Genomic DNA, 72,089 nt, shown 5'->3' on the forward strand with positions numbered 1-72,089 from the left:
TTTTGAATAGCCTACATAAATCAAATAGTGTAAAATACATTTCAGAGAAAGTTTTTCTCAATCTTTTTCACTTGCCGAATTGTATTTTTAATTGATTTATATTTTTGATGGAAACAGATAGGCCTTGGGCATTATTTGCACGAAACTATTTTCTCAGACAATCTGGAATTATCATGATAAGCAGTTATCTCTGTGGTTAAAACATTAAAGCACGCCACAGGAAAAGTGTTCAAAAACAATCGCATCCACAACAAATATTTCTAATGATTGAATTTAAAAAAAATGTTGTAACTTCAGTAATGATTTCATGTTTAAGTGTTTAACTCCATTAATTTGAATGGCATATTTAATATAAATGTTTATATCAGAAGTATTTTATTTATTTAAACTGTTATTTGCGTCAGTTAAACGGCTCAACACGCTCGCTGCCGCGGACATTTAAGAAGGAATGGATATTTGCTTCAAGTGACAGGCTTGGTGATTGAAATTGTATTTGTATAATCTTTCTGTATATGTTTAATTTTCTTTAGATTTTCTGTATAAAAGTGACCAAAAATACATTTAACTCCAGCTCACCATCGGTGTCGCCAAAGTGCTCCATCTCCAAAATGTGCGTACGCATGGGTCATAGTTTGCGTGCAGGTGCGCAAATTTTCCCGTCAAGTTTTTCTTTATAAATCCCACCTTTTGCGCAGGAACTGGCGTACGCATGTTTTCAGCCCCGTTTTGTGCGTACGCAAGCTTTATAAATGAGGCCCCAGAGCTTTACACGCAGGCAAAAATGGCTTGGGTAACGCAGGAAAGCGCGTTCCTATAGTCTAGTAAAGTAGTGTAGTTACCGATATTTTTAGTGTAATGCGTTACTTTATTTCGTTACCCAAAAAAGTAATATCGTTACTGTAATTCGTTACTTTGTAACTCGTTACCCCCAACACTGCATTTATGTAATATTTAAAGGTGTTAACTGTAATCTTACACTGCAAAATAATAACTTAAAAAGGATTAAATTCATCACAATTATGTAAGTATCTGGAAATTTGCAGCGGGGCGAGGGCTTCGATAACCTCTCTCTTTTTTGACCATACATGTGTTTGCATCCCTGGACACTTATAGGTATTATTACCATATGTTGAGATGGGGGCATGTGACAATGTTCACTCCATGTTTACACAGATACAGATAGAAATGATCCAGTTTAACAGCTGTAGCTCTGACTCCTCCTGAGAAGGGAACATCAGCACATTCTACTGTCTGAAAAACTTACAATAATATGAAATTCCCAGATATATGTTCTTAGTTCTTTTTAAGCGTGTTCACGTTGGCCTAATTGGATTAAATTGAAATTTTGAATGTTTTTGTTTAGTTTACACTTTCATAGGGGACATCACAGCAAAATAACTATATGTAGGGCTAGCACAAGATGGGAAAAGTTTTATTACCGGTAATTATTGTTTACTTGTGTTCATTTAATTTATTTTTATTTTAGAGCATTTAAAGTGCTTCTTAACGATATTTTATTTATTACACACAAGTTAATTTATTTATTTTTGTAACCCATCAACCCTCTGTGTCTAAATAAGTAATAAAAGTCCCAGAGTTAAAAAATGTGTAAAACGAGCCTGTGTGTGACTTGGTATGACTTGATGACTAAGTTGCGACTTGACTTGACTTGACTTGACAAAGAGTATGACTTGACTTGACTTGACTTGACTTGACCCTTACAACAGAATGACTTGACTTGACTTTGACTTGCAATGTTAAGACTTGGACTTGACTTGAGACTTGCATTTAGTGACTTACTCCCACTTCTGGATCAATGCATAAAATATTTTCACTGCTTGTACAATTGTCGATGACAACGCTATCTCACGACCAATTCGTACGAGTGTGTGAGGTGGCTAATTCATAGGATTGGGAAACTCGTAACATATGTATGATTTAGCAAAAATCTTACAAATTCGTACGAGTGAGGTTGTATGAATTCGTACAATTATCCACCTCGTAAAATTCATACAAATTGCTGTAAGATCAGGTTGGTCAATGACATGACAATAAAGTAAAGGAAATCTCATCAATGTTAGAAAATTAAAGAATTTCAATTTAATTAATCCATGATGCCAAGATAAAAGCCATGGCTCATAAACTGCTAAATTAAATGAAGACTCACGCTGGACTGAAGGATGATGTCAAACACTGTGATCAGAGACACTGCTTGATAAGGTCACCAGTCTGTGTGTGTGTTCAGATCTGTCAAACACACTGAGGAAAATCACCATGAGAAAAACATCTACAATTCAAAAGTTATCAATCTTTATTTCACCTGCTGAAGCAACAAGATGTAACAAGCAACGGCACACCCACTGTACATGAGCCAACGAGCCTTCATCACACATCATCTCACACCCTGATGAAGAGTCATTGGCCCAACATGTAGGTGTGCCGCTTGTCACCTGTTTTTAAAATCTAAGCCATGAAAGAATAAAGTTTTTTTTATATTTTCTAAAATTACTTGAGTGCCTTGGATTGTTTTTTCTTAAAACCATCCCTAAACCCAAAGAGCACCGAGATACTGAAGTTACACAGCACTTCTTTATTTAAAACCACACACTGTCTGTACGATTTCAAAATCATCAATCAGTTTTCTTTCCAAATCATTTGTTGTTTTTGAAAAGATCCTATTAGTTTATCTTTTTGAATTAAAATGTTTGTATTGAACTAATCAATTAACTAAATTAATTCATGCAGAAAAATGTGTGAGATTTAGTCAGTTTTATTGAAGTCGCATAATTTCTAAAAACTACACTAGTGAAATAAATAAACAACTAAAATATATAATCATCTGTGTGTAATAGGAATATAATCATAATTTGCTATAAATAAAGAAGTATGAATATTCTTGCCCACCTGGAGTGAGTGAAGAGCGTCTGAAGAGGGATTCGCTCTGACTGAAATACTGCTCATATTTATATGCTCCGTTTATTTATTTATTTTACCAAGAGTTTCGTTTCAAAATGAGTTTACAAGGAACAAAAGACTTTCACATCTCTATAATGGTTATAATGGCTATTGCGAAACTATCCGGTTCCTCTTTTGCCTTTGGGTGATTGTCTGGAAACTGTTTTTTTTTTTTTTCACTTTATGCCAAGTTTTCCCAGAAACGCTGCTTTTCCAGCAAACTCCTTCAGTGTGTCCTGAAATATCCTGGTAGTTTTTCTTATTATACTGATGAATATCAGTGTGTCTGATCTGATCTTGTTTTGTTGTTGTTGCAAGTCAAGTCTTGTCACCTTTATTTATATAGAGCTTTTTACAAATCCGCTTTACAGTAATAACATGAAATTAATGCAACAATGATTGTTTGGGTGTGAGCTTTGAGGGAAGCATCCGTTGTTAGCGTTACGCGGCGACAAGAAGCCCCCAGCACTGGGCCTTGGGCGAGGAACCAAGGTTTCTTCCGCATGACTAAGGCACGTCAGCATCGCCACATGACCTTGATCATGCAAAACGGATTTCCGCTTGGAGAAAACCCCTTGGTCCTGAGCCACCACTGCAGGGGTCTCATGTACAGGAGGCCAAAAGTTATTACGTTGGACGCAGCTGCCATGAGACCCAACACTCTCTGAAACTGTTTCACAGTGAGTGACTGACCTAGCTTTACCCCAATCACAGATGAGAGAATTGATGATATACGAGCAGGGGACAGTTGTGCCTGCATCGTCGTCGAATCCCAAACCACACCTAGAAAAGTGGTCCTCTGAGACTGGAGGAGCAAACTCTTCTTGACGTTGAGCCTCAACCCCAACTTTCTTATATGAGACAGAACAACATCTCGATGCCGAACTGCCATCTGCTCGGATTGAGCTAATATCAACCAATCGTCGATGGCGTTCAACACGCGAATGCCCTGGAGTCTCAGTGGAGCCAGAGCTACATCCACGCATTTCGTGAAAGTACGGGTTGATAAACCTAGGCTGAAGGGTAGAACCCGATACTGGTATGCTTCGCCCCCGAAAGCGAACCTCAGGAACTTCCTGTGATGAGGATGGATGGCTACATGGAAATACGCGTCCTTCATGTCTATCGTCACAAACCAGTCCTCGGAACGAATCTGTGACACGATCTGTTTGAGTGTAAGCATCTTGAACCTGAGTTTCTGAACCCTGCGGTTTAGTTGGTGCAGGTCTAGAATAGGACGCAACCCCCCATCCTTTTTTGGAACAATAAAGTAACGGCTGTAAAACCCTGACTCCCTGCTGGGAGTAGAAACCCTTTCTATAGCCTCCTTTTGAAGAAGAGTCTGTACTACTTGCTCCACAACCAGAGCCTGCTCAGTGTCCACCACCATAGGGAGGACCCCTAGAAATCTGGGCGGTCAAGAACCGAACTGAATTCTGTAACCCTTTTCTATTGTGAGCAGGACCCAGGGAGTTATATTTGGCAGTAGCTTCCACGCTGCCAGAAAATCTACTAAGGGAACCAGTATCTCGAGACTGGCCTCTGGTTTTGGTCGAGCAGCCACTTTAACTGTGAACCAGAAGGGAACAACCAGCCTACTGATTTGGCCGTCTTCTTGGTGGGCCAAAGAGACAAATCTGTTGCAAATTTCGGTTGGCCACTCGATATTTAGTTTAGCGACAGCTTGAGTCACAACCTCCATAAGCTCCTCATAAGCAGGGATATGAGGCGGTGAATCCTCAAAATCCCCTGCATCAATGCTTACAACATCCAGATTCTCAGAACTGGATAATTATAGGACTGGTACCTCGCCTCGGGGAGAAGAAACCGCATTGCGTGCTTGGGCATGCTCAACTCCCAAACAAGCTACACACAGTCTGCGTGTGTCCCCACACTTAAGGAAACGAGGGCAAGGGGACAGCACAGTTTAAACTATATATATATATATATATATATATATAGAGAGAGAGAGAGAGAGAGAGAGAGAGAGAGAGAGAGAGTGATTGTGCAATGACAAAACAACACCAAATAGACAGAGACAGTATCACTTGCTGAAGACAGAAGCTAGCACGGTCTGTTTTCAGGTGTGCTTTATAGTTTCCTGGTCTGTGATGTCACCCAGCTATGACGTCTAGTCACACCATTGGACTGATTCTACACGTGCTTCATGACGCAGCTTGAGTTCCCTTGAAAAGGGAAGTTAATTTGACCTCATTTACCTCACTGTTTTCTGATAAAAGAAAACCTCTGCTGTAATGTGAGAGTTTTTAGCCCTGAAAGCAGCAGATGTACAGTAGAAAATCCCAGAATATGTAAACTTCTATAATTTAGAATTCACTGCTTTCAAAGACTGCACATTTTCTGCATGATTTTATACATCATTAAATGCATACATTTGTAAATATTTCGGTTTAGAGTGCTCTGCTTTGACTGTATTATTGATAATAATACCTGACAGATCAGTTCAATAATTTCTAAACCGTTTTTTTACTTTTTTGTTAATATATTCTTTGGCACTTTTAGTTTCATTCACAGTCTCCTGAAATTGAGCAGCTGTTTCTCTCATCTGATTAATACATTTCAGAGTTTTTGATTTGATTTATTCTGCTTTTGTCTCTTTTGCTGAAAATATGTTACTGTAATGATCAAGATCAACTGATAGAGATGGGATTGTTTCAGTTAGTTGCTCAACAAGTTTGAGAGTTTTGCCAATTCTTGCGGTTTTCACAGATCTTATTCTTGTCAGTATTTTCTTATTTTGAATAGAATCCACCTTCTCCATCTGCTGAAGCTCTTTTGTGTTATAAATTGTACTCAGATGTTGAATCATTGGGATGGTTCTATATGGACATGTTTTATGATCTTCACAATAGTCTTGATCATGTTAGATGCTTCACCTGTTCCTCCAGCCATTCCCAATGTTAAAATTGATAAGGTCTGACGTGCTAGCCATCCCAAAATGCCCTCTGTAGTTTTCTTGTGCATGGATTCAAGTTCATCAGTGATGTCATTCAGCTCCTTTATTTTATCAATGAAAGTTTGATGATTTCTGTCAAATTCTGATTTCAGTCCCTTAATGCTTTGTTTCAATTTGAAACAAATCAAATCACAGAGCTTCTTCAGCCTGAGCTTCTTGCCTAACCAGTCTGAGCTTCTTGGCTAACCAGCCTGATCCCTCAGCCAAGATGGCCGCCGGCTCACCGCTTGAGCCCTCAGCCAAGATAACCACGCCGATACCGATTCCTGTTCCCTGTTCTGTTCCTAGACCTGTTCCTGCCCTAAGGACTGTCCATATTCCCAGACCTGTTCCTGTCCTTAGACCTGTTCCTGCCCCAAGGACTGTCCATATTCCTAGACCTGTTCCAGTCCCCATTCCAGAGTCTCGTCCCGCCGAGACCGCCCGTCCAGAGTTTCGTCCTTCCGAGACTGCCCTTCCAGAGTCTCGTTCCACTGAGACCACCCTTCCTGAGTCTTCTGTCCCCGAGCCTGAATCTGTCCCCGAGCCTGAATCTTTCCCTGAGCCTGGATCTGTTCCTGAGCCTGGATCTGTTCCTGAGCCTGGATCTGAGCCTGAGCCTGAATCTGTGCCTGAGCCTGAAACTGTGCTTGAGCCTGAATCTGTGCTTGAGCCTGAGCCTGAATCCGTGCCTGAATATGTGCCTGAGCCTGAATCTGTTCCTGAGCCTGAATCGGTTCCTGAGTCTGCTCACGAGCCTGAGCCCGAGTTTTTTCCCGAATCTGAGTCTGTTCCCAAGCTGGAATCTGTTCCAGAACCTATGCCTGAGCCCAGTTCCTGAATTCCCACCCAGCCTCCCTCTCCCACCTCCTCCCATCTACCACCTCTCAACTTTTCTTCCTGTCAGCCCCTCAGCTCCTCAAACCACCTTCGGAGAGCTGAGGTCGCCGTGGGTCTGCCAGCCTGCAGCTCCAGCCTGGTGGATCCCCGGTCTCCGTCTCCAACCTCCACGACCAAGACTCTACCTCGGCCTTTCAATCCATCAGCTTAACCTTGGCTCCTACCTCCCTCATCTCCACCGTGGCCCATCAGTCCACCAGCTCCACTCGGGCTCCTTCGTCCCTCTGGCTCAGCCTTGGATGTTCGTCAGCCTGCCCTCGCATCGGGACTACACTCCTCTGGCTGCACCACGTCCCTTCGTCTCTCTGGCTCCGTAGGGCTCCTCACTCCCTCCAGCTCCACCTTGGTCCTCTGTCGCTCCGGCTCCACCGTGGCCTTCTGGATCCCCACCTGCTCTGCCCCCATCAGTCGGCCCCCTGGAGTAGTCATCCCTGCCTCCACCATGGCTCCTCCCTCCGTCGGCTCCGCCCTGACCGCCTGTACAGCCTGCTCTGCCCTGGTCCCTCCTGCCTTCTGTCTGCCCTTCACCTGCTCTTCACATGCACAACATCAGGAAGATCAGGCCTTTCCTAACTGAACATGCAACACAAATTCTTGTCCAGGCCCTGGTCATATCTAGGCTTGACTAATGCAATGCTCTTCTGGCTGGACTTCCATCATGTGCATCTAAACCTCTACAAATGATTCATTCAAACTGATGTAGATGTCAAGACCAAAATATCTATTACAAAATAAATGTACATCATATCTCACCAACATATTCACCAAGTAACCACTAGGTGTCATGTTTGTATTACAAGTGTTGTGTGTTCTGACCTGAAGACCACCATGATCTCATGTCTGTTGCTGTAACTGCTGCAAACTGAAGTAAAGTGATAACTTTAACTCATTGTATGTCATAGTCTGATTTATAGTGAATATACTAGAAGTATGTGATGATTTTGTGTATTTATTGAAATTGAATGTCACATTCTTTGTTCTGTATTCCTGCAAGGATCAATGCATAAAATATTTTCACTCCTTGTACACTTGTCGATGACAGACACAACAAAAAGAGCTTATTTTTCGATTTGTGCATATCGTGTCTCTGTGGGTGTTAGACTTCTTTAGATATATATGACAGGCCTCCACTCACCGTTTTTTTGTTTCTGCATGAGCACCCCGCCAAGACCATAGGATGAAGCGTTGCCTGAAACTACAGTCTCGTTGTTTGGACTATACTGTGCCAGTATAGCTGGTGAGCTGAGTTCTGTCTTTACTTTTGCAAATGCTTCTTTCTGCTGTGCATCCCACGTCCAGGTGCTTTCATTCCTTAACAAGTCTCTCAGTGGCTTTGTGAGAGTCGGCAGAAGAGGTGAAAACTTCCCGACGTAGTTAACCATTCCCATGAAACGTCTCTCTCTCCTTCCACATTCTGTGGCTCAGGCATGTTGAGAATGGCTTTAATCTTGTCCTGGTCTGCTTCGATCCCTTGAGCGCTTATTGTATGGCTTAGGAACTTCACTCTATCAACAGCAAAGATACACTTTTCATTCAGCGTCAGTCCTGCTTTTTCAAACTTCTTCAGCACCTCACAGTCACCTCTTCAGTCTCTCATTGTGTTCTTTTTTCTTTTCCAAACACCAGGACATCGTCTGAATGACAAAGAGCTCCAGTCGTTCCTGCAATGATCTGCGAGATTCTGAGCTGGAAATGCTCCGGGGCCGAAGATATCCCAAAAGGAAGACGCCGGAAGCAGTATCTCCCAAAGGGTGTAATGAATGCAGGGTTTTTCCTGGGTCAAAATTGGTCTTCGGTGGTGGCTGACCGACATGGTCATCCACACACAGCAAAGAGTACCCTACCCACATGATCAGCAAGCCCAATATTGACAATAAATGTTAAATTTAAAATAAATACAAAGAAACAGTTTGTGATTTTTTTTTAGGTAATTTACTACACATTGTCATAGGCCTATACATACTGTGGATTATTAAGGCTAAATTTTACTAAACACTCTTGCTAAATGAGGTAAGCACACTTAATTTCTCATTTCAGATTAGGGGTGGGAATCTCTAGGCACCTCACGATTCGATTCGATTATGATTCAGAGGGTAACGATTATTGATTATTAACGATTTTTTTTTTTTTTTTACTTACTTGGTACTTTTAAAGCAAAGTATTTATGATGACCCATAACGAACTTACTTCCATCTTCCTATATTAATTTTATTAATAAAACAAATGGAAGTGATTTGAACATTGCAAAGAACCAGCAGGAAAATAAATGTGTGCCTGTACTAGCAGCGTACTTGTAGTAAATTAATACAAACTTCAGCATATTCTGAATCTCTAGCATTTAATAATAGACTTCTAACCAACATCCTCTTGTTATTTCCATTGAGCAATATAATCCTTCAGACAAAAAAAAAAACATTTTGCTGTAGCAAAATCACAAACAGTTTTTGTTCAAAAATATAGAATTATGTACCAGCAGTTCTCATATAATGCTTGTGGACTTATGCATATTCTGAATAATTAGTGACATACAAAGCCTCTCTTATTCACAACTAAATAATAAAGAGTTATGACTTGAAATGTTTGCTGTATACCACAATCAAAAACAGCTTATACAAAAAAAGTGAATGAACATCTGCAGAGAGCACAGTCAAAATGTAACTTTTTGTGACTAGCATTCAGAGCCGATCCGCCCTATACGCACACTACGCAAGCTGCGTAGGGCCCCGCAAATTACTCAAGGCCCCGCCTCCCCCTCGTGTCAAAGCGCGTCATTCAAAGTTGACAACATCGTTGAGAAAGGAGAAAATGAAGCGGAACTATCCTTCTGGTCACGAAGAAAGAGGAAAAAAAACACTATGCGAGTGAATTGTGGGAACAGCAATCAGGTAGACTGAGTTTGCTTGTTTATAAACTGCAGCTGGGAAAAGATAACAGCGTCGCGTGTTAACGTGCGTTCATATGCGCGTGCACGAAATGAAATGCGCACTTTCCAAAATAAACATCCATAGCGGGATGACAATCATCACACATACTTTTAAAAACAAGACAATGATCATCTACTCTCCAAGTCAAGGTTAAGTTACAACTCTGCAATAATGCCAGATGGAAAACAATGTACCGGTATTGGCTTTATAGTCTATATTGCAATTAAGATGTTGATCGACTGAACATACTGGTCAATATGGATGCACATCCCTCAGTAAATAATAACCTTCAAGTATTAAGTATTGCTGTTATCATTTAAAACACAGTGACATGCTGTGGCAATTTTAGCTAGTTTTATTCATTCACAGCACAGGATGCATATGTGATTTCAAGAATTCAATTTGTTCTATTTGAAGTGTGAATACTTAATATTTTACTAGTAACACTGTCTATTTCTGATATCAGGAATTACCTTTATTATATTACCTTTATAATATTATTACACAGAAAGTAAACAAAAGCGTAAATATCTACGTAATAAAATACAAATTCTGATATTGGGGTTCCAATCATGCACTGCTGATTAATTAACAAGGTTAATTCTTCACTGTTTTCCAGCTGTATATACAGTTTTACCATTGCTTTTGTTGTCAGGATTAGTAACTTGCCATTTTGTGACATTTGGAGTTAATTTTCTATCAAATGTTATTGGCATTGTGTATTGTCTACAAGTATTGAGGTCTCTGCATTCACATTATGCTTAACACCTGACGTGTTTATATGGTGTCTCGCAAAATATCTGTAGTATAAAGTACATGGATTTCCCAAGTAAAGCACATACCATAAATGTGTGGTATAATTTAATATTATATTGTTTGAGTGAAATGTAATGCAAAGGAAATTTCAACTAAATGTATAGCCTACTACCCAACCTTTTACTAGCAAAGTTAAAATACTTTTACCTAGTTAAGTAACGTATACTTAATGCCATATGTGAAATTAACTTAAAAAATATGCATGTGAAATAAAAAAAAGTAAATTTTACTTATTGTTTCTTTAGTCTGGGTCAGGTAGGAGGGCCCCTTAAATTATTTTTTTTGCTTAGGGCCCCAGGGAGGTCAGGATCGGCTCTGCTAGCATTGCACATATTGCAGGGCAGTAGTAGCCTATTGTGATGATTTTTCACGACCCAGATTTTTTGGTGCCCCCCCAAGCACTTGGTGCCCTACGCGCAGTGCGTGATGTGCGTGTGCGGAGCGCCGGCCCTGAGTACAACGTACGTATAACAGATCGGTTTACAGTATATTGATGTGAAAACTAAATAGGCTACTGAAAGCAGCTTTCATACAAAAAATACTAAATAGGTAACAATGAAATTGCCAATTTTCCATACGCTAGCTTTGAACGAAGAGGGTGCCGTTCGAATTTGGCGCTCAGCCATCATGCGTCTGTTAAGTGTGCGAGTCTGTTATGTGCGCGCCACGGACTGCACGCGCACTGCACGTCCGCTTAGAGTTCCGCCTTTTGCATTCCGTCAATATTACGTTATTAGAAAAAAATATATATATATTTTTTTTTAGAGAATCGATTTTTTGACATTTGTGAATCGATTCAGAATCGTCCACGTCCGCATCGCGATGAATCCAAGAATCGATTTTTTCTCCCGCCCCTATTTCAGATATGTACAGTATGTTCTTCTAAGTAATGATTTGTTATACACCGATTCAGACACTGACGGGCAGACCAATTGCTTTAACCATTCATTATAATGAATCGGCTCAAAGGAGTCATTAGGTCGCGAATCGGACTTTAGCGGACGTTGTGTGGGAATCCTGGCTGTTAGGACATCACGAAAGATTTGTCAACACACACACACAAAAAAAACACTTCAAACTGGATAGATTTTTTTGTTGTTGTAAGAGAAGATAAGGCAACTTTTTTTGACTGCAATTCACACCCAGCGCTAATTCAGAAAAAATATTCTCCGAATGCACCACGTGAAACATGGATTCGGTCTTCCGACGGTAGGATCAGTTGATTTTGATGCGAGGGAGAGAGCAAAGACAGAACTGAAGAGTGCCCGCGCGGGGGTGTGGCGCTGTGATCGTTCTCTCCGTCACTCCGTCAGTAGCCTGCTTCACTCACAAAACCCAATTACAGATCAAATAAGGCTTTGGCGGGACAAAAAAAAAAAACGTTTTGGCGGCCGCCAAAAAATTTTCAATGTAGGAAAAACCCTGGAATGTTGTTAGTGGCTCTGAGTCTTCATGCAAGGGTATTTGCCAGAACCCAGATGTGGCATCTAATTTCGAGAACACAGCTGCTCCCTCTAGTTGCGCTAAAGTCTCATCCACAGCTGGCAGTATGTTTCTTTTCTGCACACATTCTCATTCAACCTTGTGAGATCGACGCAAATCCTGATTGCCATTGCCTTGCCATTTGATTTTGGCACGACAACCATTCCCGCGCACCAGGGAGTAGGTTCTTCGATTCTTCGAATGACTCCCATTTTTTCCATTCTGTGGAGTTCCGGTTTTACTTTCTCCACGAGCGGCAGAAGTACTCGTCGTGGGGCTGATAGTGCATATGGGACGGCTCCTTCCGACAGTTTGATTTTGTAGCTGCCCTCTAATTTTCCGAGTCCCGAGAAAACTTTGGGGAACATTGTCTTGTACTGCTCTCCAGGTCCATGTAAGATGGCTACCTGTTGCAGTAACTGGATTGCAGGCAGTCCCAGCAGCGGCATTACTTAATCCGTTAAAACATATATCTTGCCAGATTCTCTTTTTGTCTTCCTGCAGGCATGCGCTGAACGTATCCATCACTTTCAAAGGAGTACTGTTAGGTCCCAAGATCACCTTTTTGGAATCTCTGAGTTTCCCTTGCTTTCCAGCTGAATACATAGATGCTGGAATCACTGTGACTGCTGCACCTGTATCTGTTTTAAAGGTGATTGGTTCTTTATTCACCAGGATTTTCCGTTGCCACATATTCTCTTGTTTTTGGGTCTGAATTGTTCCCAAGAAAGCAGACTCATATGAACTGTTAACTATCGCTTCAAGTCTTTGAACTGACCGGCATACTGCAGCAAAATGTCCTTTCTTTCTACATTTTCTGCATTCCGATTCTCTGGCTGGACAGGCTTTCCACGGGTGCTGTGGACTTTTCCCGCATCACTTGCAGGAATCCATCTGTTTTATTTTATGAGCTGCATTATAAAAACTTTGCGCTTTCTGAGCTGTCCCCTCTGCTTTCTGCGATGTCATTCTTCCTATAGATGTTCTCTTTGTCATGACCGCATCAACGTTCACTTCTTTCACTTCAGACTTTTCTCGTCTTATTATTGGCTGCTGATGTTTTATTTCCTCATTTTGTCTGACTTGAGTTATCGTTTTATCCAATGTCAAATTTGGATCTAGTTGCAGTCTTTCTGAAAGCTTTGCATCTCTTATGCCCACTACAATACGGTCTCTGATCATTTCCTCATGGAGGTCGCCATATCTGCAGTGTTCCGCGAGCTTATACACGTCCGTGATAAAACTCTCTGCTGATTCACCAGGCTGTTGAAATCTGCTATTGAATTTAGCTCTCTCATAAATAACATTATGTCTGCCAATAAAGTGCTCACTTAAAGCCTTCTTGACTTCTTCATAACTCTTTTTCTCTTCCTCGCTTAGGGGTAACGTATTTAATATATCGTCAGTTTTCTCCCCATAATGTAAAGAAGAGAGTTTACCTGGTAGGCGGAGGGTTTTTCTGCAAGGCCCGATGCTACTCTGAATCGCTCAAAGCGGCGCATCCACTGTGGCAATGAACTGGGCTTGTCGAAATTGAAACTTCTCGGAGGTTTCAGCGAAAATAATCTCGGGTGCACTGCTTCGCTGTTCCTTTTCTTTTCTTTTCTTTTCTTTTCTTTTCTTTTCTTTTCTTTTCTTTTCTTTTCTTTTCTTTTCTTTTCTTTTCTTTTCTTTTCACAGGCCAGTTCTCAATTGCATTCGTTCACTGTTTAAATCAGTCCGTGTGCAACATCGCATTCTTTTCTCGCTCAATTCCTTGTTTCATTCTTTTGGGTACAGATGGTTATATCTTAAAGGTCCCGTTCTTTGTGATCCCATGTTTCAAACTTTAGTTAGTGTGTAATGTTGTTGTTAGAGTATAAATAATATCTGTAAAATTATAAAGCTCAAAGTTCAATGCCAAGCAATATATTTTATTTAACAGAAGTCGCCTACAGCGAACGGCCGGTTTGGACTACATCCCTCTACTTCCTGCTTTAATGACGTCAATAGAACAGTTTTTTGACTAACCTCCGCCCACAGGAATACACAAAAAAAAAGGGGGCATGGTCTTGTTGCGCTCCAACGGAGAAGAGGAAGAGTTGCGTTTGTAGAGTGTGTTTGTCGCCATGTCATCGAGACGCTGTTATTTTCATCCCGGAGTCCAATCACCTTTGTTTGGCCTTCCCCATGGGCAACATGCGCTAAGCTGCTGTCGAATCACAACACAGGAACCGCTGGCACAATCAGAACTTGTTACGTATTTCTGAAGGAGGGACTTCATAGAACAAGGAAGTCATCAGCCCGTTCTTAGGACAGTGAAAACAGCGGTATACAGATAAGTAAATTGTGTGAAAAATACTGTGTTTTTTTACACGCAAAACATGAACACATGTTATATTGCACACTGTAAACACAATCAAAGCTTCAAAAACACACGAAAAACGGGACCTTTAAACTCTGAGGTGAAACAGGACACGCAAACAGCTCAGTTACTGAACTTCCATTTATTTTTGTTCTTCCCTATACAACACTGTATATACTTTTCTGCACTGGAGTACCCTCTAGTGTCCCATTGGATACACTACAAAAGGAGGAAGACAAATATTTATTTAAATTTTTCGTTTGTGAAACCTGTTGATAACTTCATCGAATCAAAGCGCACATCGCAGACTGTATAAAACAAGGCAACAGCGCAGCGAAATGTGCAGAAAATTCAATAGTCGGCTCTTTGTGCATTGTGTATTGTCAAGTTCAAAGCTTCATAAAAAAAAAAAAGTAAAAAGAACCTAAAATTAGTAATTCGTTAGAGGAGTAGCTCTACTATGGGCTTATGTCCATTTTAACACACCCTCTGAGGCGGCTGAGAAACAGTCAAAAAAATCATTTTGTATAATCATCCATGTCTGATGTCCTGGAGTCCTTGCAGGGGTAGGTTTCATCTATTCAAAGGTGCTGGGTCATCTGAAGTCTTCATAAGAGGCTGGATCCAAGCTGGACATAATCTCTAGTTACCTCGTGAAATTGAAATATGTAATAATTGTTTTAATTTTTATTTATTTAATTGATTTATAAATGCATTCAAGTGATGCTATTTGCAATAATTAAAGAATGATGTAGGTCTAATTATATTTTTTACATTCATTTTATGTGTTATTATTATTTGTTATGTACCTTTCAAAATAGTTTATTATTCTTTTCTGAAAATATAAACAATATAAACAGGGTCTCTAAAAAGTGTGAATAAGTGAAAAACCACATGGTCCCTAAATTGAGCTGATGACATGTACAATAATTAAAGAATACTGTAGCCTAATTATATTTATGTACCTTTATATTTTTACAGTCCATTTTCGCTGATATATCAGTATTATTTGCATTTAAACACTTTTATTATTCATTTATTCTGAAAATAGACACAAAAGTAACACAATCCCTTTAAAAACGCGAAAAATAGAAAAAACGCACGGTCCCTAAGTTGAGCGTCAATAAGAAGCCAGCTAAAACGCGGAAGTTTGCGTCATTTAAGGTGGAACGGATCAATAAGAAGCTGCGAATAAGAAGCTGCATTCAGCCTCATAGATTTCACTGAATCCGATGAACTGCCGCATCCAGTACCTTGTTGTTCATGGCACAGGACTATTCAGGTTAAAGGCCAATTTATACTTCTGCGTCGAGTGTACGCCGTAGTGTACGTCGTAGGCTACGCACGTAGGCGACGCCGTCGTGAGCATTTATACTTCTGCGTTATTAGTCTGTGTTGCTCTGCAGTTACACTGCCGAAACGCTAGTTGGCGGGAGCGGGTTTTAATGTCCCACTGTGTTTAGATTCCTTGCGGCTGTTTTGAGGTTAGGCTACTAAGCGACTGAAAGAGAGCGGATCATGTTGGAGTTGGAGCTTATAGAGGTGTCGAGCTCTGCTATTTCATAACACTGTGTCTAGACTGGACAAAGACAACAGAACGTCCATTATAGTCAGTGATACTACACTGGATGCGGCGCAACACTACACAACAAAACCCCAACAGTAAACTGATACCACTCTCTATTTCTGACGTACTCCGAGCTCTTGTGCTAGTTCTGATACGAAGGACAAATGGACTTGCAATGGTCTGTCATGTCCAGTGTAGACAGCTGGTCTCGTCCAGTGTAAACACAGTGTAACAGCGTCAGGAGTTCAGATTCTGGTGTGCTGATATTTGTGTGCAGCCCAACTCACCCATCCTTCACACACATTCACCGACATTACATTCACTGCATGTGCAAACTGTCAAAACCCATAAATGCCATATTACTTAAAAATTAGTTAATAGTCATGTGCCTCAACAAGTAAAGTCATAACATAATGATACATTTGTAAATCATTAGTTAATGATTAAAGTAAATTGCGTTGACCAATTGTGGTAATTAACACATTAATTTACACTTTTAGTTAATAAAATATGTAATTAAGAAATTAATTTATGCTTATAAAACGCTATCTCACGACCAATTCGTACAAATCCGTACGAGTGATTAAAAAGTGGCTAATTCGTACAAATTCATACGAATACGAATTTGTACGATTTGTCTAAACCCACGTGATGGTTAGATTTAGGGGCGGGGACAGGGTTCCGTCATTCGTACGAATTCATACTAATTAGCCACCTTGTAAAATTCATACTAATTGTCGTGAGATCGGGTTAAAAAGATCACACAGTTTGGTGAATGTGTTGGTGAGATCAGATGTACATTTATTTTGTAATAGATATTTTGGTCTTGATCTACATCAGCCGGCAAAGCGTGATTATTGTTTTTATTTTACAGTACATTACAAAACAGTAATATATATATATATGTGTGTGTGTGTGTATATATATATATATATATATATATATATATATATATATGGCAATTAAAATGAATACCTGAAGAATTTCAAGAAATAAACAGAATCAAAACTCCAGAGTAAGTGGTTAATTTACAAGACAAATAGAGTTTATCCAAGGTCATACAGAACCAGAAAAACAACATGCAAACAGTTGCTCATCAAAAATTTAATCTTTCAAAAACCCATATGACAACCAGAGTAATTTAACCACATATTACAAAGTCAATGTAAAAAAGAAAGTAAATTTTACCTCATTTTCGTCACTGTTTTCTGATAAGAGAAAAGCTCTGCTGTAATGTGAGAGTTTCTAGCCCTGAAATCATCAGATCTACAGTAGACAATCCCATAATATGTAAACTTCTATAATTCAGAATTCACTGCTTTCAAAGACTGAACACTTTCTGCAGGATTGTATACATCATTAAATGCACACATTTTTAAAGATTTCAGTTTAGAGTATTATTGATAATAATACCAGACAGATCAGTTCAATCATTCAACTAATTTGTTAATATATTCTTTGGCATCTTTAATTTCATTCAGATTCTTCTGAAATTGATCAGCTGTTTCTCTCATCTGAGGAATAAATTGTGACTCGTTTTGTTGATTGATTCTGCAATCATCAAGATTTTGTAATAGAGGATTGATTGTGTCTTCTAGTTGCTTATGCACTTTGAGAGTTTTATCAATTCTCCCCATGTCCGCAGATCTCACTCTTCTCAGTATTTCATTATTTTGAACAGAATCCTTCTTCATCTGCTGAATCTCTTTTACTGTGTTATTAATTGCACTCAGATGTTTAATCATTGGCTTGGTTGAAGTCAAACCCAAACTCAGTATGTCTGCGATTCCTTTTGCTGATTCTGTTTTAGTGATGTTGTTCAATTTATCAGAGAGAGTTTGATGATTTTTCTGAAATTCTGTGTTCAGTCCCTCAACGCTTTCTTGCAATTCCTTACAAAGATCTTCAGGTTTCCTGAAATATCAAAACATTTTTCATAAGTAGACAGCACTGGATATTTGTTTTGTCTGTTTTATGGTTTACCAGCCAAATGGTACATATTATATTAAGCATTATGCACATTGTAATTGTCATGCTGTACTTTTGCACTATAGCAAACTAACAACACTATAAAACTCCACAATAAAGGCTCCTTTGTTAACATTAGTTCATTCATTGGCTAATAGAGGCTGTGTTCTAGTTTGTATGTCCTTCTCTTATTTTAAGTAAAAACTCACGTCATTTTGATTTATTTATTTTGTTGTTGTTGAGAAAACAAGATATAATTTATTATGTCATTTAATTCTCTAGTAAATGCTTCTTGGTATAATAATTTTTAGATATTTGAACTGGCAACAAGACAAAAATACTGAGTAAGAAAATGTTTTTTTTTTGTTTGTTTTGTTTTGTTTTTTGCAGTGTATAAAGTTAATAAAGTTAAAGTTAAAGCTTTGAACAAGAAATACTTACTGAGACATCTCGTCTGCTCGATTCACTTCACCTGTATCAGACATTAAGCATTTTCACAGATTACTCTAATAATTCATAACTATCAATATATATAGTGCTGCGATAGAAGTATGTAATAATTGTGTTGGTATTCATTGTAGTTGAATGTCACTTTTTTTCTATATATATATAAATATTATGGCAAGCCGTTCAGGAAATAATTATATTTATAATATGAAGTCTGAATATATAGAATGAATGTCTGAATATATAAAACGAATGTCTGAATATATAGAATGAAAGTCTGAATATATAGAATGAAAGTCTGAATATATAGAATGAATGTCTGAATATATAATATGAAAGTCTATATATATATAAAATGAAAGTCTGAATATATATAGAATGAATGTCTGAATATATATAGAATGAAATTCTGAATATATAGAATGAAAGTCTGAATATGAATGTCTGAATATATAAAATGAAAGTCTGTATATAGAATGAAAGTCTGAATATATGGAATGAAAGTCTAAATGTATGTGTGAATATGTGAAAAGAAAGTGTACATTTGACAATTCTCATTGAATAATGTGCAGCTTGTTTTAGCCTTTTGAATTGTGATTCATTTAAAATTGTCATTCCCTGAAATTTTCCAATACTTTCTTGCTACAAGACTTTTGTGCAACAGTTGGTCATACTCCAAACAACATAAACAATTTGGAGTCTACATCACGTCATCTCGAGGATCATATTTCCATTCTTGCAACATTCTTAGCGCTTATGGGCAGTCATGTTCAACAAAATGTTGCTGAAAGAACATTATGCATCATTCTCGAAGGAATTTATGAATCTTATGAATTCACCGCATTCGCTACGGTTGCCAGTATTTTGGCCCGTACACGCATTCGCCAGGGTGTTAATTAGATGGTCGTTACTTAAAGTTGCTGCTACTAAATTTCGTGCGGACTCGCTCATTGTTCAAAATGTGTATAAAAAATAATAGATGAATAACACAAGATGGCGCTGATAACATCAGATTTTCATTCCATATATTCAGACATTCATTTTATATATTCAGACTTTCATTATATATACATATTCAGACTTTCATTCCATATATTCAGACTTTAATTCTATATATTCAGACTTCATATTATAAATATAATTATTTCCTGAACGGCTTGCCATAATATGTATATATGTATATATATATAACATATTTCACTGCTTGTACACTTGTGTCAATGACATGACAATAAAGTAAAGGAAATCTCATCAATGTTAGAAAATTAAAGAATTTCAATTAAATTCATCCATGATGCAAAGATAAAAGCCATGACTCATAAACTGCTAAATGAAATGAAGACTCACGCTGGACTGAAGGATGATGTCAAACACTGTGATCAGAGACACCGCTTGATAAGGTCACCAGTCTGTGTGTGTGTTCAGATCTGTCAAACACACTGAGAAAAATCACCATGAGAAAAACATCTACAATTCAAAAGTTATCAATCTTTATTTAACCTGCTGAAGCAACAAGAAGTGACAAGCAACGGCACACCTACTGTACATGAGCCAATGAGCCTTCATCACACATCATCTCACACACCCTGATGAAGAGTCATTGGCTCATGTACAGTAGGTGTGCCGTTGCTTGTCACATCTTGTTGCTTCAGCAGGTTAAATAAAGATTGAATTGTAGATGTTTTTCTCATCACCTGTTTTTAAAATCTTATATTTTCTAAAATTGCTCGAGTGCCTTGGATTGTTTTTTCTTAAGAGTGGAACCATCCCTAAACCCAAAGAGCACCGAGATACTGAAGTTACACAGCACTTCTTTATTTAAAACCACACACTGTCTGTACGCTTTCAAAATCATCGATCAGTTTTCTTTCCAAATCATTTGTTTGTTTTTTTTAAAAGACCCTATTAGTTTATCTTTCTGAATTAAAATGTTTATTTTGAACTAATCAATTAACTAAATTAATTCATGCAGAAAAATGTGTGAGATTTAGTCAGTTTTATTGAAGTCGCATTATTTCTAAAAACTACACTAGTGAAATAAACAAACAACTAAAATATATAATCAAATGTGTGTAATAGGAATATAATCATGATTTGCTATAAATAAAGAAGTATGAATATTCTTGCTCACCTGGAGTGAGTGAAGAGCGTCTGAAGAGGGATTCGCTCTGACTGAAATACTGCTCATATTTATATGCTCCGTTTATTTTCCCAAGAGTTTCGTTTCAGTATGAGTTTACAAGGAACAAAAGACTTTCACATCTCTCTAATGGTCAACTATTGCGAAACTATCAGGTTCCTCTTTTGCCTTTGGGTGATTGTCTGGAAACTGTTTATTTTCTCTTTCACTTTATGCCGAGTTTTCCCAGAAACACTGCTTTTCCAGCAAACTCCTTCAGTGTGTCCTGAAATATCCTGAGCTGCGTTTCCCAAAAGCATCGTAAGCCTAAGTTGATCGTAAAAACGATCGTACGACTGATCTTAATATTACGGTTTGTTTCCCAAAAGCATCGTAGCTTAAGTAGCACTTGAAAATCTTCGTAGATCTACGAGTGCTCTGGAGTAATCGTACATCCCCAAGTGCATCGTAAGAAGACAGAGTTATGAGGACACCTGCAGGACAACCGGCAGATTACAGCTTTAACTTTATTCAAATGCAATGTGATTATAATATAAAGTTTTGATTGTACTTTATTGTACACGTTATTACTCTTTTTTTTATTATTAATGTATAAATTAAATAATTAAAAAGGTCAGAAAACAAAACAAAAAATATAAATAATTGAATCTAATAATTTTAATCAAAATTAAATGAATGAACAAAAAAATAAATAAAAGATGTAATATGCTTCAAAGAAAAATAGGGATGAACCAAAAAAAAAAAAAAATCTGTCAATGACTTGCTGACATGCACGAAAACCAGCCATGTATTGGGCATTTCTTGGTTGGCCATCATTGGTCCCACCACCTGGTTTATTAAATGTTGTCCTCTGCAGAGCCCTTTTCCTTTTAGCAAGGCTGGCAAAGTCCTGCCACTTCTTCCTGACCTCCTTCTCTGATCTTTTAATGCCCCTAGTTACAGTCAGTTTTCTAGCAAAATCCTCCAAGATTTTGTGTTTTTGTTTATTTGTATGACTTCCCTTGAACCTGCTGAAAATAATATGTTTGTATAGCTCCACCTCCTCTAAAATTACCTTAATCTCCTCTTTTAAAAAAAGTTTTTTTTTTTTTTTTTTTTTTGGTTCAGCCATTTTGCTGCTGTCTCCACTCGTAGGTTTGTGCTTTTGTAGATTATTGGCCTAGTGGAAAATGCACATCAGGTGAAAACAGTTAGGTTAAACATTTAAAGTTGCAAGCGTGTGCAATTACAACCTGTAAACAATATTTCAGCTCTAGATCGTCTCTTATTTAAAAAACGAACTAAATGAATGCTCTGCCAGTTAACTGAAAATGTTTTATATATTTGTAGAATTGGTAGGCTACATTCGTGCCGCGAAAGGTTTAAAAAGTTGTGGGGACAATATCGACCCTGGCAAAAAGTGGTGGGGACATGTCCCACCCGTCCCACCCGCAAATTACGCCTATACAAGCCATTCTTCAAGGTGACATTTCAGCACTTGACACACGGACAGCGACTCTTAAGTATCACTTAAAAAGCGAAGTTAATTTGACCTCATTTTCGTCACTATTTTCTGATAAAAGAAATCCTCTGCTGTAATGTGAGAGTTTTTAGCCCTGAAAGCAGCAGATGTACTGTAGAAAATTCCAGAATATGTAAACTTCTATAATTCAGAATTCACTGCTTTCAAAGACTGCATGATTTTATACATCATTAAATGCACACATTTGTAAAGATTTTGTGGTCTGCTTTGACTGTATTATTGATAATTATACCTGACAGATCAGTTCAATCATTTCTAAACAGATTTTTTACTTATTTGTTAATATATTCTTTGGCACTTTTAGTTTCATTCAGTCTCCTGAATTTGAGCAGCTGTTTCTCTCATCTGATTAATACATTTCAGAGTTTCTGATTTGATTTCGTCTTCTTTTGTCTCTTTTGCTGAAAATATGATACTGTAATGATCAAGATGAACTGATAGAGATGGGATTGTGTCAGTTAGTTGCTCAACCAGTTTTAGAGTTTTGCCAGTTCTTGCGGTTTTCATGTTCTTTTATCAATTGTATTCCTGCAAGGATCAATGCATAAAATATTTGCACTCCTTGTACACTTGTGTCGATGACAACGCTATCTCACGACCAATTCGTACGAGTGGGCAACAAATTATCCACCTCGTAAAATTCATACAAGATGAAAAAAAAAATCATGCAAAGATAATAAAAACTGGCAGATCTAACCATAACTCATAAACTGCTAAATGAAATGGAGACTCACGCTGGACTGAAGGATGATGTCAAACACTGTGATCAGAGACACTGCTTGATAAGGTCACCAGTCTGTGTGTGTGTTCAGATCTGTCAAACACACTGAGAAAAATCACCATGAGAAAAACATCTACAATTCAAAAGTTATCAATCTTTATTTCACCTGCTGAATTAAAACCACACACTGACTGTACGGTTTCAAAATCATTAATCTGAATTATTTCCAAATCATTTGTTGTTTTTGAAAATATCCTATTAGTTAAATTAAATAAATCAATAAATTAAAATGTTTATTTTTAACTAATCAATTAACTAAATGAATTCATGTAAAAAAAGTCAGTCAGATTTAGTCTGTTTTAATGAAGACTCGTATCATTTCAAAACACTGCATTAGTGAAATAAAAGTAATTTCAAAGTAGATTTTAACAAAATAATTAATTTCTTTTTTTAGAATAATAAAAGTGAATCACTTTCTTTTTAATATATAAATAACTAAAATACTGTATATATCCATCTGTGTGTAATAGGAATATAATCATAATTTGCTATAAATAAAGAAGTATGAATATTCTTGCCCACCTGGAGTGAGTGAAGAGCGTCTGAAGAGGGATTCGCTCTGACTGAAATACTGCTCATATTTATATGATCCGTTTATTTTCCCGTTTATGAGTTTCGTTTCAAAATGGGAACAACATTTACATATTGCAAAACTGTCAGGTTCTTTCTGGGTTGATTCTCTGGAAGGAAGTATCACAACTGAACATCAAATGATAAAATAAGGAAGACAGATATCGAGCACAATTTGGCGTTTGTGAAACCCGTTGAGAACTTCATCGAACCAAAGCGCACATGCATGTGTGTGTCATAGTTAGACGGCTGTAACAGTGCATGAAGAAGGAGAAACTCAAAAGAGTCTTTAATAGATTCAAACAAGGAAACACATAGAAGATAACTTTAACATAAATGTTAAACTATATATTTTTTCACATTCAAAAGAACAGAACAAACAGGTCACTAGGGGTCTCACATACAGTTAAGTTGTTCATACAGTATACTGCTAACATCATATAAGTGGTTACTCTCCCAATAGTCTCAGAAAAGTGAGAGGTGAAGAGAAAAAAAAAAAAAAAAAAAAATATATATATATATATAATAATAATATCAGGAGAATATTTGTAATGGTCCTTTCAAGTCCATAAAAGTTCCAAGGTCCCATCATAAAACATTAAAATCCAGAATATTTTCATTGGACAAATATTTTACATACTGAAGAATGAGAAGAAAAAGAAGAAAAAAAATCTCAATATTATAATAAAAAATTATGTTTTTGGTAAAACTGCATACTCTGCGTTTAGGGAGCGACGGTACTGATAAAGAAGATGGCAAAGCTGATTCTGGAGTTTAATCAGCAGTTTTTGAGTTAGTTACTTTTTGCCATGTTAATTTCAGCCCTTCATGGTCTTTGATTGAAAGAAGTCAAACCGGACATGATTTGACTTTAATGTCCACGTTGTGGAAAATTTTCTCTTAACCACACAATATATCACAGACAATATATAAATATACGTTACTGCGTAGTGGTTGTTTTGGTATTTCTCCTGTGATTCCCTGTTACTCCACTGTGGATGTATTAAAGTTTTGAGTTTGCTCCTACGCTTCATTGACACAGCCACCCGTGACAGTGTGCTTGAGTATCACTTTAAAGACTTTTTACTCATGTTGTGTTGCTCTCAACAAATATAATTTTAGATTTACTTAAAGAAGAATGTCAAGTGGCTCCATGTAAGTTATAGACGCTGTAGTGATGGTAGCATTAGGGTTAGTGTTGGGATTAAGATTAGGTCAATACAACGCTTTCTACGGTCACATAATTCAGTTTAACACTGGCACTTCTAGTCTGGAGTCTAGTTTCTGTCTCCTTCAGGCTAAAAGGTAGAGTATAATATAGACTTTGTTGTTAAATAATCGTTGAGAGATCTGTATAACACTAGCAGCTGTTCTCTTTCAAAAGGGAACTCGCACTGTGTTGAATGACGCTTTGGGGAACGCCTCAAGCGTGACAGGTGTATGATGGGCTATAGAGTTAATTCATTTGTGTACGATGTTAGTTTAACTGTTTTGTTTGAATGATTGCATCATCTATAAGTATGTAAATGCAAACAAGTGGAAAAAGATGTTGTACGATGAGATATGTTGTATATTTTTATAGTTAAACAATTTTATGTGTTTAAGCGTGCCTATGTGCACTTATGTTGTCATGTGTTGGATTAACACTAATCACAGACATGTTGTGCAGCTGATAGTAAATGTCAGTGTAGAAATTGTTGAGATTGAGAAATGTTTAATGTAACTGCATTGTTTTGTGCAAATAGTTTTTTTGAATGCTGATTCTGTTTGAGTGATTCACCTTTGAACGGCAAGCCAGACCCTGATCTACAATTCAGAAGAATCTTTGTGATTCAACACAAAGACCTAACTGTGACAGTTTGAGGTTTTTGAGTTCAGTTTTTGAATCTGTTTCAGTGTTTTCAGTTTCTGTGATCCGCTTTCCCCTGTCTTCTGTGATTTTGGTCTAGTCCTGTTTTCCCCGGTCTGTTTAATTAGCTCATCTGTGTCAGCTGTGTCTTGTTAATCATCCAGTTTGCCCGTGTATATAACCCCAGTGTTTTTCCTCAGTCTTGGTCTTTTGTTGTCTATGTATGGTTGGTTTGATTCCTGGAGTTTTGCCTTTTGATTTTGAAATCTGAAATTATTTCAGTTCTGGTAAGTAAATGCTTCTTTTTGAATTATTTGAATCCTCGTCTCAGCATCCTGCCTGCTACAACCCTGACACTAACCTCTGTTGGGTAAAAATACACTGAATAATTATTCTGTTGTCCCGTTATAAGTGCAACCCGTAGGAAACCTTATAAAACAATGCAGTCATGGCCATTTTAATGTAAATGTATCTTAATTCTCAAAGCTGTTGATATCAGACTAATAAGCATGCTTCATCACAGCTGTTTAATGTCCACCAGATGAAGCTCGAGAGCAGGAGAGACGAACTCCACAGCTAACTTTAATCTGTTTGATATGGTGAAGGTCTAATACAAGTCAGTTATTAAATCATGAATAAACAAGACTAAAAGCATTTTCAGTAAACCATCCCGTACACCAAGAACAGTTACAAGATTGAATATATTGTAAACAAAAATTTGTTAATTTTAGCTTCATTTATTTCAAATACCTTCCTATATGCTTACTTATAATAGATCACAGTTTGGTGAATATGTTGGTGAGATCAGATGTACATTTATTTTGTAATAGATATTTTGGTCTTCTAAAAAGTTTATTTTACATTACATTACAAAACAGTAACATGTACAACAAAAAAGGCAATTAAAATGAATGCCTGAATAATTTCACAAGAACTAAACAGAATCTAAACTCCAGAACAAGTGGTTTATTAACAAAGACAAATAGTTTATCCAAGGTCATACAGAACCAGAAAAATGACAATCAAACAGTTGCTCATCAAAAAATAAAATGAAATCTTTCAAAATCCTAATTTTTGTAAGTGAAAATTTAATCACATATTACAAACTCGATGTAAAAAAGAAAGTACATTTGACCTCATTTTCGTCACTATTTACTGGTAAGAGAAAAGCTCTGCTGTAATGTGAGAGTTTCTAGCCCTGAAATCATCAGATCTACGGTAGAAAAATCCCAGAATATGTAAACTTCCACAATTCAGAATTCATTGCTTTCAAAGACTGAACACTTTCTGCAGGATTTAGTTGGCTTTTTAAATGTAATTCAGACTGTTCTTAAATTCAACAGCTTTGTCTTTCATCTGATCAATACATTTCAAAGTTTCTTGTGCTTTTTCACCTGTGTTTTTGTAATAATCAAACATTTGTAATAGAGTACATCATTCTCATCATCACGTTACATCATTGCTAACGTTACACCAGTGTCCTTTACTGGCAGAGCCTGCGCTAGTTCAACTCACTGAACTAGAATCATTTGTTTTATGCATCGTTCATGCTTGGGGTGTTGAATAAAATATTATAAAAATGCACTGATAAAAGTTATGATAATAATATAATGATCTATGTAAAAACATTCGGCTTAAAGTATCTACAGGTATTATATTATTATCTCATAAGTTAAGTCACATATAGAGTTGTGTGTGTGTAAATGAAATGTGAACACAATCATGTTCTGTTGTGGTTTAAGGAGCTGCTGAATACAGTATAAGTTACACTGTCCATATAAACTTCCCTTGTTCACTTCACGAGTAACTTTTGATTTAAAAAATGTTGAAATTAAAGCTGCAGTCTGTAGTTCAATTTCGAGAGGTCTCTCGTACTGCGTTAGTAGCTTGCGCTCGGGGAAAACCTCTTTTCCACGAGATATTGAAGCCAAAAAATTATCCTATAATTTTGTATTATTGCAAAATGCGTTGCAGCAGCACGCAGACATGGGCGAGACAGCTCGCGCGCCCATTGGCTGCTCTGCGGCAACTGCATCAGCCTACCGAGCGAGGCCTGAAGTGACGTCAGGCCAATGAGGGCGCTTTGCGCCCACTGCGTCACATCCCGCCGAAACGGGCGTGGCTTAGGCCTATAAAGGAAGGCTCGGGACAGCTGATCCCTGATTTTTCATCTCTTCAGCGAAGCTCACGCATCGTTGGATCCCGAGTGTAGCCGCGCCGTCTGAAGAAGCCTTTCAGCGGGACGAGCCATCATCTGAAGCCACTGGCCACGCCGCCTTCTACTGCCACTCCCGCTGCGCTATCCGGCGCCTATATCCTTTTACTCCATGTTCTGTGTGTGTGTGTGTTCGCTGCCGCGACACACACTCTAAAAGAGCTCGCGTCTTTTTTAAGATGCCTTCCTGTGGCTCGTGCAGAGCCCCACTCAGCGACGGGGACTGCCATGTTAATCTGCGTTTCCTGCCTGGGTGAAGATCATGCAGCGCTCGTGCTCGCCGACGGCGGCTGCCCTCACTGCGAGCTACTGCTGATGGTGACTCTGAGGACTCGCCTGGCAGTTTTCTCCGAGCCTGCACCCCCCGTGCTCAGCGGGTTCCGGAACCTTCTCCAGCCCGCCAAAGCTCGCGGTACGCCGGCGCTTCTATCGAGGATGCTGACTCGAAAGCCGCGTCTGGAGAGGATGACACCTGCTAAACCAAGTAAGAGAGCTAGCATCGAGATGGAACTGAAAGTCGAAGAGGCGATAGCAGCCCACCTTTGCCCGCTCTCTGCTGGACGGCGTGCAAAACTGGCGCTGCCCTCTAAAGCCTGCTGCATGACGTCAACTCTGCTCAGTTACGCTTTCTCTGCCGCTGGGCAGGCTGCGTCAGCGCTGCACACGATGGCCACGCTGCAGATTTCCAGGCCGATCTCCGACGAAAACTGGGCGAGATGGGACCAGACGCAATCTGCATAGCGGACTTGAGAAGCGCTTCGCTACGCTCAAAGTCTATGTGGCGGCCATAGCAGCGTTTTCTAAATCAACGCTCGGTCAGTCAATAGGAAGGAACGATTTAGTCATCCGCTTCCTCAGGCGAGCTAGGAGACTGAATCCTCCCAGACCTCCCTCAGTCCCTGTGTGGGACCTTTCTACGGTGTTGGAAGCCATGAAAAGGTGACCCATTCGAGCCTATCCAAACGATTAACTTCAAACACTTGTCTTTCAAAACAGTGTTCTTACTGGCTCTCTCTTCAGTGAAGCGCGTAGGTGACCTACACGCGCTCTCGGTGAGCGCGGCGTGCTTAGAATTTGGACTGAATGACTCAAGAGTCATACTCAAACCTAGGCATGGTTACGTTCCAAAATCCCTCAACACGCCGTTTCGGGCTCAGGTCATTTCCCTGTCCGCCCTACCGGTCTCTGACGAGGAAAGGGACGCAAGCTTTCTTTGCCCAGTTAGGGCGCTAAGAGCTTATGTGTCTCGCTTGTCTGCTTTTAGGCAGACAGAGCAGCTGTTTGTTTCGTTCAGCGGACGTTCCAAGGGACTGGCTGCTTCGAAGCAGAGCCTATCCAGATGGATAGTTGATGCTATAGCGCTGGCGTACACTGTCAAGGGCTTACAGTGCCCGCTAGGTGTCAGAGCGCACTCCACGAGAGGTGTGGCCTCTTCATGGGCTTGGTCTAGCGGAATTTCCTTGCAAGACATATGTATGGCGGCGGGCTGGGCCTCCCCGTATACATTTATAAGGTTTTATAACCTGGAGGTTCCCGCCTTACAGGCCAAGCTGTTGTCGGTGTAAACGAATCAGTGCTGTCTGTTTCGGCTGATTCAGGACACTGAGGTCGCTGAGCGCTGCGCGCTGCCGACTGTATATGCTATGGGCAGTATTGCGTAAGACATTTTCCCACATCAGTTCAGGCCAGTTTTCGCCCTGTTTGTGTGATGTCACAAACACTTGCGTCTATGAACGCTGCTGTATATGGATAGAGTGGTTTCCCCTCCTCTTTCCAGGACTCTCTGTGAGTTCCCCTGGTGATTGTGCACTGTAAATCCTGGGCTTCACCTTCAGGTTTATAGGTGTTAGATCCCAGCATGCACAGCGTTTTGCATTGGGTCCCTTAGCGTAAGTTACTTACGCAGTACGAGAGACCTCTCGTAAGAGAACGTACTCGGTTACTAACGTAACCTCGGTTCTCTCTAGAAGAGGGAACGAGTACTGCGTATCTTGCCGTGCATGCAACACACTCTGGTTCGCTTCGGCGATGAAAAACCAGGGATCAGCTGCCCCGAGCCTTCCTTTTATAGGCCTAAGCCACGCCCGTTTCGGCGGTACATGACGCAGTGGGCGCGAAGCGCCCTCATTGGCCTGACGTCACTTCAGGCCTCGCTCGGTAGGCTGATGCAGTTGCCGCAGAGCAGCCAATGGGCGAGCAAGCTGTCTCCCCCATGGCCGCGTGCTGCTGCAATGCGTTTTGCAATAATACAAAATTATAGGATAATTTTTGGCTTCAATATCTCGTGGAAAAGAGGTTTTCCCCGAGCGTAAGCTACTTATGCAGTACTCTTTCCCTCTTCTAGAGAGAACCGAGGTTATGTTAGTAACAGAGTACGTTTTTCCTCTTTGTCGCAGTCTCTGTTCGAAATCTGCAACTGCAGTTATTCGCGGAATTATCAACTTTACGTGGGTTGTCTCGGCACGGCACAGCGCGGATGAATCCAATGTTTTGAGGAGAATGTGCGACTGTCAGTCGCCACCGGTGTGGATGCAGTCATTCGCAATCACAGGTTCTACTTTTTAGAAATATGACCAACATAAGAATTTTCACCGGAAAATGTCGTCTGAACAAGTAAGGTTGCAGTCTCTTTTTTTTCTGTAGCCACTCCGAAGTCCGAAGTCTTTTGCGTTTTACAACGGGTGAATCTCTAGTTGTCACTGTTTTAACATTTTAACGTTGTTGTTTTAACCTTTCTGGATCCGCCATCAAATTGATAAGTTTAATTATTTCAAGTGCTGTGAGACAAGGCTATAAATCTCCACCTCCAGCATCCTCACACTCCTAGCCGACTAGCCAAGACTCTTCTTTATGTGGACAGATGTGACGTAATGACGCAAAGACATGCTCGAATTTCCCGCGGAAATCCACCAGTACCACTGGAATTAAAAACATTATTACAAGCTTACCGTTTTGAATCGAGCTACGGCAAGCAGAGAGTTTTGAACACTGGCTGGTTATGTACTTGCTCAAATTATTTTGGATAATTTTGAACCCCAAAAAGTTACGGACTGCAGCTTTAACTAAGATGAATAAAATGCTGTAATAATAATGTAGTTAATTAATGTCAACAAATGAAACCTTGTTGTAAATGATGTACTCATATTTATAATAATCAGTTGATTATAAAGTTAATAAAGATAAAGTCAAAGATTTGAACAAGAAATACTTACTCTTCTGCTTGTTTCAATTCATCTGTATCAGACATTAAGCATTTTAAAAGATTACTCAAATAATTCATAACGAACAATATTTATACTGTAGTGCTGTGATAGAAGTATTGTAGTATCCTGGAGTAACCACTAGGTGTCGTGTTTGTATTACAAGTGTGTGTGTGTGTTCTGACCTGAAGACCACCATGATCCCATGTCTGCTGCTGTAACTGCTGCAAACAGAAGTAAAGTGATAACTTTAACTCAATGTATGTCATGGTCTGATTTATAGTGAAGATACTACAAGTATGTAATGATTTTGTGTATTTATTGAAGTTGAATGTCACATTCTTTGTTCTGTATTCCAGCAAGGATCAATGCATAAAATATTTTCACTCCTTGTACACTTATTGATGTGATAAGATACCTCCTTGTGTGCTGTCTCACGACCAATTCGTACGAGTGAGTACGAGGCGGCTAATTCATACGATTGGGAAACTCGTAACATATGTATGATTTAGCAAATATCTTGCAAATTCGTACGAGTGAGGTTGTATGAATTGGTACAATTATCCACCTAGTAAAAATCTCATCAATGTCAGAAAATTAAAGATTTTCAATTGAATTCATCCATGATGCAAAGATAAAAGCCATAACTCATAAACTGCTAAATGAAATGGAGACTCACGCTGGACTGAAGGATGATGTCAAACACTGTGATCAGAGACACTGCTTGATAAGGTCACCAGTCTGTGTGTGTGTTCAGATCTGTCAAACACACTGAGAAAAATCACCATGAGAAAAACATCTACAATTCAAAAGTTATCAATCTTTATTTCACCTGCTGAATTAAAACCACACACTGACTGTACGGTTTCAAAATCATTAATCTGAATTATTTCCAAATCATTTGTTGTTTTTGAAAATATCCTATTAGTTAAATTTAAAAAAAAATCAAATTAAAATGTTTATTTTTAACTAATCAATTGACTAAACGAATTCGTGTAAAAAAAGTCAGTCAGATTTAGTCTGTTTTAATGAAGACTCGTATCATTTCAAAACACTGCATTAGTGAAATAAAAGTAATTTCAAAGTAGATTTTAACAAAATAATTAATTTCCTTTTTTAGAAAAATAAAAGTGAATCACTTTCTTTTTAATATTTGTATATAAATAACTAAAATACTGTATATATCCATCTGTGTGTAATAAGAATATAATCATAATTTGCTATAAATAAAGAAGTATGAATATTCTTGCCCACCTGGAGTGAGTGAAGAGCGTCTGAAGAGGGATTCGCTCTGACTGAAATACTGCTCATATCTATATGATCCATTGATTTATTTATTTTTTACCAAGAGTTTCGTTTCAAAATGAGTTTACAAGGAACAACATATGTATAACGTTCTAATAGTGCAAAACAGGTTCTTTGTCAGGTTCCTCTTTTGCCTTTGGGTGAACATGCAAAACTGTCAACTGACATGGAAATCCAACACACTTTTTGTCAGTGAGTATCAGAGAGTAACGAACTTTCAGATCTACAACTAAACATGCAAAACTGTCAACTGATAAAAGGAAGACAGATATCGAGCACAATTTGGCGTTTGTGAAACCCGTTGAGAACTTCATCGAACCAAAGCGCACATGCATGTGTGTGTCATAGTTAGACGGCTGTAACAGTGCATGAAGAAGGAGAAACTCAAAAGAGTCTTTAATAGTAGATTCAAACAAGGAAAACACATGCTAAACTATATATATATATATATATATATATATATATATATATATATATATATATATATATATATATATATATATATATATAATTTCACATTCAAAAGAACAGAACAAACAGGTCACTAGGGGTATCACATACAGTTAAGTTGTTCATACAGTATACTGCTAATGTCATATAAGTGGTTACTCTCCCAATAGTCTGAGAAAAGTAAGAGGAGAAGAGAAAAAAAAATAACAATATCAGGATAATATTTGTAATGGTCCTTTCAAGTCCATAAAAGGTTCAAGGTCCCATCATAAAACATACAATTCCAGAATGTTTTACATACTGAAGAAAGAGGAAAAATAAACCTCAATATTATAATAACAAATTATGTTTTGTTAACTAAGTTTAGGAGGAGCACATTCAGATATTAACACAAATGGAGAACACTCAGCAATCAATGGTAAGAGGTATATATTCACTCACCAGTCTCACTTCAATCCATTGACAGATTAGCAGCATCCCTCCACCACCCCTTTTTCCACGCTTATAGTCCTAACCACTTAAATACGGGGGAGTACTCTGGGTTCGGGCCGAACTCCCCCCAGACAGCACGCCAAATATGCATTAAACTTTACTCCCTCTAATTGTATATATGTGTGAACTTGTGAATAAAATGTAAATGTGAGGAAGGGGGAAAAAGTTTTCCCAGAAACACTGCTTTTCCAGCAAACTCCTTCAGTGTGTCCTGAAATATCCTGGTAGTTTCTCGTATTGCATTGATGAAAATCAGTGTGTCTGATCTGGTTTCTGGTTTTGGTATTGTCTCAGATCTTTCTTTTTTTTCAGTTCAGCATTTTCTTGATAATTTACGCAACTTATTGTGATACTAATGCAAAGCATTATATTATAAACACTCAAGAAGCTGCAGTCATTGCAGGCACGTGGTCTAAATCTAAATGTTGCGCTCAAAACATTTATAGTTCTGCTGCATGACTTAAGGAGCAGACTTAGGATCATCATGCTAAAATGTTCTACTGATCATTAACAGCTTGACTAATTTGCTGGCAAGTATCTTATAATCTTATACTATTATACTATTGAATAAATTAAATCTGGTCAAGTATCAATATTGAATCACTCAATCACTCAAAACAACTTAATTTGATGATGTTGAAGTTATGTGAACAAATTATTTTTGTGTTGTTTTTGATTCATGTGGATTTCATGTTTGATAAAATTATGTAAATCCAAAACTTTCAGTGAGTATCAGAGTAACGTTCTTTACAGATCCACAACTAAACATGCAACTTGGTAAACTGCTAAAAGGAGGAAGACAAATATTGAGCGCAATTTTTTGTTTGTGAAACCTGTTGAGAACTTCATCGAATCAAAGCGCACATCGCAGACTGTGTAAAACAAGGCGGCCGAGAAACCGCGCCACGAAATTCGTTAGAGTAGTAGCTCTACTATAATGGGCTTATGTCCATTTTAACGCACCCTCTGAGGCGGCTGAGAAACAGCACCATTAATTGGGCTGACGGCGCATTAAGCGGTTATTTGTGCATTGTGTATAATGTCAAGTTCAAGGCTTCAGTTTCACAGTAATAATTGCTCAAAATTTGGATTTCGTTAGAGTAGTAGCTCTACTATAATGGGCTCATGTCCACTTCAACGCGCCCTCTGAGGCGGCCGAGAAACAGCACCGATGGGCAGAAAATGCAATAGGCGGCTTATTGTGCAGTGTGTAAAGTGCCATGTTCAAAGCTTCCTTAAAAAATAATTCTACAGTAAAAAGTGCTTAGAGTTTATATAGTATTTTATGAGATGATATTAGAAAGTAGTTATAAGATACCACAAATTATAGTATTTACAAATATCATATATGCATTTAAGCAAAATGAATGTGCATGTTAAAGCAATGATAAAATGATCATTTTGTATAATCATCCATGTCTGATGTCCTGGAGTCCTTGCAGGGGTAGGTTTCATCTATTCAAAGGTGCTGGGTCATCTGAAGTCTTCATAAGAGGCTGGATCCAAGCTGGACATGATCTCTAGTTACCTCGTGAAATTGAAATATGTAATAATTGTTTTATTTTTTTTTATTTAATTGATTTATAAATGCATTCAACTGATGTTATTTGCAATAATTAAAGAATGATGTTGGTCTAATTATATTTTTACAGTCATATCAGTATTGTTTGCATTTAAACATTTTTATTATTCTTTTATTCTGAAAATAGACACAAAAGTAACACAATCCCTTTAAAAACGCGGAAAATAGAAAAACCGCACGGTCCCTAAGTTGAGCGTCAATAAGAAGCCAGCTAAAACGCGGAAGTTCGCGTCATTTAAGGTGGAACGGATCAATAAGAAGCTGCGAATAAGAAGCTGGATTCAGCCTCATAGATTTCACTGAATCCGATGAACTGCCGCATCCAGTACCTTGTTGTTCATGGCACAGGACTATTCAGGTTAAAGGCCAATTTACACTTCTGCGTCGAGTGTACGCCGTAGTGTACGTCGTAGGCTACGCACGTAGGCGACGCCGTCGTGAGCATTTATACTTCTGCGTTGTGTCTGTGTTGCTCTGCAGTTACACTGCCGAAACGCTAGTTGGCGGGAGCGGGTTTTAATGTTCCACTGTGTTTAGATTCCTCGCGGCTGTTTTGAGTTTAGGCTACTAAGCGACTGAAAGAGAGCGGATCATGTTGGAGTTGGAGCTTATCGAGGTGGAAAAACAGTACATTTTAGTGAAATTACTAAGGGCCCTATTTTAACGGTCTGAAATGCAAGTATCAAGCGCGAAACGCAAGTAACTTTGTGGGCGGGTCTTGGGCGCTGTTGCTATTATACTGGCGGGATAAATGACTCTTGCGCCCGACGCAAATCTAAAATGGGTTGGTCTGAAGTAGCTTCATTATTCATAGGTGTGGTTTGGGTGTAACGTGAAATAAACCAATCAGAGCGACATCTCACATTCCCTTTAAGAGCAGGCGCGCTTGTTCCATGGCAGATTGCTATTATAATGGCGGATTTGCCAGGCGCACGCCAGGAGCGGTTCACAGCCGAGGAGAGCGACGTTCTCGTCAGGGCCGTAAAACACAGAGAAGTGACATTGGGGATGGAGAAACACACCCAAATTAGCTTCGGTTAAACAGGCGTATGATAATTTGGGTAAATGTGTAAGCTAGATGTATGCTTTTCTAACTAAATCCATCCATCCATCCATCCATCCATCCACCCACCCACCCACCCATCGTGTAAATTTGAATTATTTGCAAGTGTAATCTAACAAAATTGAATTTTAGGTGGTAGTTTAATTAGTTCTGAATTAGATTTTTTTTAAACGAATATTGAACATTTGAAATTTAACAAATTGAAATGTTTTTATGGCTGAATTTTATAGACATGTATTTTCAAACAGCTAGTTTTTTTGTTCTGAATTCGTATACTGCAAATATTCAGTTTAAAAAAATACAGATTCAAGTTTTCAAGATGAAGAAATTTGGAACTTCAAATTCAGTTTTCTAAAATTCATCCCGATTTGAATTGTGTAAATTTGAATTATTTGCAAGTGTAATCTAACAAAATTGAATTTTAGGTGGTAGTTTAAATAGTTCTGAATTTGATTTTTTTTAAACGAATATTGAACATTTGAAATTTAACAAATTGAAATGTTTTTATGGCTGAATTTTATAGACATGTATTTTCAAACAGCTAGTTTTTTTGTTCTGAATTCGTATACTGCAAATATTCAGTTTAAAAAAATACAGATTCAAGTTTTCAAGATGAAGAAATTCGGAACTTCAAATTCAGTTTTCTAAAATTCAAGTTCAAAAATTCAATTCAAGTTCAAAAATTCAGATCTTACAGAAAGTAGGTCACAGGTCATCCACAGGGAAGAGTAAAGGATCTCAGATAAGTCGAACAGAGCATTTTGGCAGCACTGCAGTAGTTTTCTGCCGCAAACGCGGTGGTGGTTCAAGAGAATCCGTGTATCTTTCGTTCAGTCGTTTTTTTTATTTAATATTAAGAGTAGAAAAATGAGAAAACAGCTTGAGTATTAGATTTCTAATATAATAGCCTAATAGTCCGCTGCAGCAGTTGCACGGAGCTTACAAAACGCGTGTATTGCAACTAGGCTACATTTAATTTTCTCATCAAACAACTAGACTAACGAATGGCTCGGTACAACAGAAGAGCCTAGAAAGGGCTTTTTCTCTGTGTAGACCAGCAGTTGGTCTGAATTTGCTATAACCTATAGCCTATTTTCTGGACTGTATAGGCTGTCACGTTTTATCATGAAACACGCTGTGATTTATTCCAAAGTGACTCAGGCATATATAATGCAACGTTATAACGTTAAATAATCTAAATGTTGATTTTCAAAAGTAGGCGCGCCAAGAAGGCTATTCTCTGTATTTTGGTTCATTTTTGGTGAGCGCCAGAAAGATCTAAAGAGACCGAGACGCGCTAAAGCAGCTCATCATGTTGTTTTATTTATTTTTCAATGACATGATATTTTGTAGTCATTTTGAATGTACACAAATAAAAATATACATTTTACTGTTTCGAATGATGTCATATTATCTGTATGACTATAAATAACAGAGTATTAAGTTATTTACCAGCAGTGGAACAAATCCAAGAGATGGCGCTCGCGCATCGCGCTCTCACACAACATAGTATGAGATCAGTTCTGCCGTTGCTTCATATCGCAGACTGCTCATTATCAAAATGAAACACAGTCAACCAAACATATAAAAAGTTATTCTGCCTAATTTAATTGGTCTGCTGTACAATATAAAGGGGAAGCTGTGCCGCACACAGTCCTACTTGTTATTCCAAACATTTGACAATTCATATGGTGTCAGAGTAACAATTTAAGTCAGGCGGGATAATGCTGTTTTTTTTTTTCCATTGAAATGCATAATTTCACTTCATGGAGTTGAGGAAACAATAATAACATGATACCAAGTCCTGTAAAACATTTTCAGACATTTTGCATTTTAAACCACATTGCAGTGTTAAAATGTGGGTAAAGAACTTGAACAAGTAGGGTCACATTTAAAGAAATCACAATATAATGAGAAAAAATGGTTGTGTTTTTTTTCATGCGCTCTAAATATTGTTTACTGCATCACTTTATATTCATTAAGTGTTATTGATTTGAAAAGTTAATACCATTATATTTAGAAAATGCATTAACGTCATCCCGTATGACATTTTGACTGGTGTCGTCGCATGATTCTCAGTTAAACCGCTTAAAATACATTGTTTAAAATTGAGATATTAGTAATAAGTAAAAAACATCCCCATAATGATAACTACTTTGATGTGCAGTTTTAACCTATTTTAATTTATCAGTTTAAAACCGTATTTGTCACTGGCCCTTGTACCGCACCCACTAATTTCTCTTTTGGTTGGAGTCAAGGCTGAGTGTGTCGAAGGGAGGCTAGTCACCCGGGTGAAGCACATTTGCTGTGAGTTTGGAGCACCAGGGTTTGAGCACATCTTGCTATTTTGTTTGCCGTGCACAAATAAGAGGCTGAGAGCACAATTTATTACAGCTAGTTTGCCACCCCTAAGGTAAGCTTTAGCCTTGCAGTTTCTATTCTTTTTATTATTATTATTATTATTTATTTATTTTTTGCTTTATTTGGTGGGAACGGTACAGTATTTTTCATTTGTGATGTTTGGTTTGATGTGATTCAGTGTTTGAATCAGGCGGGTCTGGAGGAATGTTCTTTTAACATTGTGATATTGCTAATATTATTATAATAAACTTGCCAGTGATTTATACCATGATTAAATGATGCCAGTGGAATATTTATCATTTTAAATAAAATGATTCATTTGTTTACTGGATGACGCAACTCTGTCTTTTCACTGCACCACCGAACCTGTGTTCATTTCATATTTCCTTGGCTGCAATTTCCAAGGTGGCGTAGTCAGTGCTATCTGGATTAAGTGATATTAGGAAGTACCAGGCCGGTCACTTGTAGTTTCTGTAGAAATACCAAAGAAAATCCAGTCAACTCACCATCAATTGCTGGAGCCCAGGTCTAATGTTCTACTATTGCAAAACTATCCGGCTCAGTTTGGGTTCACTTGTCTGGGGGATTGCCTTGAAACGGGTTATTTTCTCTTTCACAGTATGCCAAGTTTTCCAGGAAAAACTGCTTTTCCAGCAAACTCCTTCAGTGTGTCCTGAAATATTATTGTATTGATGAATATCAGTGTGTCTGATCTGGTCTGGTTCTGGTGTTGTTGCAGATCATTTTTCTTCAGCTGATCATTTTATTTATAATTTAAATAACTTATTGTGATACTAATGCTAAGCATTATAATATATTATAAACACTCAAGAAGCTGCATTCATTGCAGGCACATGGTCTAAATCTAAATGTTACGGGAAAAACATTGGAAAAACATGGAGCAGACTTGGCATAAATCAAGCTGACTAGTGATGTGATAAAATTATAATATTGAATAAATGAAATGATGTCAATATCATATAATCAATTGGAGATGTAAAATCACTTAATTTGAATAAGTTATGGGAACAAATTTTGTTTGTTACTTTATTGATTCACATGGAACTGACATAAATCATGTAAATCCAACACACTTTTTTTTTTCAGAGAGTAACAAACTTTACAGATCCACAACTAAACATGCAAAACTGTCAACAGATAAACAAAGGAAGACAGATATCGAGCACAATTTGGCGTTTGTGAAACCCGTTGAGAACTTCATAGACCCAAAGCGCACATGCATGTGTGTGTCATAGTTAGACGGCTGTAACAGTGCATGAAGAAGAAGAAACTCAAAAGAGTCTTTAATAGTAGATTCAAACAAGGAAACACGTAGAAGATAACTTTAACATAAATGTTAAACACTCAGAACAAACAATCCAGGACAAGGAACAAACTGAAGCTGAGGGCTAATACATGAGGGCAAACAAAGGAGCCGATGAGTTCATTAGCGAGGGAAAGGTCAATTAGATAAATCAATGAAACTCATGAAAACTGGGTCAAAGGAAAAACAGGCAAACAGAATGAGAGTTGTTGAGAAAACAGACGTACTAGAAGAAGTAAAGGGGACTTCAGCATCACAATATGGAAGTTATGCCGCTTTTTGGGATATCATTCACAGTATAGAAAATCCCCTGCTCTCAGATGACGACCTAAAGTTGCCCTCTGTCCTTCATGACTTTGAGGTTTCAAATCCTCTTGCACTTCTCTTAAAATGGGCATTCACTAACATCCAGCTTTGTTTCGATCCGCACTTCACACCGTTCAACTCGCTCTTTTGTGCAGATTTAATGACCTGAGACGTTTTTGCTATGACAGACATGCAGTGGCCACTGGTCATTGTGAGTTAAGGTAATATTAATAATAAAATAATAAAATGTCAATAACATGACACTGTAATGCAAAAACTTGAAAGGGATGAAGATATTTATTATGGGGTGTAGAGTAGTTGTGTGCTTTCTGCTTACTTCCATCCCAGGATTTCCACTTGATATCTGACATGATTTGTTGCTTCTGTGGTCTTAAAAAAAACTTTAATTTCGCCAACAACTGAAATGTTGCACATGTGTCAAATAACTCTCATTATAATATTAGTAGAGTGTCTGTTTAGTATCTGATAACTCTTTATAGTGATGCTCCTTCTTAACTTACTTTTCTTCCCAGTTATCTGCATTAGTGTGTTTTTAGTTGTATTTATTGTAAATGTATCTTAAAGCTGTTGATATCAGACTAATAAGCATGTTTCATCACAGCTGTTTAATGTCCACCAGATGAAGCTCGAGAGCAGGAGAGACGAACTCCACAGCTAACAGAACCTTTCCCAAACATTGTTCTGCTTATGGGAACATTACAATGTCCAGTTTTCTTAATGTTAGTGAAACATTTTTTTTAGGTTAGAATGATGTTCCTGAAACATTTTTAAACTATATTTTTATTAACAACTCAATATCTTACAGAGTAAATTCCTCTTCAAAAATGTTACTGATTAATATACTAATATATTAAATAATCATGGAGAATTTTATAATGGTTTTAATCTGTTTGATAAAAACATTTTCAGTAAACCATCCCGTACACCAAGAACAGTTACAAGATTGAATATTGTAAACAAAAATTTGTTAATTTTAGCTTCATTTATTTCAAATACCTTCCTATATGCTTACTTATAAAAGATCACACAGTTTGGTGAATATGTTGGTGAGATCAGATGTACATTTATTTATTAATGGATATTTTGGTATTGACATCTACATCAGCTGGAAAGCAAGATTATAGTTTTTATTTTACATTGCATTACAAAACAGTAACATATACAACAAAAAGGGCAATCAAAATGAATGCCTAAATAATTTCACAAGAAATAAACAGAATCTAAACTCCAGAGCAAGTGGTTCATTTACAAAGACAAATAGAGTTTATCCAAGGTCATACAGAACCAGAAAAATTATCAGAAAAATCAAACAGTTGCTCATTAAAAAATAAAATGAAATCTTTCAAAAACCTAATTTTTGTAAGTAAAATTTAATCACATATTACAAACTCAATGTAAAAAAGAAAGAAAATACATTTGACCTCATTTTCGTCACTATTTTCTGGTAAGAGAAAAGCTCTGCTGTAATGTGAGAGTTTCTAGCCCTGAAATCATCAGATCTACAGTAGAAAATACCAGAATATGAAAGCTTCTATAATTCAGAATTCACTGCTTTCAAAGAGTGAACACTTTCTGCAGGATTTATTAGTTGCCACTTTAAATGTAATTCAAACTGTTCTTAAATTCAACAGCTTTGTCTCTCATCGTCTGAATACATTCTTCTGCTTTTGTCTTGTTTTCACGTGTGACATTGTAATCAGCAATCTTTACTAATAGATCATCCCTTGCTTTTTTTAGGTCCTCATGCAGTTTGCGAGTTTCGTCAATTTTCTTCAGTTTTGCAGAACCCTTCTGAAGCCTTTTTATGGTGTCATAAGGTTTACTCAGACTTCCAATCTTGATTGAGTTCGTGAAATAATCTGTGATCTCCTTAATTTGACTTCGGCTTTTAGTCAAATCCAGTTCCTTTAGTTTATCAATGAGAATTTGAGTTTTGAACTTCAGTTCATTAACGCTTTTTTGCAATTCCCTGAAATATCAAAACATTTTTCATAAGTAGACAGCACTGAATATTTGTTTTGCCTGTTTTATGGTTTAACAGCCAAATGGCACATATTATATGAACCATTATGCACATTGTAATTGTCATGCTGTACTTTTGCACTATAGCAAACTAACAACACTATAAAACTCCACAATAAAGGCTCCTTTGTTAACATTAGTTAATTCATTGGCTAATAGAGGCTGTGTTCTAGTTTGTATGTCCTTCTCTTGATAACTTCTCTCCGTCTCAGATGAACACTACCGTTCAAAAGTTTGGGGTCAGTAAGATTTTTAATGTTTTTAAAATAAGTATATTCTGCTCACCAAGGCTGCATTTATTTGATTAAAAATACAAACAAAATCAGTAATATTGTGAAATATTATTCCAAATTAAAACCGCTGTTTTCTATGTGAATATACAGTAAAGTGTAATTTATTCCTGTGATCAAAGCTGAACTTTCAGCATCATTACTCCAGTCTTCAGTGTCACATGATCCTTCAGAAATCATTCTAATATGATGATTTGATGCTCAAGAAACATTTATGATTATTATAGAAAGTTCAAAAGAACAGCATTTATTTAAAATAGAATATTTTCTAACATTATACATTTCTTTACTGTAACTTTTGATCAGTTTAACTCAACCTTGATGAATAAAATTGATTTATTTTATTTCTTTCCCCCAAAAATAAAATACAAATTCTTAAAATAAAATTTAAATGTTACAAAAGCTTTATATTTCAGATAAATGTTGTTCTTTTGAACTTTCTATTCATCAAATAATTTGAAAAGAATTTGTACACAACTGTTTTCAACATTGATAATAACCATAAATGTTTCTTGAGCATCAAATCATCATATTAGAATGATTTCTGAAGGATCATGTGACACTGAAGACTGGAGTAATGATGCTGAAAGTTCAGCTTTGATCACAGGAATAAATTACACTTTACTGTATATTCACATAGAAAACAGCGGTTTTAAATTGGAATAATATTTCACAATATTACTGCTTTTGTTTGTATTTTTAATCAAATAAATGCAGCCTTGGTGAGCAGAATATACTTATTTTAAAAACATTAAAAATCTTACTGACCCCAAACTTTTGAACGGTAGTGTACATCATTGCATTCAACTCACTGAACTAGAATCATTAGTTTTATGCATCGTTCATGCTATAATGTAATGATCTATGTAAAAACAGCCGGCTTAAAGTATCTACAAGTAGGCTATTATATTATTATCTCATAATTTAATTCATATATAGAGTTGTGTGTGTGTAAATGAAATGTGATTTGCTGTGAACACAATCATGTTGTGGTTTGCAGGAGCTGCTAAATACAGTATAAGTTACACTGTCCATATAAACTTCCACTTGATGAGTAACTATTCATTTTAAAAATGTTGAAATTAAAGCTGCAGTCCATAGTTTTTCCTCTGTGTCGCCATCTCTGTTCGAAATCTGCAACTGCAGTTATTCACGGAATTATCAACTTTACGTGGGTTGTGTCTCGGCACAATCTCCAATGTTTTGAGGAGAATGTGCGGCTGTCAGTCGCCGCTGGTGTGGATCCTGTCATTCGCAATCACAGATTCTACTTTTTGGAAGTATGACCAACATAAGTAGCCTAGAAATCTAGACGCACCCTAGCGGCAGCAAAATTTATTTTGCAGCCAGGGTAGTCTAGCAACTCTCCGTTGACTTTCGAGCTGTAAAAACCTAAATTGGGTCAGGCCAATCATGTCGTGTACAGGGTGGGCTTAACATAATGACGACAGAGTTGCGACGGTTCCCTGCTATCTTGCTTGAAAACAAAGAATGGCGGCTGCTGGCAAACAGTCTTTCTAATCGGCTTTGCAGGCGGTGACTGTGGAGGACTTGGAGTTAAGTTTTTATTTGAGAAAAGAGCAAAGAACAGCACTCAAGTCATTCTTAAAAAAGGAATATGTGTTCGTAGTTTTGCCAGTCAGATTCAAAAGTTGAATCTATTAGCTAACGTTAGCTCCGCTGTCGGGAAAACGTTTTGGTTGGTTGAAGCGCTGTCCTATTGCGTGCAGAGGAATTTGAAAAACACGCCCGTCGAATTGAGCCGTGTCTATGGAGAGTTGCCAGACCTAACATCTTGATGTAGGTCTGGCTTGCCAGGCTACAACATAAGAGTTTTCACTGGAAAATGTCGTCTGAACAAGTAACATCCACTTTTGTTCTGCCCAACTAAGGGGAAAAAAGCATTGCAGTAAATCACGCTGATTAAATCTAACGATCGCTTATCATATCACGCCAAACCGTGCAAATTATACTTTTTTCTAAAATTGTTAATTTTAACATCATCAGCATTGTGTGACTACATTTAATGCCCTCCCGATATTATCCTTGTGTTCGCACGGGCCGGTTGCAGTCTCTTTTTTTTTCTCCAAAGCCTGAAGTCTTTCGCGTTTTACATCGGGTGAATCTCCAGTTGTCATTGGTGATTGTCGTTTTAAGCTTTCTGGATCCGCTATCAAATTGATAAGTGTAATTATATCAAGTGCTGTGAGAAAAGGCTATAAATCTCCACCTCCAGCATCCTCACACTCATAGCCGACTAGTCGAGACTCTTCTTTATGTGTACAGATGTGATGTAATGACGCAGACATGCTTGAATTTCCCGCGGAATTAAAAACATTATTACAAGCTTACCGTGTTGAATCGAGCTACGGCAAGCAGAGAGTTTTGCACACTGGCTGGTTATGTACTTGCTCAAAAAAATGTTTGGATCATTTTGAACCGAAAAACTGCAGCTTTATCTAAGATTAATAAATGTTGTAATAATAGTTAATGTTAACTAATGTAGTTAATGTTAACAAATGAAACCTTGTTGTAAATGATTTACTCATATTTATAATAATCAGTTGATTATAAAGTTAATAAAGATAAAGTCAAAGCTTTGAACAATAAATAGCCTACTTACTCTTCTGCTTGTCTTAATTCACCTGTATGAGACATTAAGCATTTTAAAAGATTACTCAAATAATTCATAACTACGGTGACCGGGAAGGGACATGTTCGGTTCACTTATTTTTGTCGTGGCCACAACATATAAACTCGTGGGAACGTGATATTAAGTCGTGGGAACGTCATAATATCTCGTGGGAACGTCATATTAAGTCGTGGCCACGAGATAATTTTGTTGAGGTAACGACATCATTATGTCGTGGCCACGCGCTGCAAAGTCGTAGCCTCGAGATCATATGTTGAGGGAACAATATATTTTTCTCGTGGCCACGACTTCATATTTTGAGAGAACGACATCTATTTGTCGTGGCCACGAGTTGAGGGAGCCACAGCGGCCAATACTGTAACCGTACCGTCACTGGGCTACAGCAGAGATGGAGATGACAGAAGAAATCACATTTTACTTTAAATTAGGAATGTCATATAAAGATATAGTGCGGTCTTTGGCATTAAAACATGGGTAACCTACGTTATAAGTGAAAGACACATGAAGGCGCATTCTTAGACTTTTTTGTCGCACACATATTTAGGGACCGTCTCAAAATGACATGCGACATTGGCATAAAAGTTTCTAACTTCAATAGCATTTGAAGACAATGACTTACAGTCATAAAACCAACTGTACATTGTTCACCCAGGTCTCATGTATGATGCACACCTTTTAGATTTTTGATATTTATGACAATAAACTGCTAAATCATATGCAAAAATTGCTATGTATTTCACTACTGTATGGGATCATATACAGAACATGACAATATTTAAAGCTCAATATCATTTGAAGACAGTGACTTACAGTCATAAAACCAACTGTGCATTGTTCATATAGGTCTCATGTATGATGCACACCTTTAATATGTTTGTACACTGCTAAATCATATGCAAATAATGCTATGCATTTCACTACTGTGTGGGATCATATACAGAATATGACCATATTTAAAGCTCAATAGCATTTGAAGACAATGACTTACAGTCATAAAACCAACTGTACATTGTTCATCTAGGTGTCAGGTATGTGGCAATAGTGAAATACATAGCAATATTTGCATATGATTTAGCAGTTTATTGTCATAAATATCAAAAATCTAAAAGGTGTGCATCATACATGAGACCTGGGTGAACAATGTACAGTTGGTTTTATGACTGTAAGTCATTGTCTTCAAATGCTATTGAAGTTAGAAACGTTTATGCCAATGTCGCATGTCATTTTGAGACGGTCCCTAAATATGCGTGCGACAATGCGCTTCAGTGTCTTTCACTTATAACGTACCCATGTCTTAATGCCAAAGACCGCACTATATCTTTATATGACATTCCTAATTTAAAGTAAAATGTGATTTCTTCTGTCATCTCCATCTCTGCTGTAGCCCAGTCAATGCTATACGGTTACAGTATTGGCCGCTGTGGCTCCCTCAACTCGTGGCCACGACAAATCTGTCATTCTCTCAAAATATGAAGTCGTGGCCACGAGAAAAATATATCGTTCCCTCAACATATGATCTCGAGGCTACGACTTTGCATCGCGTGGCCACGACATAATGATGTCGTTACCTCAACAAAATGATCTTGTGGCCACGACTTAATATGACGTTCCCACGAGTTTATATGTTGTGGCCACGACAAAAATAAGTGAACCGAACATGTCCCCTCCCGGTCACCGTACATAACTAACAATATATGTATATAGTGCTGCGATAACCACTAGGTGTCGTGTTTGTATTTCAAGTGTGTGTGTTCTGACCTGAAGACCACCATGAAGATATCCATGACCAGATAAATGCCATGTCTGTTGCTGTAACTGCTGCAAACAGAAGTAAAGTGATAACTTTAAATCAGTGTATGTCTTAGGCCCCGTTTACACTGCCAGTGAAATGTGACCCAATTCCGATTTTTTGCTCACATGTGACACAGATCGGATGTGTTCTATGACAGTGTAAACAGGAAAAAAACGCATGCATTCGGATATTTCCAGATCGGTTTCAGGCCTCATTCATATGTGGAAATAAATCGGATATGTGCCAATGCGACTGTCATGTAAACAGGCAGATCGGATTTTCTGAGGCATTAGGCAACGTCTCCGCGGTTTAATGACGAGAGAAACCCCGACGCGCATCTGCAAAGGGACGGATGGGCCCGACGAAACGTTGTGTCATCGTAGGAGAGGAATGTGGAGAGGGGCACGGGAAGTGTTTTCACTTTTTTTTACATGATTGTAAATTTAACGAAAATTTTTGTTCATTTACATTTATTCATTTTAAGCAATTAGTAATTTATTTGTAATAAACACTTTAAGTGGGCTATTTAAATTTAAAAAGTGCTAGGACTATTTACATGTTCAATTATATTTTTAAAACATACGCGCAGATTGTGATGTAATATTGTGTGTGCATAGAAAGAATTTGTCCGCAGCCGCTCAAAAAAGAAAAAGAAAATTGTCCACAGCTGCTCTACTCCTGAGCGCAACTCCATGTCAATGTTGTGTAAGTAGCCTACAATTTATGTGCCGTAGATCGGTCCGTTGCATTACGAAAGAAAGCAGTATCAATAATGTCATGTGATGTGCAGTCAAGTTCAGGTGTGTGTATGTTGTTTTAACGAGTGTTCTCACCGATACGCTTGTGATTCGTGGAGTTTTAACGAGTTTTATAGACATTGTTTCTTATTCAAAAGTGGTGTTTGGCAACTTTGCATATCGCAGAGCATGAAACATATTTTGTGTTTGTCCATTTGTGCAAGAGAATTTAACCCTTTAAGCATGCGCGGTATGTTTCAGATAGTAGCCTAGCCTATGGCAAGTGTAAACACATGAATCAGATATGGGTCACAATTTAAAGAACGTGTAAACAGACAGTCAAAAAAATCGGATATAGGCAACAAATCAGAATTGGGCATCAAGACCTGCAGTGTAAACGAGGCCATAGTCTGATTTATAGTGAAGATACTAGAAGCATGTAATGAGTTTGTGTATTTATTGAAGTTGAATGTCACATTCTTTGTTCTGTATTCCTGCAAGGATCAATGCATAAAATATTTTCACTCCTTGTACACTTGTGTCGATGACAACACTATCTCACGACCAGTTCGTACGAGTGTGTACGAGGCGGCTAATTCATACGATTTGGAAACTCGTAACATATGTATGATTTAGTAAAAATCTTACAAATTCGTACGAGTGAGGTTGTATGAATTCGTACAATTATCCACCTCGTAAAATTCATACGATTTGCTGTAAGATCAGGTTGGTCAATGACGTGACAATAAAGTAAAGGAAATCTCATCAATGTTAGAAAATTAAAGAATTTTAATTTAATTAATCCATGATGCCAAGATAAAAGCCATGACTCATAAACTGCTAAATGAAATGAAGACTCACGCTGGACTGAAGGATGATGTCAAACACTGTGATCAGAGACACTGCTTGATAAGGTCACCAGTCTGTGTGTGTGTTCAGATCTGTCAAACACACTGAGAAAAATCACCATGAGAAAAACATCTACAATTCAAAAGTTATCAATCTTTATTTCACCTGCTGAATTAAAACCACACACTGTCTGTACGTTTTTCTTTCCAAATCATTTGTTGTTTTTGAAAAGATCCTATTAGTTTATCTTTTTGGATTAAAATGTTTATTTTGAACTAATCAATTAACTAAATTAATTCATGCAGAAAAAAATAGTGAGATTTAGTCAGTTTTACTGAAGTTGCATAATTTCTAAAACTACACTAGTGAAATAAATAAACAACTAAAATATATAATCATCTGTGTGTAATAGGAATATAATCATAATTTGCTATTAATAAAGAAGTATGAATATTCCTGCCCACCTGGAGTGAGTGAAGAGCGTCTGAAGAGGGATTCGCTCTGACTGAAATACTGCTCATATTTATATGCTCTGTTTATTTATTTATTTTCCCAAGAGTTTAGTTTCAAAATGAGTTTACAAGGAACAACAGAATTACACATCTCTATAATGGTCAATTATTGCAAAACTATCCCGTTCCTCTTTTGCCTTTGGGTGGTTTTCCAGCAAACTCATTTAGTGTGTCCTGAAATATCCTGGTAGTTTTTCTTATTATATTGATGAATATCAGTGTGTTTGATCTGATCTGGTTTTGTTGTTGTTGCAAGTCAAGTCTCGTCACCTTTATTTATATAGAGCTTTTTACAAAGCCGCTTTACAGTAATAACAGGAAATTAATGCAACAATGATTGTTTTGTGGCCTGAGAACTGTAACGACTAAATCAAATCAGACACAAGTATTTGTTATAGTTTAACAAATAATATTTAAAACTCACTCTGGGATCTGTGGTCCCATCCCCCCAACAAGGGCAAGAAGGTCTTAGTTACCATGACCATGATCAGATAAGTTGGTTTAATTGCCCAAATGCCCCGACAGGATGTGACCACCGCCTGCTATGCTTCCACTGTCCCAAAGGAGTCAGACTGTCTTTTCTTCAATCCAACTCAGAAGAAAACTGCAACCTTACCATCACTGAATGGGCAACGATCAACTCTTGGCCTTCTCTGTATGTTCAGGGTGCCGTGCTGTCCATCGTGGCCTCAGCAGGCCTCGACTCACAACAGCCATGTGCTCATTCAGGAGAGAGAGGACTCGCGCAACCACAACAGCATCAAGGACAACCTCAGGAGTTCAACATCTTCTTTCACTGCAGAAGAAGTCCATCGCAACTCCCATCATTTGCCCTGTGTGCTCTCTCCGGCCCAGGGGTCTCATTTATAAAACTGTGTGTAGGATCCTTACTAAAAGTGTACGTGCGCCTGAAAGCCAAAAATGACGTACGCAAAAAAATATTCAGACTTATAAAACCGTTCGTACGCCAGAACCTGCGCAGAATTCACTTTATAAATCCCAGTCAGCGGAAGATTGTGCGCACATGCGCCTCCTCCCCAAAATAACCATATATGGAGCTTACAACGCCTAGTGTTACTATGGAGATCCTCATCTGCATATCATTTGCATATGATTATTCATCCACGTGATAACGTTTAACGGTACAAGACACATTACATTAATAAAAATCATGTACTTGCCTATCCTTGCCTTGTTTTTGAATACATGAATCAAATAGAGTAAAATACATTTAATCTTTTCCACTGGCCGAATAGTATTTTTAATTGATTTATATTTTTAATGGAAACAGATAGGCCTTGGGCATTATTTGCACAAAACTATTTTCTCAGACAATCTTGTATTATCATGATAAGCAATTATCTCTGTGGTTAAAACATTAAAACACAGCATGCTACAGGAAAAGTGTTCAAAAACATCGCATCCACAACAAATATTTCTATTGATTGAATTTGAATATAAAAAATGTTGTAACTTCTCAGTAATGATTTCATGTTTAAGTGTTCTCCATTAATTTGAATGGCATATTTAATCTAAATGTTTATATCAGAAGTAAAACAGTTTAAATCATTATTTTATTTATTTAAACTGCGTCAGTTTAACTAAACGGCCCAACGCGCCTGCTGGCGCGGACATTTAAGAACGGATGGATATTTGCTTCAAGTGGCAGGCTTGGTGAGTGAAATTCTATTTCTATTATCTTGTATTTCTTTAGATTTTCTGTCTAAAAGTCAACAAAAAGACGCTTAACTCCAGCTCACCATCGGTGTCGCCAAACTGCTCCATCTCCAAAATGTTCGTACGCATGGGTCAGAGTTTGCGTGCAGGTGCGCAAATTTTCCGTCAAGTTTGTTTTTATAAATCACAACTTATGCGTCGGAAGCGGCGTACGCACATTTTCAGCCCCGTTTTGTGCGTACGCCACGTTTATAAATGAGGCCCCAGGGCCAGCAGGCCACGATCTGCACTCCAGCCATGAGAACAGAGTCGAACTAACCATGCAAGTTCATCATATCTTCTCCATCCAGCAGAGAAGAAAATGATCGCAACTTAACATTTGACACTCACCGAACCATCAACATCCTTTTCAACAACTTCAAGAATTGTCCCCAGTGCACAGACCATGCAAGTGTCAATTTAATGAGGTGCTCTGAAAATGATAAGCTGATGGTTCTTTTCATAGTTAAATGGATATTTTCCATATGTAACAGGTAAAAGAAATTTGTAATGAATTATGCCAAAATGTTTGTTCATGTTGTAGAATAATCCTAAAGTATTCGTTGAATATAATGTATTAAGTGCATCTAAAAGAAAGGGATATGGGGACACCTACAGGCGACTAGGGTAAGCTAAGAGTGGAGTCGGCCATTTTCTCCTCAGTTTCACGCACGCTGTCGAGGAGAATGGTAGGTGGAAAATCTCTCTCCGGTCGAACAGAAATAAAATGTTGTCAGGGATGATTTTATTTCTCTTTAAGGTCAAAATTGTTCTTTTAAAATTATTTTATTTCATATTTGAGTCATAAGAGATATAGAGTTGATAGATAATTGATGTTTTATACCGAACTCATTGTTGAGTACATTAGGAGCACATGGTATCTGTTGTATCTCTCGTTGCTTATTTTCACAAGAAAATTACTGTATATTTATTTTTGACAGTTACATGACCAGATGAGCTGTATTTCATGTCTGTTTGGTGTCATTTCACATATTCCCAGGTATGATGTACTAATGTTTATGATGTTACGTTTTCTGTGTTCAGAAAAAAATGAAAAAAGAAACTGAGCTCTTAATTGTGAAAAAAACGTGATTTATTGTTTGTTGAATTGGTGAAAGAGTTTTACGCACGCTGTTGAGGAGAATGTTACATGACCGGATGAGCTGAATTTGATGTCTGTTTGGTGTCATTTCACATATTCTCAGATTCCCTGTAAACACACCATGCTCAGCTCTGTGTGGTCCTTTCCGGAAGGGTTGAAAGGAGGAGTAAGTGAGGGGTTACACATAGTTCCATTTCCTGCTTCCAGTTCCATTCCATCACTCACCATTTTTCCTATGAACTGTATGTATGTTTGTTTAGTTATTTTTGTGATTTAGCTAATAAAACTTGTGCACAATATGTATTTGGTTTTGATTCTCTGCTTGCAATGAGGTTTATTTTACAATTTAGATTTTGACTACAGGCTCTTAGTACTGTACAGTAAGAAAAGACATTTCCCTTCCCCAGAATTGAATATTTCTTATAATTAATAAACAATTAACGCTGAGTGTTCACAAGATGAACAGGTGGGTTGATTGTAATATTAATTTTACTATATTAAGTTAATTATATTAACTGATCCAAATATACATAATTAATTATAACTAGTTATTATTGATTATTAATATTTCATAGAGATAATTCATTACAGAACGCATACTTTTAAACAGGTTTCAAAGTGCACTTTTTTTAAAACGATACCGTTATCATCTCTGAGTCAACTTCAAAACGTGAATCTGTGAAAATGGTGACGCCATTTCTGGAGTTGTTTAATCAACAGTTTTTGAGTTAGTTACTTTTTGCCTTGTTCATTTCTGCCCTTCATGGTCTTTGATTTAAAGAAGTCAAAACGGACATGATTTGACTTTAATGTCCATGTTGTGGAAAATTTTCTCTTAACCAAACAATATATCACAGACAATATATAAATATACGTTACTGTGTAGTGGTTGTTTTTGTATTTCCCCTGTGATTCCCTGTTACTCCATTGTGGATGTATTAAAGACTTTGAGTCTTTTAAGTCTATTAAGTTTTGAGTTTGCTCCTACGTTGTGCGCTTCATTGACACAGCCACCCGTGACAGTGTGCTTGAGTATGACTTTAAAGACTTTTTCCTCAGGGTATTATGTTGTGTTTGTTAAGCTAAACTTGAAATTGAAACTTGGTCGTCCAGGACAGTACCGGCAGTACAGGAGACCAGGGCGGGTCAGGCTGAGCAGAAGACCAGGGCGGAAGACGACCCTTCGGGCGGCCATAGCGGAAACCTATAGTCCCCCGCAAAAAATGTTCTTGGGCGGAATAAGGGGCTTAGTCTCAAGGACAGGATCAGGGACAGGCTTTGAGGGTTCAGGCGGCATGGTGGCGGTCATCATGGGCGAGGGTTCGGGCAGCGAGACAGCCACCTTGGCCAGAGACTAGGACTCAAGTGAGACGGTGGTCATCCTGTCGAAAAACGAGGGTTCAGGCACGGCTGACCAGGTGTGAACAGTCTCTGGTTTGGCGGGCATGACGTGAAGTGCAGGCTCGGCAGGACAGATGTGAAGTGCAGGCTTGGCAGAACATGGAGGTAATTTAAAAGTAGATGGACCTAATTGTCACTATTTTCTGATAAGAGAAAAGCTCTGCTGTAATGTGAGAGTTTCTAGCCATGAAATCATCAGATGTACAGTAGACAATCCCAGAATACGTAAACTTCTATAATTCAGAATTCACTGCTTTCAAAGACTGGACACTTTCTGCATGATTTTATACATCATTAAATGCACACATTTTTAAAGATTTCAGTTTAGAGTATTATTGATAATAATACCAGACAGATCAGTTCAATCATTTCTAAACAGATTTTAAACTAATTTGTTAATATATTCTTTGGCATGTTTCATTTAATTCAGAGTCTCCTGAAATTGATCAGCTGTTTCTCTCATCTGAGGAATCATTTTCAAAGTTTCTGATTTGATTTTTTTTCTGCTTTTGACTTGTTGTGTGTGTGTGTTTTGACTGTGATTTTGTAATGATCAAGATTTTGTAATAGACTATTGATTGTGCCTTTTAGTTGCTCATGCAGTTTGAGAGGTTTGACAATTCTCTCCATTTTCATGGATCTCACGCTTCTCTGTATTTCCTTATTTTGAACAGAATCCACATTCATCTGCTGAAGCTCTTTTACTGTGTTATAAATTGTACTCAGATGCTCAATCATTGGCATGGTTAAAGTCAAACCCAAACCCAGTATGTCTGTGTGTGTATATCGCTGTACAGTATATCGCAGTGACCAGGTTCGCCTACTTCTTATAGCGCCCCGGATGGTCGGGCCAAGTACGGTTCCCCAATCTAGTTGTCTCTCCTCAACGGGCCTCCACTGGACTCGTTTGTTCACCCCCGACCAGAACTGTGGAACCTGTGGGCTTGGCCTCTAAGGGGGCCCAGCTCATAGAGTCAGGTCTCTCAACTGAGGTTTTGTAAACCACTCTACATTCCAGAGCTCCCTCCACGAGGAAACTTTATGCATTGAAGTGGAGAGTTTTCACTTCATGGTGTAGTGACCGTCAGTTGGACCCAGTTAACTGTCCGGTTGGTACAGTGCTGGAGTTCCTGCAGGAGCGGTTCACTGCAGGTCTATCCCCATCCACTTTAAAGGTTTATGTGGCGGCCATAGGTGCTTACCACATTCCTTTGATTCCTTTGGATGTAATGTCTTTGGGAAAGACCCGTTGGTATCTCATTTCCTCCGTGGTACTCTGAGGCTGAGGCCTAAAGCTTGTACCAGGGTGCCGACATGGGATCTGGCCATTGTCCTTCAGGGCATTTCCCTGGCTCCCTTCAAGCCACTGGAGGAGGTTCCATCTAAGTTCCTGACCTTGAAAGCTGTGTTCCTTCTCGCTATCACTTCACTTAAAAGGATAGGAGATTTGCAAGCACTGTCAGTTGCTCCCTCATGCTTGGAATTTGCACCCGGCATGGTTAAAGGGTTCCTTCATCCTAGACCAGGCTATGTTCTAAAGGTCCTCACTAACGTGGCCAGATCTATTATGCTGCAGGCCCTTTGTCCTCCTCCCTTCCAGAACTGGGACCAGGAAAATAATAATCTGCTATGCCCAGTTCGGGCGCTAGATGCATATGTCCACAGAGCTGCCCTATGGCGTAAAACTGAACAGCTGTTTGTATGTTTCGGGCCCCCTAACATGGGTCCCCTGAATCTAAGCAAAGAATGAGCAAGTGGCTGGTCGAGACTATCTCACTTGCTTATGAGTCGGCTGGACAGCCTTCTCCTATGGCTGTTTGTTCCTACTCTACTAGGAGTATGGATGCCTCTAACACTCTTATATCAGGAGTTGCTCTCCAAGATGTTTGTGATGTGGCAGGGTGGTCCTCACCGCACACAATGGTCAGGTTTTACTCTTTGAACTTGGACTCTACACTAGGGTCTCAGGTACTCTCATCCTAGTGCTGCTCGCATGATTTCACACTGGACAGACACTTGTCACTATGGTGTGGCGTTGGTATAGACATTACCATTGCGTCAATCTAGACGCAACACGTGTTCCCTTGAAAGGGAATGCCTCGGTTACAACTATAACCTCGGTTCCCTGAAGAGGGAACAAGCCTTGCGTCACTTTGCCATATCTCCTACATGCCTGTCAGTGACTACATCAGACTTTTACAAAGCTGGCGCTCTTTGTTTTTGAGCAGGCTTTATAGTTTCCTGGTTCGTGATGTCACCCGCCTCTGACGTTCTGCCACACCATTGGACTGATTTTACATGTGCTTCAAGACGTCATCACGCAAAGCGTTCCCATAGTGTCAATCTCGACTCAATGCTCATTCCCTCTTCAGTCATAACCGAAGCGTTCTCCAGCAAACTACTTCAGTGTGTCCTAAAATATCCTGGTAGTTTCTCTTATTGTATTGATGAATATCAGTGTGTCTGATCTGGTTTTGATGTTGTTGCAGATCATTTTTCTTCAGTTGATCATTTTATTTATAATTTACGTAACTTATTGCGATTTTAACACAAAGCATTATAATATATTATAAACACTCAAGAAGCTGCATTCATTGCAGGCACATGGTCTAAATCTAAATTTTATGGGAAAAACATTGGAAAAACATGGAGCAGACTTAGCATATATCAAACTGGTGAGTGATGTGATAAATTATAATATTGAATAAATTAAATGATCTCAGTACCATATATAATCAATTGGAGATAACTTTGATGAAGCAGTTATGGGAACAAATTTAGTTTATTGATTCACATGGAACTGACGTATGATTAAATCATGTAAATCCAACACACTTTTTTTCAGTGAGTATCAGAGAGTAACGAACTTTACTAAACATGCAAAACTGTCAACTGATAAAAGAAGGAAGACAGATATCGAGCACAATTTGGCGTTTGTGAAACCCGTTGAGAACTTCATCGAACCAAAGCGCACATGTGTGTGTCATAGTTAGACGGCTGTAACAGAGCATGAAGAAGGAGAAACTCAAGAGTCTTTAATAGTAGATTCAAACAAGGAAACACATAGAAGATAACTTTAACATAAATGTTAAACACTCAAAACAAACAATCCAGGACAAGGAACAAACTGAAGCTGAGGGCTAATACATGAGGGCAAACAAAGGAGCCGATGAGTTCATTAGCGAGGGACAGGTCAATTAGATAAATCAATGAAACTAATAGGAAAACCGGGTCAAAGGAAAAACAGGCAAACAGAATCTGAACACAATGAAAACAAAGACTTAACAGAACATAACCCTGACAGTATGAGCAGTATGAGAAAAAAGATAACTAGACAACTAGATAGAAGAAGTAAAGGGGACTTCAGCATCACAATATGGAAGTTATGCCGCTTTTTGGGATATCATTCACATAAAGAAAATCCCCTGCTCTCAGATGACGACCTAAAGTTGCCCTCTGTCCTTCATGACTTAGAGGTTTCAAATCCTCTTGCACTTCTCTTAAAATGGGCATTCACTAACATCCAGCTTTGTTTCGATCCGCACTTCACACCGTTCAACTCGCTCTTTTGTGCAAATTTAATGACCTGAGATGTTTTTGCTATGACAGACATGCAGTGGCCACTGGTCATTGTGAGTTAAGGTAATAACTAGATGAACCGCAGGGCGGTACAAAATATGACCGCCGCTCAGGCCTGCACTGGCTTTCCACAAAAATAAATGACGTGGAGCAATTTGGCTGTATTGCGTGTTTATGTATATACCTAAAAAAAGTAGTATGTGCATGTCTGTCTGTGTGTGTGTGTGTGTGTGTGTGTGTGTGTATGTGTGTATGTGTGTGTGTTTGTGTGTATGTGTGTGTGTTTGTGTATGTGTGTGTGTGTGTCTGTGTGTGTATGTATGCGTGCGTACATGTGTGTGCGCGTGTGTGTTTGTGTGTGTGTCTGTGCATGTGGATTTGTATGTGTGTGTGTGTATGGGTGTGTGTCTGTGCGTGTGGATGTCAGTGTGTGTGCATGCTTGCGTTTGTTTATATTCCTGCATGTGTGTGTGTGACAGACAGTATTATCCTAAACCAGCAACCCTTCGCTCAACACCACCATCTACAGGCCGATGAGTGTACAGTCACTAAATGTGCACATAAATGAATTTATTTTATACCCCCCCATGGATGAAATTCTACAAAACTTAGCATACACTCTAAAAAACGCTTCGTTGGCTGAACAACCATTACTTATAAAAGTAATTAGATTAAACACAAAAAACGTAGTATTCATAACTTTTCAACCTCTACTTAACATATATAGTGTGTGTAACACAAAAATATAAGTTACCAGGTGAACTTAAATGTATGCATAAATAAAATGAAAAAACACAAGTCAAATCAACTACTATAACAACTGCGTCAAAATTAAGTAAATCTAGCATAACATTTTAAGTAACTATACGAGCCACGTGATATGCAATTTCCCGTGATGCCTTTCCAGCCAAAACATTGGAGCAATTTTTGAAAAGCACATGAAGATGGTGAAAAGGTAAGCTTAACTTTCTATAAACTTAGTAAAATATTAGATTTTGACGTTTTAACATTAATAGGCTAAACACTTGTTTATTGTGTTAGTGGGTTTTCTGAAATGCAACGTGATGAAGACACTGAAAAGAGGTAAGCTTAAATTTTTTCACTTAAGGTAGGCTACACTTGTTTAATGCATTTTTGGTCAAGAAATTAACTTTTAAACTGAATTTCAGAATTGCTATGAATTTTCAACAAGAAACGTGTTACTTACGAATACTTATGAAAACGTTTGTAGACATATTAGTTGATGTAGCCTATGAAATGAGTGACTGTGTGCGAGTATTCAAAAACATAGGCTATAGGCTATATTTTATTTGAATTATTAAGCGAGTGAGTTTCCATCGAATGTAGGGATAAGTGTTTATAGTAGTCACAGTATTTATTGTTTATTTCGTGGGATATGACCATGCATCGCATTGGCACGTATGCATTAAGATTGCATTAAGATGACTATTCAGACGGCGTTATTGGGAGGCTCGCTCTCCCGCACGGAGAAATTCGTACTTTACATTAACGAGTTGTCACGTAGCTTATACTTCAGTATTTTTTAAGTAAATGTAGTTGTCATTTATTATATATGCATATAAGTTGTTCTTTGCATGTTTACATATTCCCATATTCTCTATGGATCGCGGGAAATGGGGGCGGCCTGTGGCCTTGCGCGGGTTACTTTTGGTAACGTTAACGTACTTTATAAATTTTAAATTCGAAAACACATTGCCTACAGCTCCATATGTGTGCACTATTTATCATTAAAAAATGGCGATCTTGATTCAAGCACAATATTATTCCTAAATGACAACGACGACTGTCTATTAAACCTTCGAAATTATTATCAAAATAAGTAAATGCAAATAAAGATTGTAGATCTATTACATTGTTAGGCTATTCCAGTAGTTACTGTTAAAATGTTTTCAATGAGATTCGTTCAAAACCTCTGGACAAAAGTCTTCATTAATTAACTTATAGTATATATATATATATTAATCAATATTATTGAATAGACTCATTTTTTATATATAGGCATTTAATAATGGACTAATTTGTAACATTTAATTATTATTTTTTTATTTTTAGATAGATTTTTGATCAACAGACAAAATAATAATTATATAGATATAGATATACACACACACACACACACACACACACACAACCAGTACGATTTTTTTAATGTTTATAAAAGAAGTTCCATCTGTTCGCAAGGCTTAATTTATTTGATCCAAAATACAGCAAAAACTGTAATATTGTGAATTTCTTTTACAATTTAAAGTAACTGTTTTCTATTTGAATATATTTTAAGATGCAATTTAAAAGTTTAGGGTCAGTTAGATGTTTTTTTTTTTTTTTTAAAGAAACAAAATGAATACTTTTATTCAGCAAGTATGCATTATACTTACATTATAGAAATTCTATACATTTCTTTCTAATTTTGTGATTCAATACAATGTATTTTCAATGCAATGTATTTTTTGCGACAATCTGAACAATAGCAGGTGATGTTGCAAGTAAATGCAGATTTGCTGTTTTTGTGTTTTTTAAGGATACTCGTGGGAACGAAGAGGAACTGGAACAGCTCACATTGAGGATCATCATGAAAGGTGGCTCCACAGAAAATCTTTTAAGTGTTGCAAAGGGTGAAAAAGTGACCTGTTGTAAGTGAACTTCCATTTGTCAATTTGCCATATGTTGTTGTATATTTCATGATGTGTGGTTTCAGGCTTTGCAGCCTGTGGCAAAAAAATAAAGTGAAATGCTTTATTGTGTGTGATTTGCATGTTTTATTTATTTTAAGACATTGAAAGCAGTGCAGTAAGCAGACCAATAGCTGAAGATCTAAAATAAGTTAAAAATGTTAAGTAAAAATGTTAATTCATTTAATTGTCTTATTTTTATTTATAAATGAGCTTAAATGTTAAGTTAACACAACTAAGATTTATTTTGATCTCACATGGCCTGCACTGTGTTGGATTTACTTAAAATGTATATGTGTTGGATTTACTTAAAATGTATATGTGTTGGATTTACTTAAAATGTATATGCACCATTTTTGCATCACACTTTTTAAGTAATCCCAACTTGGAATAATTTTACTTAAAATTAACAAGAAAACCTTTGTTATACGTACTTATATTTTTAAGTAAAGAATGCTGCATGAACTCAAATATTTAAGTACATATAACAAAGGTTTTCTTATTAACTTTAAGTAAAATTATTACAAGTTGGGATTACTTAAAAAGTATGATGCAAAAATGGTGCATATATATTTTAAGTAAATCCAACACATCATTTTTTAGAGTGTACCCCCAGAGGATGTCAAGTTAATCATACACATGAAATATGGTGCAGTTCTGAACATCTCAACTGAAGATAGGGGCGATTAAAGCAGAATAATATTGCATTTTCATTTTTTATGGGAGGGGCGCAAATCACAAATGAGCGATTATGGGCTAGGTTGATGTGGGCCCTTAAGACCAACATACCATAAAAATTTCTTCATCCTGGGTGCCATGGTTCAGGTAGTTATTTAGGAAAAACTGCATTTTTTGTGTTTGGGGCGCGGGGGGTGATAGATTTTGTATTTTCAGTCATCAGATTAATTTACATTGTGACTGTGTATCAGATGTAATCCACTCTATCTGTGTCTGCAAAGGTGTGTGTCAAATGGCCCATACAGATGAATAGCCCATTCAGATGTATGGCCCATAGAAACTGATTGGTGTGAATGAATAAAAAGAATCAGCATTGCTCAGAGTGGATTAGCAAGTTAGATCGATCTCCTGTGGGAGGTCCTAACAGTTCTCCTTTGTTTGTAGCCCTTTTGTCTTCATGTATAAAGTTCTGTCTTAGACACAGAACTTTGGGTTAAGATTGTTGAAGGGCGACATGCTAACATCGCTGCTGAAGGACTGCTACACTACAAACCTTCAATAAATTCTTCTCCCCACAAGAACTCTGGTCAAGCTTACTTATTTTATGTATTGGAGAAATCTAATACATTGGCGAGCCACCCAAACGACTGCTCGGCCAAATACACCAAAATCTAACAATTTGGCGAGCCAGCCAGGAGACACTGACAAGAAGAAAACTCACCAACTGCAACAAAGAGTAAACCAAGAACTCACCAGCTGCAACAAGAAGTAAACGGAATAGTTTTCGAGTATCTGAAGTTCAAAAGATTGCATCTGTGGACACAATTTATTTGAATCAACTGGATCCGGTCTCAAATATCCTAATTTGGTGAGTGAAACTTATCAGCTGTCTAAAAGAACATCTTCTGAAAAGAATAATAGTAGACCAGTAAAGATTTGCAGTGTAGTCACACATACTGTGTATTGTTGAGAATTTTAGGCTTGGTCCTTTTTCATGAGTCTGTAGGAACCTTTTAAATGATTTAGTTAATTCTCTTGAAACTGTAGGAGCTATAGAAATAAGTTTTATAGCTTGGCCCTGTTCTCTTGAGTCTCTAAGAATCATTTAAGAAAGAGGTTTGGTCCGTTCTCATGGGATTGTAGGAGCTATTGAAATAAAGTATAAGTTTGGTCCATTCTCTGGAGTCTGTAGGAATTGTTAAAGAAACAATTTAGTCCGTTCGTCCAGAGATTGCAGAAACTTTAAGCTTGGGCCTTTTTCATGAGTCTGTAGGAACCTTTTAAATGATTTAGTTAATTCTCTTGAAACTGTAGGAGCTATAGAAATAAGTTGTATAGCTTGGCCCTGTTCTCTTGAGTCTCTAAGAATCATTTAAGAAAGAGGTTTGGTCCGTTCTCATGGGATTGTAGGAGCTATTGAAATAAAGTATAAGTTTGGTCCTTTCTCTGGAGTCTGTAGGAATTGTTAAAGAAACAATTTAGTCCGTTCATCAAAAGATTGTAGAAGCAGAGGCTTGGTCCTTTCTCTTTGGTGTCTGTAGGAATTGTTAAAGAAACAATTTAGTCAGTTCGTCCAGAGATTGTAGAAACTGTAGATAAAGTTGGGACTGATGTTGCTGCAAGAATTGGATTGGGAATTCTTGACTGGGTGCTAATTCAGTAGCCAATATAAGATTAAAATGTTTGGGACTGATGTTGCTGCAAGAATTGGTAATTCTTGACTGGGTGCTAAATTCAGTAGCCAATATTTTAGTTTTGAATTAAACATTCTAATTGTGTTAGGAACTAGAAGTGTATTTGCCTTCTGATGAAAGATGCAGAAAGATTGAAAGTATATTGTCTAAGGGACAAATTTGAACCAAGTTAATTCAGCCTTCTTAGATAGGTCTCAGAAAGAAATGAAAAAGTCTTATCAGTCGGAGTTTTTCAGAAATGAAACAAGGAAACTTAGTCTGAAAGTGAATGTTTTGTTTTGAATGTAGGATTGAAAACTAAAATGAGTTAGTAAATTTATGATTTGTCTATGTAACTGAAATGGTCAGTTCTCAGGCTGCTGAGAATTTAAATCCGAATAAGCACCTTTAACGGCTCTAACACCTTTTGTTTTGTTTCCACACCTCTGAGGGCACTTCTCCTGTACTTGCCATGGCTGAGTCTGCACTAAAAAATGGTAATGGCCCTGCACTGAGGCCAACAACAGAAAGATATGGAACAGAACCTCCAAATGTTACCATTGATCAGATGATGGACAATCTGAATGCATATTTGGGCAAAAGGCTGGGACTAAAGAAGTGCCATGATGAAATGTGCCAGAAGTACGGCATCAAACACTCAGAGAGTGGACTATGGGCCTTGCCGGACATTAAAAGGGCTTATGGAAAGATGCAGCGCTTAAGGACAAACACCAACAGAGATGGCTTGTCTGTGATTTTGGTAAAACAAATTCTACAGCATCGACAGAAGTATGAGATTGACAAATCACAGCGTGAGTACAATGCAGAGAAAGCAAAGGTTCGAGCACTGGCTGAACAATTGCAGAATGAGAAGAAGGACAAAGAAAGACTCTTAAATGATAAAGAAAAGCTGCTAAAGTTGCTATCCACACAACTGGGATCAAAAGACGGTTCTGGACGAAAAAATCCCATGAAATCTAGCAGCAAGATAGAGAAAGAGTCACTCTACCCATTTAAAGACCTCAAGAAGATTGAGGATCAACAACGTCATTATCTGCTAGAAGAAAGTGACAGCAGCTCGACTGGGAGCCCTGATGACAGTGATGTTGAATCTGGGACATATGCTCATGTCACCAAGAAAAACAAAAAGGTTAGACTCGCTCCTGTAATTGTCAAGAACAGAAGGACTGAAATTGAAGTTGACAATGAGGAGGAGTATGAGGAGGAAGGCGAAAGACGAACCCGCATCGTAAAAAGAACAATTAAGAAATATGTTCCACATAGAACATACCAACCAGCTTCTCCAGAGCAAGTTGACAAATGGTCAAAAGAATTGCCAGACGTGTACAAGCAACCAAGGAAAGCTTGGCAATTTCTTCAACGCTTACAGAAAATCTACAATTTACATCCAGTAGATGGTGTGATGATTGTTAATGTGAACTTAAGGGACAATGACCAAAAGAGGCTAACTGAAAGTGTTGAAAACAGGATAGGTGAGTCTCAAGAAAACATTGAGGCTGGATGGGAAGCTCTACGAACATTCTTGTTTGAACTGAAACCAGCAGAGGTTAATTGGGCTAGAATTACCTCATGCATGCAGAAGACTGGAGAAAGTGTTGCAGAGTTTGAAGAACGCTTCACACAAATTTGGTTGGAACATGCTGGTTTAAATGACAGCGAGGATCTTGACAAGAACACTAGCATGCCTCTGAAAACTGCTTTTGTTAATGGACTGAAACCTGAAGTTTCAAAAGCCCTTAAAATCCAATATGATGACTGGGACAGTGTTGGAAAATCTTTTAATCAGATTGTTGAGTGGTCAGCAAAGATTGAAAGAACACATGAAGTCAAACTCAGAGCATTGCGATCGAAGACAATGTCATACAACAACAGGACAATGTGGAATGAGTATAAAGAAAATGAAGATAATAGACAGTCAAAAACTCAAAGAAGATGCAGGTATTGCAACGAAGAAGGACATTGGGCTCGTGATTGCAAGCTGAGTTTAAAACATCAAAGCGATGACAAGGACAACCTGTTGAGGAGGTTTCAGCAGTTGACAGCCAAACAAAAACAGATTCTGCTAAATGCTGTTGAGCCGCAGGGAAACTGAAGAGCCTCTCTCTGCAGCACCAACTAGTGACATCTAATCAGACAACTGATGGAATCCATGTGTATGCAAAAATGACAAATGAAGACACCACCCCAAAGGTAAAAGCATACACAGAAGTCTCAATAACTGAAGCCAAAGATGATGTCCTAGTAGAAGGTGCTGTTATACAAGCCGTAAAGGAGAGAGGTGCACATACAGCGGCATTAAGACAACTTCAGCAAGTTGTGCCATGTAAACTGATTCAAAATGAAGCATCCAGAAAACAAATGCAATCAGTAATGGAAGCTAAAACAAAACTGCATAATGACAAGCAATGCAGTAAGGATGACCACAAGGAAATTGGACTATGCCCTTTTGAACATGTCACAGGCCGGCCCATGTCCAATGAAAACCTAACATATGACAGCCTTGCCCAAACTGATGAAAGACTCAGCCTGGTAGGACACAATGCCAAGAATCAATTTTCACCATTAGAATCCAGGAGGGAAAGCCTTCATGATCTCATGGTAACTGAGGAAGCAGTTATGGTGCAGAGAAAAGATGAGTGGACCGACGTGAGCCATTGGGATTTGAAACATATGCCTAGAGATGAGGGATAGACGGCAGTAGTGTTTATCAGAGTCCAGATATGGCGGGACTAGGGTTTTTAGGCCCTAGCTTGTCGCCTGAGGACGAAGACATAAACCTACAGCCACTGATAAACACAGTAGTGTCCTGCCAATATTAAATAGGGACAGTTTTTCAGGCAGTTATGAACTATGTGTTTAAAATATTTTCCTTGGCAAAGATGCGTTCCCCCGTTTCTCTTTTGTGTGATTGCAGGTGTTCCAGCGTTCCAGAGGATGAGCAAAGACATCCATCGTTTAGACTGCACTGCATTGGCCACCAAGAACACTTCTGAACATTCACAGAACACAACACTATCCGCCACCTCCAAAAGATCACAACTCCAAAATAAAATCTTCTCAAGCATTCAAGAGGATGCAAAGTTTCACCATGAACTCTTATCCTGTCATTTTAAGTAATGGAGCCTGTATGCAGCATGCTGTATATATGATTAATGAAGTATGTTTTGTGATCAAATATGATCAGAGGAGGGATTGATAGATTTTGTATTTTCAGTCATCAGATTAATTTACATTGTGACTGTGTATCAGATGTAATCCACTCTATCTGTGTCTGCAAAGGTGTGTGTCAAATGGCCCATACAGATGAATAGCCCATTCAGATGTATGGCCCATAGAAACTGATTGGTGTGAATGAATAAAAAGAATCAGCATTGCTCAGAGTGGATTAGCAAGTTAGATCGATCTCCTGTGGGAGGTCCTAACAGTTCTCCTTTGTTTGTAGCCCTTTTGTCTTCATGTATAAAGTTCTGTCTTAGACACAGAACTTTGGGTTAAGATTGTTGAAGGGCGACATGCTAACATCGCTGCTGAAGGACTGCTACACTACAAACCTTCAATAAATTCTTCTCCCCACAAGAACTCTGGTCAAGCTTACTTATTTTATGTATTGGAGAAATCTAATACATTGGCGAGCCACCCAAACGACTGCTCGGCCAAATACACCAAAATCTAACAGGGGGGAGTGGCCCCCGGGGACCAAACGAAATTTTTCCATAAAAGTCTAGTGGGGCTACATGCCCACCAAATTAAACTTTGACAATCCCTATATGACCGCTTTCGCTAGCTATGCTAGCGGCGGTCATAATAATAGTAATACAATAACATGACACTGTTTAGTGCAAAAACTTGAAAGGGATGGAGATATGTATTATGGAGTGTAGAGTAGTTGTGTGTTTTCTGCTTACTTCCATCCCAGGATTTCCACTTGATATCTGACATGATTTGTTTGAAAGTGTTGCTTCTGTGGTCTTAAATAAACCTTTAATTTCATCATCAACTGAAACGTTGCACATGTGTGTCAAATAACTTTCATTATAATATTAGTGTAGTATTAGTAGAGTATTAGTAGAGTATTAGTAGAGTGTCTGTTTAGTATCTGATAACTCTTTATAGTGATGCTCCTTCTTAACTTACTTTTCTTCCCAGTTATCTGCATTAGTGTGTTTAGTTGTATTTATTGTAAATGTATCTTAAAGCTGTTGATATCAGACTAATAAGCGTTTCATCACAGCTGTTTAATGTCCACCAGATGAAGCTCGAGAGCAGGAGAGACGAACTCCACAGCTAACAGAACGCTTCCCAAACATTGTTCTGCTTATGAGAACATTACAATGTCCAGTTTTCTTAATGTTAGAGGAACGTTTTTTTAAGGTTAGAATGATGTTCCTGAAACATTCTTTAAACTTAAATATGTATTAACAACACAACTTATTACTTAGTAAATTCCTCTTCAAAAACGTTACTGATTAATATACTAATATAATAAATAATCATGGAGAAATTTATAATGACATTATATGCATTTTGGTTTAAATCTGTTTGATATGGTGAAGGTCTAATACAAGTCAGTTATTAAATCATGAATAAATGAAAAAGACTAAAAGCATTTTCAGTAAACCAATCCCGTACACCAAGAACAGTTACAAGATTGAAGATATTGTAAACAAACATTGGTTTATTTTAGCTTCATTTATTTCAAATACCTTCCTATATGCTTACTTATAAAATATCACACAGTTTGGTGAATATGTTGGTGAGATCAGATGTACATTTATTTTGTAGTAGTTATTTTGGTCTTCTACATCTACATCAGCTGGAAAGCAAGATTATAGTTTTTATTTTACATTGCATTACAAAACAGTAACATATACAACAAAAAGGGCAATCAAAATGAATGCCTGAATCATTTCACAAGAAATAATCAGAATCTAAACTCCAGAGCAAGTGGTTCATTAACAAAGACAAATAGAGTTTATCCAAGATCATACAGTACCAGAAAAATGACAATCAAACAGTTGCTCAACAAAAAATAAAATGAAATCTTTTAAAAACCTAATTTTTGTAAGTCAAATTTAATCACATATTACAAACTCAATGTAAAAAAGTACATTTGGCCTCATTTTCGTCACTATTTTCTGATAAGAGAAAAGCTCTGCTGTAATGTGAGAGTTTCTAGCCCTGAAATCATCAGATCTACAGTAGAAAATACCAGAATATGTAAACTTCTACAATTCAGAATTCACTGCTTTCAAAGACTGAACACTTTCTGCAGGATTTATTAGTTGGCACTTTAAATGTAATTCAGACCTTTCTTAAATTCAACAGCTTTGTCTCTCATCGTCTGAATACATTCCAAAGTTTTATCTGTGTTTGCACATGGGCTAGCAATCTTTACTAATAGATCATCCTTAGCTTTTTTTAGGTCCTTATGCAGGTTGTCAATTCTCCTCATTTTTGCAGGATCCTTCTGAAGGTTTATTATTTTGACCATCTTTGAGTCGATTGGGTTCATGAAAGCATCTGTGATCTTCTGAGTTTGATATTTGTTGTTAGACAAATTCAGGTCATTTATTAATTTATCAATGAGAATTTGAGACTTCAGTTCCTCAACAATTGTTTTCAATTCCCTGAAATATCAAAACATTTTTCATAAGTATACAGCACTGGATATTTGTTTCATCTGTTTTATGGTTTAACAGCCAAATGTCACATATTATATTAACCATTATGCACATTGTAATTGTCATGCTGTACTTTTGCACTATAGCAAACTAACAACACTATAAAACTCTGCAATAAAGGCTCCTTTGTTAAAGGGGACATATCATGCTAAATCCACTTTTTTAGCCCTTAAATGCATTTTGTTGTGTATTTGGAGTGTTAAGAAGTACAGAAAAGTTGAAATTATTCTCTTCAGGTGCTTCGTTGATATCTTTATATTCTGTTTTGGTCATATTTTTCAACCTGTTCCGATTTTTCTGTTATCTATGACGTTTTTTGAACTATAACGTCACAGTATTTGCAGCGGAACTGCCAAATAAGGACATTGACTTCCAGCCCAACACTTCGAGCAATCCGCCATTTTTATTTCTTGCTGCAATTTTGTAGTCCAAGCTAAAGGATGCAGAAGTTACGAGAGGGTAAGTTAAAATGTTAGGTTGTTGGATGTAGTAACCCACACGCTTCATTACACCGTCTAATGTAGATGAACTGCTGCGCTTGTGACAGGGCGCATGTTTAACTGAAAGAACGAGCAGAGAGAGAGACCCCGGTCGCGCGCGCGCTCTCTCTCTCTCTCTTCGGAGCCAGGCGAAAGTGTAAACAAGACTTCACCGTCTCCAAACTAGATGCTGTCTTGCTCTCTCTCCCTCGCACATATTAATCAAAATAAATCGACACGGTGGTAAAAGGTCGGAAGACCAAAGTTTCATGTGTAAATACAGTAACACACTATTGCGATACATCCATATGAAGACGTTGTTCTGCAGGTTCGTCGTCTTCATTTTCATCTCGCTCCGGCTCCGACTCTGGCTCGAACATGTAAGGCTGGCTGGACAAGTCTTCCGTTGTTGACATTTTGTTAATAACGTGTGAATAAAAAGTTTCTGTGCCGCTAGATAATCCTATCTCTGCTATCAAACTACAAAAATGGCCGAACGGGGTGGAGTTGAACCGAGTGTCACCTCTGCAACCTGGAGAGGGGGCGGAGTATGAAGTGTCTCAATTGTATTTAAAGAGACCGCACCAAAACGAGTTGCTCTCAGACGCACATCAGAAAAGGGGTAGAAAAGGGGCCTGTGGAGCTATAATAATGAGGAATTCAGACCCAAGCATTGCAGTTCCGCTTTATATAGACTACAAATGTATGATTTATATGTAAAAAGGAACGATTTAAAAGCATGATATGTCTCCTTTAACATTAGTTAATTCGTTGGCTAATAGAGGCTGTGTTCTAGTTTGTATGTCCTTCTCTTGATAACTTCTCTCCGTCTCAGATGTACACTACCATTCAAAAGTTTGGGGTCAGTAAGATTTTTTTTATGTTTTTAAAAGAAGTCTCTTCTGCTCACCAACACAGCATTTATATGAGCAAAAATACAGTAAAAACAGTAAAAATGTTAAATATCATTACAGTTTAAATGAACTGTTCTCTATGTGAATATATTGTAAAGTGTAATTTATTCAAAGCTGTATTTTTAAGCATCATTACTCCAGTCTTCAGTGTCACATGATCCTTCACAAATCATTCTAATATGATGATTGGATGCTCAAGAAACATTTATGATTATTATCAGTGTTGAAACCAGTTGTGTACAAATTATTTTCTAAATTATTTGATGAATAGAAAGTTCAAAAGAACAGCATTTATTTAAAATAGAATATTTTCTAACATTATACATTTCTTTACTGTAACTTTTGATCAGTTTAACTCATCCTTGATGAATAAAAGTATTGATTTATTTTATTTCTTTCCCCCAAAAATAAAATTAAAATTCTTACTGACCCCAAACTTTTGAAGGGTATAGTGTTTAATGTTACAAAAGCTTTCCATTTCAGATAAATGCTGCTCTTTTGAACTTTCTATTCATCATAGCATCATGAAATAAAATGTAAAAAAAATGTAAAATGGATCATGTGACACTGAAGACTGGAGTAATGATGCTGAAAAGTCAGTTTTGATCACAGGAATAAATTACACTTAACAATATATTCACATAGACAACAGCTGTTTTAAAGTGGAATAATATTTCACAATATTACTGTTTTGTTTGTATTTTTAATCAAATAAATGCAGCTTTGGTGAGCAGAATAGCTTTCTTTTAAAAACATAATGACGCAGACATGCTTGAATTTACCGCCGAATTAAAAACATTATTACAAGCTTACCGTTTTGAATCGAGCTACGGCAAGCAGAGAGTTTTGAACACTGGCTGGTTATGTACTTGCTCAAAAGATTATTTTGGATAATTTTGAACCCAAAAAAGTACAGATTGCAGCTTTAACTAAGAGCTGTAATAATAGTTAATGTTAACTAATGTAATTAATTAATTTTAACAAATGAAACCTTGTTGTAAATGATGTACTCATATTTATAATAATCAGTTGATTATAAAGTTAATAAAGATAAAGTCAAAGCTTTGAACAATAAATACTTACACATCTGAAGACCACCATGATCCCATGTCTGTTGCTGTAAACAGAAGTAAAGTGATAACTTTAACTCAATGTATGTCATAGTCTGATTTATAGTGAAGATACTACAAGTATGTAATGATTTTGTGTATTTATTGAAGTTGAATGTCACATTCTTTGTTCTGTATTCCTGCAAGGATCAATGCATAAAATATTTTCCCTCCTTGTACACTTGTGTCGATGACAACGCTATCTCACGACCAATTCGAGTGTGTACGAGACGGCTAATTCATACGATTGGGAAACTCGTGACATATGTACGATTTAGCAAAAATCGTACAAAATTCGTACGAGTGAGGTTGTATGAATTCGTACAATTATCCACCTCGTAAAATTCAAGGTGGATAATTAAAGAATTTCAATGTAATTAATCCATGATGCAAAGATAAAAGCCATGACTCATAAACTGCTAAATGAAATGGAGACTCACGCTGGACTGAAGGATGATGTGAAACACTGATCAGAGACACTGCTTGATAAGGTCACCAGTCTGTGTGTGTGTTCAGATCTGTCAAACACACTGAGAAAAATCACCATGAGAAAAACATCTACAATTCAAAAGTTATCAATCTTTATTTCACCTGCTGAAGCAACAAGAAGTGACAAGCAACGGCACACCTACTGTACATGAGCCAATGAGCCTTCATCACACATCATCTCACACCCTGATGAAGAGTCATTAGCCCAACATGTAGGAGTGACGTTGCTTGTCACCTGTTTTTAAAATTTAAGCCATGGAAGAATAACACATATATATATATATATATATATATAATTTTTTTTTTTTTTTTTTTTTCTAAAATTGCTCGAGTGCCTTGGATTGTTTTTTCTTAAGAGTGGAACCATCCCTAAACCCAAAGAGCACCGAGATACTGAAGTTACACAGCACTTCTTTATTTAAAACCACACACTGTCTGTACGCTTTCAAAATCATCGATCAGTTTTCTTTCCAAATCATTTGTTGTTTTTGAAAAGATCCTATTAGTTTATCTTTTTGAATTAAAATGTTTATTTTGAACTAATCAATTAACTAAATTAATTAATGCTGAAAAAAATAGTGAGATTTAGTCAGTTTTACTGAAGTTGCATAATTTCTAAAACTACACTAGTGAAATAAACAAACAACTAAAATATATATCCATCTGTGTGTAATAGGAATATAATCATAATTTGCTATAAATAAAGAAGTATGAATATTCTTGCCCACCTGGAGTGAGTGAAGAGCGTCTGAAGAGGGATTCGCTCTGACTGAAATACTGCTCATATTTATATGCTCCATTTATTTATTTTCCCAAGAGTTTAGTTTCAGTATGAGTTTACAAGGAACAAAAGGCATTCACATCTCTCTAATGGTCTACTATTGCGAAACTATCCTCTTTTGCCTTTGGGTGGTTGTCTGGCAACTGTTTTTTTTTTCTCTTTTCACTTTATGCCAAGTTTCCCAGAAACACTGCTTTTCCAGCAACTATCAGGTTCCTCTTTTGCCTTCAGGTGGTTGTCTGGAAACTGTTTATTTTCTCTTTCACTTCATGCAAATCATGTTTTCCAGCAAACTCCTTCAGTGTGTCCTGAAATATCCTGGTAGTTTTTCTTATTATACTGATGAATATCAGTGTGTCTGATCTGATCTTGTTTTGTTGTTGTTGCAAGTCAAGTCTCGTCACCTTTAATTATAAAGAGCTTTTTACAAAGCCGCTTTACAGTAGTAACAGGGAATTAATGCAACAATGATTGTTTGGTGGCCTGAGAACGCACTCTTTTAAACAGGTTTCAAAGTGCACGTTTTTGAAAACCATAACGTTATCATCTCTGAGTAACCTTCAAAACGTGAATCTGTGAAAATGGTGACGCCATGCACATGCATATTACGTGTTTAGTCTCTATCTGGCCTGTGTGTCTGAATGCACAAATAGGGCCTATATATTATATAAGGGGTTTTATTGAACAATGCCCTCATTGGAAGTTGACCTGTGAGGGAAGCATCCGTTGTTAGCATTACGCGATGACAAGAAGACCCCAGCACTGGGCCTTGGCCGAGGAACCAAGGTTTACATTTCCAAACATTCTTTTTGCCATTAATTGTAATAATCCAGTGAGATTTTTGTATGCGCAAGGAGTCTGACAACAGCCGGTCTGATCTGATCTCACCATCATCGAGTCCGTCTGTGATTACATGAAGAAACAGAAGAAACTGAGACAACCTGAGTTCCTGAAATTATATATAAAATATGTATTAAAAAATAACTGCCAGAGCAAACCATGCATTTACAAAGATTACTCTATGGATCATTCATAACTAACAATATATATTCACAACTTTCCCGAACTCTGACCTTTCCCATGATCGCTATGGCAACGTAGAACAAGCCAGTAACAAACTTCCGGTTTACGTTAGCCTGAAGTTACTGCTATCCAGGGGTGTAACCGAGCTCTCGAATAGCGTACCACCCCCGGGGGCCGCCATTGGCTAACAAGCCTTCACCTGCTGTTAGCATTCCATTGACTCCTATTCATTTTGGCGTCACTTTGACAGCGAATAACTTTACATCTGAGGCGTTTAAAGACTCCATTTGTCCATTGTTTATTTCTAAAGAAACACGACAATGTATAAAATGCTCCATTACCTTGTATCTTATGTTAT

General features: G+C 37.6%; 4 long non-coding RNA genes across 4 annotated transcripts in view; all 4 read right to left on the reverse strand.

The window, feature by feature from the left end:
* LOC308707813 overlaps nucleotides 1-2,579 on the reverse strand; it is an 8,174-nt gene extending 5,595 nt beyond the window's left edge. The window contains exon 1 of the long non-coding RNA XR_014032221.1: nucleotides 2,168-2,579. This is a non-coding gene — a long non-coding RNA (uncharacterized lncRNA). The remainder of the gene's footprint in view (nucleotides 1-2,167) is intronic.
* Nucleotides 2,580-16,955: 14,376 nt separating this feature from the next.
* Nucleotides 16,956-20,702, reverse strand: LOC308686972. The gene is made up of 4 exons (XR_014029663.1): nucleotides 20,491-20,702; nucleotides 19,707-19,798; nucleotides 18,354-18,384; nucleotides 16,956-17,858 (listed from the first exon to the last, which is right to left on the reverse strand). It is a non-coding gene; the product is annotated as an uncharacterized lncRNA (long non-coding RNA).
* A 10,119-nt stretch (nucleotides 20,703-30,821) lies between these two features.
* On the reverse strand, nucleotides 30,822-31,912 carry LOC308687316. The gene is made up of 3 exons (XR_014029727.1): nucleotides 31,891-31,912; nucleotides 31,316-31,407; nucleotides 30,822-30,860 (listed from the first exon to the last, which is right to left on the reverse strand). It is a non-coding gene; the product is annotated as an uncharacterized lncRNA (long non-coding RNA).
* An 8,735-nt stretch (nucleotides 31,913-40,647) lies between these two features.
* Nucleotides 40,648-46,315, reverse strand: LOC308681258. Its single transcript, XR_014029007.1, has 3 exons — nucleotides 46,264-46,315; nucleotides 44,476-44,497; nucleotides 40,648-41,509 (listed from the first exon to the last, which is right to left on the reverse strand). It is a non-coding gene; the product is annotated as an uncharacterized lncRNA (long non-coding RNA).
* Nucleotides 46,316-72,089: the final 25,774 nt, after the last annotated feature.

This window comes from Scardinius erythrophthalmus (genome assembly GCF_964197995.2).
Source record: "Scardinius erythrophthalmus genome assembly, chromosome: 2".
Lineage (NCBI taxonomy): Eukaryota > Metazoa > Chordata > Actinopteri > Cypriniformes > Leuciscidae > Scardinius > Scardinius erythrophthalmus.